We start from the raw sequence: 72,089 nt of genomic DNA, 5'->3' as shown, positions 1-72,089 counted from the left end.
AGAAACTAGGGTTTTTTCATCCCTCAAAGAACGACCCACATCCTCCATAGATCGATCTCTATCGCTTCATTTCTCACAAGAAATCAAACACTTTATGTTCATAGGGCCACAATTGCAAGGATGCTCACTCACCTTTCTAGAGAATACCTTCGCATATATAACACGATCATCTTCACAAAAATGGCTGCCACCATTGCTTGAGCGGGCTCAAGCTACGATCGACAATCAGAGCTCAAAGCTTTCGACCAAACAAAAACCGGCGTCAAAGGCCTCATCGATGCCGGAATCCAATCGGAGCTAGGGCTTTTTGTGAAGAACTTGCCCCGCCTTTCTCTACTGCGTGTTCTCTTTTCTCCATCTCCACCCTCCAAAGAAATCCAATCACCAGCGATCCTATAACAGTTCTTTCTCATGCTCGAACCCTAGATCTCACCTCATACCTTGCTACATCTCTATAACAGTTCTTTCTCATGCTCGAACCCTATTTCTTTCTCATGCTCGAACCCTAGATCACCAGCGATCCTATAACAGTTCTTTCAATTGCTTGATTTTGTCGATTCACATACGATTGCATCAGCAGCTGATCTAGTCTCGCACAAAAATCTATTTGAAGAAGATTAGAGATATAGGGAGAGGTAGGGCTAATGGTGGTGGTGGTGGTCAAGGTCAAGGAAGATCATTTGGTGGTGGAAGACCAACAGGGCCACCTCGCAGAGGTCCCCTTGCTGTGAATGCTCAACCAACAGGAAGATTATTTTATGGATGATGTTTATCTAAAACGGGTCGTAATCCCTTCACAAATCTTTAGTTATATTCTATATTTTGATATTTTGAATTGGAGGATTTGTTTTTTGATCGATGGTTAATGATTATAAAGTCGTCATGAAAAATGTTAATCCACAAAGGTTTGCAGGTTCATATACACTCTGTAATTTAGATTTGATCTGTCGATAGTTTCAATCTCAAAGATCAGATCTTTATGATCAGGCGTTTCCAGGTTCTTCCTCTCTTATGTTGTTCTAAGCGTTATCAGGTTCTTTTTATGGTCTCTTCTATGAGGAGATGCAGGTTATAATTAAGAATTTATCTACGAATCTACTTGCTGTGGCAGATCGATAGGGTTATTGGTTTATATCTGGAAGAAATTAAAGATTATATATTATTATCCAAGCGGGTCATGACGATAATTCCAGCTTCTCCCTGTATTGTTATCCTTGTTCAATTTCTTACCTTGGATGATAATTTGATTTTGATCTGAATCTGAATTAAGGCTCTGCTGTGCCAGATCCATAGGGTTATTGGATCGTAGGTAGGGAGAAGTTTTCAGTAGATATTATTGGCATACGATTTCAGATTCTTCTTCTGGTAGCATCTTCAATACAATTTTGATTGCATAGCTTGGTGTGGCATAATGCCCTGTCTATGTTTTTAGGGGCCGAAAATTAAGACACGGTAATAACATCTTTTAAAGAACTCGTATATCAGATTCCAGATTTTGATGATCAATTCATGTGGGGTGGAGTAAGATTTAATTGATAGTTAGTTTTTATATTTCTGCCTTCTCAATTTGGTTTTGGCATCACAATCAAGAGCAGTTAATTAGATCATTTATTGTGTCTGTAGTAAAATAATTGTTTTAAATTCTACAATCTCTTTCTCTCTCTCTCTCTCTCTCTCTCTCTCTCTCTCTCTCTTTTGCTTTATGTAGAAATTTACTAATAATTGTTTTTTTTAACAGATATCGATGATTAGGATAATTGGTGAAGGTGATGAAAGAATTGATAATGCTGATGAGCTTCTTGAAAGCTTCCTTGAGACTTTCCCTGAAGAACCTACACAGTTATAACCCACACACTGTACATTTGAAGAAACAAATTTGGTATAACTTCATCCCTTCATCAGTAAATTTGGTATAACTCATGTTTGTTCAGATTTAATGGTATTCTTTTTGACTTTGACAGCTAATATGGGACAGAACGCTTGGGTTGCCACTAGAGAGATCAAGAAGATCCCTTGGGTTACCAGCCACTCCCAATGCCATCATAGAAGAAGACCCTATTGTCCATAATTTGTAACAATTTGTATTATCATTATTTGATTTTAATAATAATTTGTTTTGTTTTTATTGTTGAGGTTATAGACTGATAGTCTTATGTTTTATTAAATCAGGAGGATCGGATTTGAAGAGGAAATTACCATAGGGAGAGGGAGAAGGATCCCATTTGAAAATACAAAAATAAGTAATGAGCATGTATACCTTCCCGAAGAGGTGGGTAATCCACAAAACAGTCGCAGTATAGATATTATGCAACTATAGGAATCACAGCAAATCAACTATAGTTAATAAAGCCATTAATAATGTTTGTCATGTCTGTAGATATTCCTATGTTGTTGGGAGTTATAGAATTCCTTAGATGAAGAGAAGTGTGTATGTGATTCAGTTGTTCAGTCTAGAAGAGGTTGGGAGTTCCAACATTTGGTTTTATTGAATTTACAGGGACCAAACTTGTACGCCTTAGATAATATGTCAGAACTGACAAGAACAAGGTGCACCTAAAAATAGTAGTGGAATATGTAATGTTCTCAAATGGTAGGTAGAAAATGTTCTAGACATTAGGAACTGATTTATACGAATTGGCAGAAGTGTGCTTATATAGACATGTTACAGATTTATGATATTTTTCATGCTTATCTATATTTCAAAACCTGTTCAAAGTTCTATTTTGTTTGATGGTTATAATTAGAGTAGTTTATGTTTATCATTTGCAGATGACTAACAAATATCTGATATTCCTACGATCTCAAATGTTCAACATGATCTTACAAAGTGGAAAGAAATACATGCTAAACATGTTCTCTCAGTTGTAAAGGTAACTTCCTAAAGCCTTTTGATAGCAGAAAATAACATCACGTGAAATTCCCTACCAGATACCGCGTTGCTTATTTTATCATATTTTGTTATCTTAAGGTATACATTGTAGGTTTCCATGTCCACCCATTCACTCCATTATTTTGAAACAAGATAGTAATAAACTTTATGTGATCTTTGTTTTATTGCCTTAATAGTAATTTTGCAAGCTTGCTTCTCTCACAATCTTTCCAACTACTATGAAGTATGCATTAAGTACAATAAAACATCTAGCAATCAAATTGTACAATCATTCTTCTTTTACTCTTCTAAACCACATATAAGATAAAAGTTTACCTTACTAACCCCTTAAACAAGAAGCTTGATTTTGCCCTTAGGGTTTTACTGAAAATCAAGTTCTTTCATATTTTGCTCTAAATCTATACAAATGACTTAAAATTTGAGCTATCCATATTCCAACAAAAATCCAACTCTCTTCTCTTGTTCTCTTACTCGCTATTTATGGGTTTTAGGTAACAGTGTAACATAATGAGCGGTTTTTGTTTCGAATGAGATCACTACACAACAACTTATAAAAACGGCAAAAAAAAATCAAAAAACCAAAACAATAACTTGGATTCGAATCTTACAAACATTGAAAGTCTGATATATGTAGTTCTCAAATTGTTTTGTGTGTAAATGTGTTGATTTGTGTGTAGATGTAGTAGGGGACAAAGTCCTACTGAAGGTGGGACAAGGGGTGAGGAGGTTGGGCAGGGACAGGGGTAGGGGCAAGGGCAGCAACAACAAGAGCTACTATGACAACATCAATTCAAAGAAGCATGTATCTAACTCCATTAATAAACTCCTGACCATCCTAAAATCCTTTCCCAGTTGAAATGAATGCTATTGATATTTTCAGGTAATTATATTATACTTCTTTTTTTCTTTTTAGTTTATTGAAATATGATTCTTTTAGTTTCCAATTAATGGGAGTTAATTTCTAACAGTTGGGAAGTAATACCCTTCTAGTACATGTGGTTTAGGGTTCAATTAATTTAGGAGATTCCTTTTAGTTTCTGATCAAAATATTAAAATTCCGTTAATGCCCTTCGAGGATATTTGGCAATTAATGGAAGTTAATTCCCAACAGTTTTGATGGCTCCAAGGTGTTGTTCACAAATTGTCATAATTAATTATCAATGGATCAAGAATGATCTTACTTTATGCTGTAATAAATTTTCTTTTTATTTCCACAAACAATATCATGTACTGTATATATGTTTTTTTTTTTGAAATTTGGTTAGTTTGTCAATTTCCTATTATTTTTTGGCATTGTGCTCCTCCTTTTGCTTCAATTGGTTTCTTAACCTAAACAACATATGTGATAAAACAATATGTTCAATAAATTTGGCATGGAAATGGAATATTATATAAATATATATATATATATATATATATATATATATATATATATATATATATATATATATATATATATATATATATATATATTGTTCTCCTTAAAGGGTTAAGACCTGGTCTTGCAGGGACTGAATCAAGTGCACCACCAAGATTACTATGTCTGGTACAAAAATGTTGGGATGCTAACATGCACAATAGGCCTTCATTTGATGATATCATCTCCAAACATGATCTCAACATGGTTTTGCCCTGTTGCCTGTAACAGGCCTCTAAAAGATTCTCATGTTCTTATGTATTTGCCTGGTAATTTGTGTTTGGTTATAAAATTACAGAAAATACCATTTTACCCCTGCAAGATATGCTTATATTTACTTCCTAATTGGATGTGATACTTTGTGTAGGTTTGGAAGGAACTGGAACTGGCCTTGTTGTACATGAGAAAACTCTTGGAAAGTGAGTTGAATTTAGCTAAGTAATTATTGAGTGAGATGGGCTAATGTACAACTGCTTATCCATATTATCAGCTGTTTGGAGCATTAGTCTTAAAAAATTATGAAAGGCAAGATGAAACTTTGCTTAGTTGGAATTTGATGTACATAGTAGATTAGATGCAAATTTATATATTGTAAGAAATATAATTGTATAACATTAAATTTATGCAATGGATTCTATTTTTTGTATATCATATTTTATTTTCTATTATGAAACATTAAATACAAATTTAATTTGAAAATAACTAAATCTATAAATAATATTTTTTTTTAACATTTAAAATTATGATACGCAAAAATGTGTGTCATCTTCATTTATGACATGGCCTTTCTTGACAGTGGCTTTCTTGATACGCATTGCGTGTCATTAACACGCGCGTCGTAAGGTTACGACATGCGAATGTGTGTCGTCTTCCTTTATGACAGGGCCTTCCTTGATACGCATTGCGTGTCGTAAACGTGCGTCGTAATTGCACATCGTAAATGAGCGTCGTAAATGCGCGTCGTCTATAGACGACGCGCAAAAGCGCGTCGTCTCTCTTTATGACAGGGCCTTCCTTGACGCGCATTTGCGTGTCGTCTGAGCCTTTTACGACGCGCAATGAGCGTCGTAAAAGGCTGTTTTTCTAGTAGTGTCAACACTTTTATGAGAGATTTTTGCCGATGGAGAGAAGACTAGTTGATGCCTCAAGTGGTGGAGATGTCTTTAGTAAAACCCCACAACAAACAAGACAACTTTTCAACACCATAGCCGCAAATTCACAACATTTTGGCCCTCGCCAAGATATGAAAAGAGACACACAACACAAAGTCAATGAAGTGGAAACATCAAATCTCGAGTCTCAAATCAAAGATCTAACCTCCGTTGTCCAAAAGCTAGCCATGGGACAAACTCCACAAGTGATGGTTTGTGGAATATGTGCAACAATGGGACATTCTATGGATATTTGTCCCATCATTCAAGAAGATGCGGAGCATGTGAATGCCACGGGAGAGTTCCAAAACTACCACAACAAACCATCCGGTTACCAAAATGCATATAATTCAAGTTGGAAGCCAAATCCCAACATGAGCTACAATCCAAGACCATTACCTCAAAATGCATTGGTTAGACCATCCTATCCACCACCACAACCTCATTACCAACACCAACAACCACACTATCAACCGAAACTGCACCCTCCACATCATGATCAACAACATCCTCAATCTCAACCAAGTAGCTTCGGAATATCTCTTGAAGACATTGTCAAATCCCTATCCACTAGTACCTAATAATTCCAAAAAGAGACAAGGACAAGTATCTCCAACCTTGAAGCACAAATGGGAGATATAGTTACATCTATAAGCAAGTTGGAATCCCGTGGTAAACTCCCTTCTCAAACCGAAAAGAACCCAAATGTCAATGTGGTGACCTTGAGAAGTGGCAAACAAGCCGTAGAAAGTAGTTCAAAGAAGAAGCCAAGGGAAGAAGAGGAAGAGATAGATATCACTCCCATTGAAGAACCTATAATCAAGAATGATGCACAAACCGGAGTTCCAAAGAAGACTACCCCTCTAGTGACACCAATAGCCACTCAACCACCATTCCCCTCCCGACTTGCAACTTCAAAGAAGAATATGGAGGAGAAAGAGATTTTGGACACCTTCCGAAAGGTGGAAGTAAACATCCCTTTACTTGATGCAATCAAACAAATCCCGAGATATGCAAAATTCTTAAAGGAGCTTTGCACCAACAAGAGGAAGTTGAAGGGAAATGAGAAAATTTTGATGAATGAAAACGCATCCACAGTTTTACGAAGGAAACTTCCACCCAAATGCAAAGATCCCGGAATGTTAACGGTTCCTTCCAAGATTGGAGATGTCATTTTTAGTAGTGCTATGCTCGATCTTGGTGCCTCTATCAATGTCATGCCTTATTCGGTGTATGAATCATTGAATGTCGGACCCTTAAGTGAAACCGGTGTCATAATCTCTCTTGCGGATAAATCAAGTGTCTTTCCTAGAGGTGTTTTGGAAGATGTCCTAGTGCAATTGAACCAATTGGTCTTCCCGGCGGACTTCTATGTGATTGATCTAGATGAGCAAGTATCCTCCATATCAGCTCTAATCTTGCTTGGGAGACCGTTTTTGAAGACGGCTAGGACGAAGATCGATGTGTATGCGGGAAGTTTGACAATGGAGTTTGATGGCGAAACAATAAGTTTTAATATTTATGATGCCATGAGATATCCTAGTGATGTTTCATCTTTGTACTTTGTTGATGTTGTCGAGCCAATTACTCAAGAATTGTTTGAGTTATCTAACGGTGATATGTTAGAGATGATCTTAAGCAAAGGATTTGATTGTAGGAGGCTAGCCAAGCAATTAAAGCTTTATTCTTTGGATCCGGAAGTTGAGAAGTTGGTAAATAAAATGGAGATGAAGAACTCTACAAGATTATATGTCAAGCAAATTGAATTGCCCCCAACTCATACAAAATTGTCTCCATCCCTTGTTCAACCACCTGAATTGGAATTGAAGGTCTTACCTCAACACTTGAAGTATGCCTACCTAGGAAAAAATGTAACCCTTCCGGTTATCATTTCAACTCACTTAACCGAATTTGAAAAAGAACAACTCATCAAGGTGTTGAAGGAGCATAAAGAAGCCATGGGTTGGACAATTATGGATATTAAAGGATTGAGTCCCTCCACTTGTATGCACAAGATCTTAATGGAGGATGAATGCAAGCTAAGCCGGGACGCACAAAGAAGGTTGAATCCGCCAATGATGGAAGTGGTCAAGAAAGAGGTTTTGAAGCTCTTAGATGCGGGGATGATCTATCCAATCTCAGATAGCAAGTGGGTAAGCCCGGTGCAAGTTATTCCAAAGAAGACTGGAATCACGGTGGTCGAAAACAACAAAGGTATAATGGTCCCCACCCGTGTGCAAAACGGGTGGAGAGTATGTATTGACTACCGTAAGCTCAATAAAAGCACACGAAAAGATCATTTTCCATTGCCTTTCATTGACCAAATGTTAGAAAGGTAGGCTGGGAAATCTCATTATTGTTGTCTCGATGGGTATTCCGGTTTCACCAAATCCCGGTGGCACCGGAAGACCAAGAAAAGACGACATTTACATGTCCATTTGGTACTTTTGCATACCGGAGAATGCCATTTGGATTGTGTACCTCCCCGGCCACTTTCCAACATTGTATGGTTAGTATCTTTTCTGAATATGTTGAAAACATAATTGAGGTTTTTATGGATGATTTCACGGTACATGGAAACTCTTTTCAAGAATGTTTGACTAATCTCACAAAAATTTTAAAAAGATGCATTGAAACAAACTTAGTTTTGAATTTTGAGAAATGACATTTCATGGTGAGTCAAGGTCTCATTTTGGGTCACATTGTGTCTAAAAAAGGAATTGAGGTAGATAAGGCCAAAATTGATGTTATTGAAAGCTTACCTTACCCGACTTGTGTTCGTGAAGTTCGTTCTTTTTTGGGCCATACAGGTTTTTACCGAAGGTTCATCAAGGATTTTTCAAAGATAACAAGACCGATGTGCCAACTCTTGCATAAGGATGTTGATTTCGAGTTCAATGAGGCATGTAAAGAAGCTTTTGACAAGCTCAAAGAGTTGCTTACATCCGCTCCCATCATGCAAGCACCAAATTGGGATCTCCCCTTTGAGATCATGTGTGATGCAAGCAACTATGTAATAGGCGCCATTTTGGGTCAAAAGAATGGGAGGGCCTCCCACATGATCTATTATGCATCAAGGACACTAGACAATGCTCAAAGCAACTACTCTACCACGGAGAAGGAGCTATTGGCCATAGTGTTCGCTTTGGAGAAGTTTCGGAAATATCTACTTGGCACCAAAGTTATAGTGTATTCGGATCATGCGGCTCTCAAGTACTTGATGACAAAGAAAGATGCAAAACCGAGACTCATCCGGTGGATCCTATTGTTACAAGAATTCGACTTGGAAATCCGGGACAAGAGCGGATGCGAGAACCTCGTTGCCGATCATCTAAGCCAGATCACTTCAAATGAAACTCCTCTCCCGTTGCGGGATGAGTTTCCAGATGAGCATCTATTTTCCCTTACTCAATCTATTCCTTGGTATGCCGATATCGTTAAATTTTTGGTCACAAAAAGGTATCCCGACACATTCACACATGCTCAAAAAGACAAACTCAAAAGTGATGCAAAATACTATGTGTGGGATGAGCTTTATTTGTGGAAACATTGTCCCGATCAAATTATTAGGCGATGTGTAGCATCAATCTATTTTGCAATTCTGTCATGAATTTGCTTGTGGGGGACACGTTGGACCTAGCCGAACCTTGAGAAAGGTTCTTGAATGTGGATTATTTTGGCCAACCATGTCACGTGACTGTTAATTGTTTTGCAAAAGTTGTGAATGGTGTGTAATGACGGGAAACATTTCGCAAAAGAACCAAATCCCCCAAAATCCAATCCTTGTTTGTGAAAATTTTAACGTATGGGGGATTGATTTCATGGGCCCATTTCCTATTTCGTTTGGCAACGTCTACATCTTGCTCGCGGTTGACTATGTTTCTAAGTGGGTTGAGGCCAAAGCCACAAGATCGGATGATGCCAAAACGGTTATCGAGTTTTTAAAATCTAATGTGTTTGTGAGATTTGGTGTACCTAGGGCTTTGATTAGTGATAGAGGGACGTACTTTTGCAACAAAATGATGAAGGCTTTATTGAAAAAGTACAACGTGACCCATCGTGTCTCTACCGCCTACCACCCTCAAACGAATGGTCAAGCGGAGATCTCGAATCGTGAAGTGAAGTCTATTCTTGAGAAAACAGTGAACCCGACAAGCAAAGATTGGAGTTTGAGGCTTGATGATGCCTTATGGGCCTATCAGACTGCTTATAAGACCCCGATAGGAATGTCGCCCTTCAGATTGGTTTTTGGAAAACCATGTCATCTTCCCGTCGAATTAGAGCATCGCGCATTTTGGGCGGTCAAGCAATGCAATTTCAACATTGACGAGGCGGGAAGGCATAGGAAACTTCAACTCCAAGAGCTAGAAGAATTGAGAAACGACTCCTATGAAAACGCAATGATTTACAAGGAGAAAACGAAGCTCTTCCACAACAAGTCCATCACCCGGAAGCATTTTGAACCAGGGCATAGGTGTGACAACCTGAAATTGTTCCATCGCTACAACCCGTTCCGTCCGTAAAACTCGTCTTAAGCGAATTATTCAGTATTCGTTTTTGGATTAGGTCAATTAATTTAAGACTTTTATTTTCACTTTGTAAGTATCCAAACATGTTAGAAACACAAGAAAACGTCTCAAACTAGTAATTAGAAAAACTTTAGTTTTGACCACATCGGGTGACGACAACTTAATCGGGTGCGACCAAAAGCCTCGGTTAACATCAGTATCAGGTAGAATTCCACCGTGTCTCAAATCCAAACCATATATAAAGGGGTTTAAGACTCATTTGAACACTTTTTCACTCTCTCTCTAACCTCTTTCCTCAATCCAAGATTTAGGTCCAAAAATCACACTTTTCAAGCTTCAAATCACTAAGGTAACTTCCCTAACTCATAAATTAGCATCTTAGACCTTCAAATTCATGGTTAAACAATAAATTAGGACCATTTTCATGTGTTTACGGCCCTGGAACATGCTTCGGCCGTAAACACACATATAAGGGGTTTTTGAGCCTTTAAACCCTTCCAATCGACCTTTGGAGCTTAGATATGGCTATATGACTTAATATACTGGACTTAGAACACCTTGTGAAAGACCCCAACTTTCGTATTTTTGAAAGACCCAAACTTTCATATTTCACATTATCATTACTCCAAAACATGCTATTTGCATATTCATAAAAGCAATATTTTACATTGATATAAAGGATTTACAAACTATTGGATACAAACTTTCTATTACAAAGTGTTATATATATATATATATATATATATATATATATATATATATATATATATATATATTACATAATTACCCAGGATATTGTAATTTATACAAACATAAAAAGTAGTACAAAAGTACTATTACAAACTATTCTACATCTTTTAATAGTATGTAAACATACTAGTTATTTATCACCTGCAATTGTTAAACATTGATAGGGTAAGTGGTGATGCTTAGTGAGTTCAAAAAATAGATACAATATAATGTTATACCATATATATATATATATATATATATATATATATATATATATATATATATATATATATATATATATATATATATATACTTTAATGTGGCAAAGCAAAGAGGAACAACAAGATGTATGTGAGATCATGTGACAAGCATTCATATCAATCAAAGACATTATTCAAAGATATTTTTTTCAATTCATGATATACATCAATAAAGCTTTGGCCCAAATGGCATAGATGACATGCAATTTCTGATTAACATCTTGTTAGATTTGAAGCTTATAGTCCTGTCTAACCATTTGCCAATGCCATAGAATAGAAGTCATTCTCTTACGGAGACATGCTCTACATGGCCAGAGACTACGTACCAGTACCAATGTGAATCTAAGTCCTTTCACTGATCACATGGTCAAAGGTATTACAATTGCTATAAACATAGCAAATAACACAAGAAAATAACTCATAATGATAATACTGAAATGCACATAGCACATATAACACATAACATACAATTGTTCCTATATATTAAACTCACCTTAAGTTAAGCGGGGGTTAAAATAGTAATTTGGACAGCACTTCGGCTTTAAATATGCCTTTCTATGTTGAAAACCGGGAGCTTGATTGAAAACCGTGCTTTGCGAAGGTAGGGCTTTAAAACCGAAAAGATAAAATTTCCGAGCTTCTCGGAGGTCTCAGGACGTGTTTCGGGCTTTAAAAATCATATCGGGGCTTCGGGAAAAGTCAAAATAGTGCATATATGGATTTAAGGGTGAAAAATGGAAATTTTCTCATTTTAGCCGGGAGGGTCGCACCCTCTTATTTATAGGGGCGAAGGTTCGAATCTGTGGTTGAGAAGCGAGCACGTGGCTGCTGGAGCGAAGGCCACGAAGCGAGAGGAGGGGAGAAGACGTGGCACCTGCGAGCTTTGGACCAATCAAGCGAGGCCATGTCTCGGTGACGCGGCTTAAGCGAAGCTCGGATGTGGCACCACGTGCGAAGCGGGTTGACGAGACGTGTCTCGCGTCGGACTGGCCACCGATGCGAGACGTGTCCCCTTCCTGATGGACCTCGGCCTCGGAGAATCTGCTTGCAACACTTGCTGAGTTCGGATTCGGCCACGTCTCTGGTGACGTTGCTGCTTCGTGCGAAGGTGTGTGGCTGGTACTGTTCATGCGAGGTTTCTCGGTTTTCGGGCCCCGAACTTCTAAAATGCATTACTTTCGCATACGAGCTCCGTTTTTGACGTTCTTTATATGCACGCGTAGCTAAAATTACGCTCTACAACTTTCGTTTAGGCTTCGTCGGCTAATTTAGAATTTAATTTTAATATTATTATTTTTAACGGACCGGGATAGGAAAATCCGTTAAAAATTCATAACTTCTTCATCCGACATCCGTTTTCATCAGACTTTTTACCGTTGTACTACATATGACGAGACCTTCGATTCTCATTTAGGATGTATCGGTAAAATATCGCTCAATCTAAAATTCAAGTTTTTAGCTATCTACTGCTAAGTTGAAACTTCGAAAAATCATAACTTCCTCATACGAAGTCAAATTTTGGCGTTCTTTTTATCGAATTTCTCGGTTTAACGAATACTACGACTTTCATTTAGATTAATAAGGCTAAAAAGTAGTTTATCAAAAACTCACTTTTTACGTCATTCAGCACGGTGCCGGTTTTGTCACGGATCTTCGGTTGGTCATAACTTCTTCGTTATAACTCGGATTTTGACGAGGTTTTCACCTACAATTTTCTAACGAGATTCTATACAACATCAAATAATAAAATTTTACTTATTTAAAATTTCATATTTTCGCTAAATTTCACTATTTGGCTTTTAATTGGAATCTTATAAGACTTCCAATATTTTCTGAGTGATTCTAAACATGGTTTTACTTCATTCTAGTAAAAACCGTCTGTTAGAACTCAACACTCAATTTTACATAATATTTCACAATTTTATTCATTACAAAACACAATTTTAAAACGTGTATGTTACAAATACCTCCTCCTTTTGAGGATTTCGTCTACGAAATTACATCGATTAAAATAAATGGGGATATTTTGCTTTTATCTCATTCTTATTCTCCCGAGTATAGTTTGGGCCATGATGGTGTTTCCACTTGACAAGCACCAATTCTACTTCTTTATTGTGTAGCTTAGTTGTTCTTTCATTCACGATTTCTTCAGGCTCTTCTACATATCTTAACTTATTATCCAATTTCACTTCGGATAATGGAACTGTCTCATCGTAGATGCTCAAGCATTTGCGCAGATAACTTACATGAAACACATCATGAATACCCGCCAAATCTTCACGCAATTCTAAGCAATAAGCTTGCTTTCCAATTCTCTGGATGATTTTGAAAGGACCAACAAATCTAGGACTCAACTTTCCTTTCTTCCCAAATCGCATAAGGCCTTTCCATGGGGATACCTTCAACATCACGAAATCACCCACTTGAAATTCTATAGGTCGTTTTCTCTTTTCCGTATAGGACTTCTGTCGATCCTGGCCCGCTTTCATTCTTTCTCGTACGATTTGAATCTTGTCGGTGGTGTCTTGAATCATTTCAGGGCCTCCAAGGATCTTCTATCCTACATCACGCCAACATAACGGCGTACGACATTTGCGACCATATAATGCTTCATATGGTGGCATTTTGATTGAAGTGTGGTAACTGTTATTATACGAAAATTCATCAAGCGGTAAGTATTTATCCCAGTTACCACCGAACTCCAAAACACATGCACGAAGCATATCTTCTACTGTCTAGATTGTTCTCTCTGTCTGACCATCTATCTGAGGATGATAAGCAGTACTGAGAGCAACTCGAGATCCCAATTCGCGTTGCATACTTGCCCAAAAGTGAGAAGTGAAGCGAGTATCGCGATCAAAAATGATCTTTAGTGGCACACCATGTCTTGCAACAATTTCATCCAAGTATACTTGTGCGTATTTCTCCATTGGAGCTGTTTCACGCATGGCGAGAAAATGTGCACTCTTAGTCAGACGGTCGATGATTACCCAAATGCTATCATGCTGTCTAGCAGTCTTTGGCAATTTGGTAATAAAATCTATGGACAACTCTTCCCACTTCCATACAGGAACACTAAGGCTTTCTGGAGTTCCATAAGGATTTTGGTGTTCTGTTTTGACTTGTAAGCATACTAAGCATTCCTGTACATATCTTCCAATGTCTCTCTTTAATCCCGTACCAGGATATATTGATAGGTTAGACTTATGAGCTTCATCTAAAATCTTCTGTCTTAATCCACCAATCTTTGGAATCCATAGCCAATTCTTAAATACTTTTAATCCTCGTGGATCATCAAGTAAAACATCGGCATAATGTACCATTCCTTCCTTCTTTAGATTTTGTGACTTTAAGGCTTCAACTTGCCACTTCTCTAGTTCATCAAGAATGGTGAACTTCACCGTAGTGTGAGTAATAGTATGACACATACTATTTGTTGGGTTTTGAGCATTCTAACACTCCTAAGTGTACATGCAACCCTAAATACCTTGGATCTATGTTTTCTCTATTATACATGCAAATAAGAACATCCAAGGTATTATCCTAATCTAGCATACAAAACAATGAGTGTAACAAGATAGAATACATACCTCTTTGATGTACAAAGTCTTCATGAAGCTTGAGTGCCTAGCCCCAATAGTGTGGAAGCCTCAAATGGAATCACAATCATCAAAACACTTAGAATATCTTGAGAGAGTCCTACACTTCATGAAATCAGCTATCCCTCTTCTTCACTTTCTAATGTGATTCTAGTGGCCGATTTTTGTCAAGAATAAGATCTTTATATAGTGTTACAATTAGGGTAAATCCTTAATTGCCATGACTTTCCATTTCCTTGGATCCATGGGTTCAAATACACCATGGAGCATCCATGGACCATCCTATGGGTTTTAGCCCAACTTGATTATCCATGGAGCATTAGCCCACTCTATAAGTATGGATGATTTACACAATCAACCCATATATTTAATTAGTCTTCTTTTGATCACTTAATTAATCCTAGTTTAATTCTTGATCAGTACTAATTAAATAATATTATTATTCTTATTATTAATATACTAGAACTTATAATATATTAATAACCATAAGTGTCTTATTTCTCTCATTATAGTCTATCCAAGTGCATGATGGTATGCAACCCAAATGGACCATGCCGGGTCGGGTCAAGTCTTGCCAATTATAGTTATGGACTTTTTTTTTTGAAAGAGCCAAAGCTCAGCAAACTTTATTAAAAAGAATAAAAGAATACAATCACCAAAAATTCAAACAAAGTACAAAAATAACCAACCTATCCATAACCAACTACCAAACCACTTCCTAATAATAAGAACTAACCACTCACAACCCCAATAATCCCTAAAATCCTTAAAATTAGCCCAAGGACTTATTGAATGAGGGAAAAAAGGTAACTTCACCCCCTTGCATCTCCAAAAACTCCAAAAAACATGAACAAAATAGCAAGGGGTAAGGCCCTTAAAAAAACCCTCAATCCAAAGACTAAACTTTAAGGAAAAACCAACTAAGACCAAAAACCTCAACCAACAATTCACAAATAAAACCCAAACATATTTAAAACTACTATACAATTTAACAATGCGATCCGAATTAATCTCCAAGAGCTGAACAATCCCTCTTCTTCTATCCCTTTTCCAATTCTTCATCCTCCTCTTGATTTTCTGCATAAAACTCTCTTCCTTCTTTTCACTATGATCCATCTTCATCCAATGCAATAAATTCCTGCAAATAATACAAAACCCAACGAGCCAAAAACTAACACCAACACTCCAGAAATTCAAAATAAGTTTCAGACTTGACATGGCATCAATCACATGTCTAGGATTCTCAATTTGAATAATCACATAAAAGATCATATCCAAATTGAAAATCCCATTGGTACAAGTCAAATGATTAGAGAGATAACTCCCCAACCATTGACAATTTCCGTCAATTCCTTTGTAAAACCAATTATTCCAAAATTGCCCCCATCTAAAACCGCTACTAAGAACATACTCAATATAATTTCTCCGCTGCCAACCCCAATTAAAAATCACTTCGACCATCAACTTCACAATTCTGAACCTGAACATCATCTCTTATTTTTGTCCTTTCCATAAATGCCCCAATCCTTATAGATTCTTTCATTAATCAAGTTTTTATTATTCCTTAATCCTAACAGCTTTAATCTTATTTCGTTCTCAATACAGGTTATCACTCCTTCAGCTGTTAATCTCCTCTTATTAAAAATCCTAGCATTCCTTTCCTTCCAAATATGAGCCACACAACTCGCAAGAATACATTTATTAATTAAATTCTCACCAGAATCCTTGTAAAACAGCTTGCAGCACTTCAGAATCAGCTCATTCCAGCCTCCCATCACCAACTTAATTCTCATCTTATCACAAAAATGTCTCCAAATACTTTGTGAGAATTCACAAATAAAGAAGAGATGATCATGTGAATCAGGAATAAGATTACAAAAAGGACAGAGGAGACTTCCTGAAGTTTCCCAAACTCTAACACGATCCTGAGTTTTCAATCTATTCAAGATAGCCATCCATAAAATGAAAGAATTTCTAGGAATGCCCTTACCATACCAAACGATTTCCTTCCATGGCACCTTATTCCCAAAATTATTAATATCTCTCCACACTTGATTACACGAAAATTGCTTGCAATTACCCTCCTTATCTCTCCAACCAGCAACATCTCTCATATTAGGATCAATACAAAACATAGGAGCATCCTTTAGACCTGAAAATTTATCAACCCAATTTACAGGCCAACAATAATTATCATAATCAAGCACATCACTAACCAAAGAAAAGTCATTAAATCCATTACTAAACCATTCTCTTCTTGGAATGATAGTGCTTAAAATACCTAAAGGATGCCACCAATCATGCCATAAAGAGGTGTTCCTCCCATTTCCCACACAAGCAACAATATGAGGTCTAACAATTTTCCTAATTTCCAAAAATCTCTTCCAGGTCCAGCTCATGCTTTTCTTTTGCATTATATCCCAAAAATTCCTCTTTCCAATGTAACAAGCTTTCACCCATTGCACCCATAAAGAATTTTTATTATTAACAACATTCCACACATGTTTTGCAAGTAAAGCATCATTCCATTTCCTTAAATTCTTAATCCCCAATCCTCCATAATCTTTAGGTTTACAAACATCATCCCATTTAACTTTAGCTTTCCCATTAACTTTTTCACCATTAGCCCATAAGAAGCTTCTACACATCTTTTCAATCTCTTTTATAGTTGCAATGGGAATTTTAAAAATTGAAGCCCAATACACATGAATAGAAGTCAACACAGAATTAATGAGCTGCAATCTTCCAGCAAACGATAAAGTTTTGCATTTCCAGTTGAAAATTCTCATTCTAATCTTTTCTAACAACTTCTTGCAATCTCTTTCAAAAAGTTTAGTAACACACATAGGAACACCCAAGTATTTAAAAGGAAATTTCCCAACATCAAAAGGAAGAATTCCCAAAATAATTCTCCTCATATTCGGTTTAACAAAACTGAAATAGATCTGGCTCTTTTCCATGCTAACCTTCAGCCCAGAAACATTTTTGAAATCATCAAGAGCTTCCCTTATGATTCTAGCCGAATTCCCATTACCATAAGAAAATACCAGAAGATCATCAGCAAAGCATAAATGAGAAATGCTAAGCACCTCACACTTATTATGGTATTTAAAATTATGGCTGTCTTCTATTTTCTTACCAAGAATCTTATTGAATACTTCCATCACTATAGTAAATAAGTAAGGTGGCAGAGGATCACCCTGCCTAAGACCCCTCTTTCCTTCAAAATACCCATGGTCTTCACCATTAAAATTGATCATAAACCATGGGGAAGACACACAAGCCATAATCCACTGAATCATAATCGGATGAAATCCAAACCCTTTAAGACTTCTATTAAGAAACTCCCAATCCACTGTATCATATGCTTTTTGAATATCAATTTTTAAGGTGCACTTTGGAACTCCCCTCTTGTTATTATATCCCACCATCAATTCCTGCGCAAGAAGAATATTATCCAAGATCGATCTTCCAGGAATGAAAGCAGATTGATTCTTACTAACAATTTTCCCCAAACAGCTTCTAATTCTATTCACTATAACCTTACTAATACACTTATACAAAGTGTTACAGCAGGCTATAGGTCTAAAATCAGCAACCTTCCTCGGCATATCCACTTTAGGAATTAAAATAACTCTCGTAGCATTTATCCCTTTAAGAAGCTTCCCTGTCCAAAAAAATTCTCTCACTGCTTTGCAAACCTCCGATCCAATAATATTCCAGGCACTCTTGAAAAATTTTGAAGAATATCCATCAGGCCCAGGGGCACGATTGTCATCAATTCCAAACATAGCTGCTTTAATTTCTTCATCTGTCACCACTCTGATCATATTAGTAGCATCAGTACTGTCTAACCTATTTTGGAAAATATCTTCAATTAACTCCGGCTTAACAGAATCATCCTTACACCCCAAGAAATTTTTGAAATACGAAACAAATTTATCCTTCAAAGCAATTCCACTAACCCATCTTCCATCTTCATCCAAAACCTTCATAATTCTATTTTTATTGCCCCTGCTCTTCACAATACTATGAAAAAACTTAGTATTATTATCGCCTTCCTGAATCCATTTAATTTTAGTTCTTTGGAATAAAAGCTTCTCTTCATCATTACAAGCTTCATTAAATTTGAACAAAAGATCAGCATGCTCATTCCTAATCTTATAATCACAAGGATTACAATCAATTTCCACTTGTTTACTTTCCAGCTTTTTCCTTAACTCATGAATTCGCTTCCCATATCCTCTGTATCTGTTACAAAGATCCCTACAATGCTTTTTAAGAATCTTCAATTTCTGACAAACCTTAAACATATAAAACCCTTCAATGTTTTCATCCCAAACTTCCTTGACCATAGGTAAAAATTCTTCCTTCTCAGTAATAAAATTAGCAAATCTGAAAGAAGGTCGCCATCTCATTTTACTCAATGGAATATTAAGAACAGCAGGACAGTGATCTGAAATTCTATAGGGTTTGAACATAGCATGAGCCAAAGGATAATCCGAAACAAACTTCAAATTAGTCATCACTCTATCCAGTTTCTTCAGGAGTCCCATACTTCCAGCAGGAGTTTTATTCCAAGTAAATTGAAAACCAGTCGAATTCAGGTCCTCAATTTCTAAACAGTTAATACATTCAATAAAGTCTTCAACACCTTTAGGAAACCTAGAACATCCTTCAGAATATTCCGAATGTTTTAAAGCAACATTGAAATCTCCTAATAATCCCCAAGCATCCTCTTTAACCACTAGTTTATGTTTCTTCAAATTCTCCCATAAATCTCTTCTATCCAGATAATTGGAAGCAGCGTAAATAAAAGACAAATACATGCTATAATTAGATTCACAGAATCTAACATAACAGTGAATAACTTGTCTAGATTGAGAAATCACCATCACATCCACAATTCTAGGATTCCATCCAACTATGATCCTAGTTCCAGCCTCACAACAACTATTATTAGAAACCCAATCCCATTGTCCAAAAGTCTTTGCACAAACACTCTTGAGATTTAAGATTTTGACATGAGATTCAATCACAGCACAAATACCAAGGTTATTACACCTAATAACATCAATAACCTCCTTCTGCTTAACAGATTTATTCAATCCCCTAACATTCCAAGCACCAACAGACATCATTGGGAATTAATAGTATTTTTGGCATTTACCTCCTCAAATGCCTGAGAACTCCCCATCTTACTTCTATTATTATCCGACTTCAACTTATCTTTATTCACTTTATTACTTTCATTTCCTGTCTTCTTCCCCTCTCCCTTGTTTGAAGTAATCAATTTGTTATTCTTGCTATCTTTAGAACCCATTCCAGCATCACCACTATCAACATTTTGATTAGCAACTGTCTTCACAATCTTATTATCCTCTTCCATTTTATCCAAAACTTCCTCTTCAATCTCTCCCAAGATTTCAAAACTGTTTTTATTACTTAATCCCTCCCCTGTTATATTCTCACTACCAAGACTAAAATTGCCCATCTCTGCCTTATTATCCTTTTTAACTACAACCTCCTGCTTATTATTCTCCTTCAACCCCCTACTACCTATAACATCCTTCCCATTAACATACTTCTCATAATTTCTATTCTTTTCTAAATTCCAGTTACTTACTCCTTTATTACTCCAATTCCAATTTTGCCCTTTACCATTTCCACCTCTGTTCCTATTATTGCCTTTAGAGAAAATACTCCTTCTCCAAATCCCATTCTTCCCATTATTCTTCATATTATTCAATTGATTATAACCCTCTTGAGACTTGCTAGTGCCTTCACCATCATTGTTACCCATTACCTTTTTATATTTAACTTCTGTGAAACCATCCCCATTAACTACTTCCTTCCCTTTATTATTCTTTAAATTTCTCACTTCTCCATTATTATCCTCCTTCTCAACATTCATAGCAGCAACACAAACTTTATCCACATGCCCATAGACTTTACAATGATTACATCTAGAAGGAATCCAAGCATATTCAATATCAAAACTTTGAATCACAGCAGAATTAGAGACAAAATCCCAAGTAGCTATATCAATCTTCTTTCTCCATTCCTTCCCAGCTGCCATTTCAACAAGAATTCTAGCATAAGCATTCCTTCCTTTATGTTCCAAACACATATCCTCAGTAAAGGAATCAAAAGCCAAAGGAATACCTATCTTACTAGCAATTCTACATAAGTTTTCACCACTCCAAACTTCCAAGGGCAAATCAAATATTTTAATCCAAACAGGAATTTTGTCATGCTTATTCTTAGTTAATGTCAAACCAGGCCTCCAACGTTGAAGAAATAAAGGCATATTATTAAACATTAACCAAGGACTACCCTCCAAAACAGATAACATCCCCTTTTCATCACTGAATTTAAAGAAGAAAAATCCTTTGCTGTTCATGAATACCTCTTCCAAACCCACATTCTTCCACAGTCTTCTAACTTCTTTCTGAATTACAGGAAACGCCAACTTCTTGTCAATCATATAACCATAAAGAGTATTAGAAAAAGGAATACTTGCATTCTTTAGATTCTCTATTGGAATTATAACAGGACCATCCTCTTCCCCTTTCTCCCCTGGAATGAATCTAACATCAATCTTACCCTTATGTCTATTACCCTTTAACACACCAGCATAAGAGTTCATCACATTCCCCTGCATTCCTCCTTCCTCCTTATTGCTAATCTTAGCATTTCCCAAAATAGAAGGAAGTAAATTAATGCTATTAATAACAGTACCTGACTTCTCATTGCAGCTAGTATCCATATTACTCTTAGCATTAACCTCTTCTTCTAGTTCAATTTCCTCATCCCCACTAGTATCATCCTCACTTGAATCATTATCCCCTTCCTCGTCAGTATTCTCATCATCATCAGTATTACCTTCCATCTCCTTGTCTTTCTTTTCCAAATTTGACCTATCAACATCCATTTTCTGATTCTTCTCACTGTCTAAATCTTTCCCCATAGTCTTCTCAACTCCCTTTCCCACCTGTCCTTCTTCCTTCAATTCACTCAGAAACTGAAATCCAACTCCTGGAATGAACTCTTCATTATTATTAGCCCTTTTATCCCCATCAGTTATAGTCTTCACAACTTCATTATCTTCCCTATTAGAGTTATTCTGAATTTTAACATCCATCACCGATATGGTAGGGTTCACATTAACCATTTCACTAATAACATTCTTCAATTCAGAGATTGGACTCAAAACTTCATTACTCATCATCAACCCATCCCAATTTCTCATCAAATTAGCAGTATTACCAGTTGGGATAGAAACAACATGAGAACTTACCTTTTTAGAGTCACCAGACAACCCTTTCTTCAATTCCTTCTCCTTTCCTTCAGATCCAGGAATAGAAATGTTAGAATCCGACTCCCAAACTGAGACAGATTCCGATTCTTCTTCCGTTTCCTCCTCTGAACCATTTTCATTGAAGAACTCTTCCGTATCCATCGGAGCTAATTTATCCACCTTCTTCCTAGCTCTGTTCTTAATCCTGAAAGATTTCCCCTCCATTTTCCATCCAGCTTTGCTAATCCCAGATGCAACAGCTCCAGTCACACTTGGTTTGCGACGAGCTTTATAAATCGTGGCAGATGATTGTTCAATTACCCCAGGAGGAACAAGATCATTCACCTCCATTTCAGTTTTTGTATAACGAACAGCAGCACTTTTATCCGGAGGTTTAACCTTCACGTCCTTCAATCTATCCGACTTGGAAGATGCTCCCATTAAATCAACGGAATTAGGAAAGATATTGCTTCACCGATTAAAAGAAATTCGTCGGAAAAGCAGCGCCGATGAATCTAAGCTAGATCGCACCACCGTCAGTAACAATCAGGATAAGAGAGAGAAAGTAGAGAGAGAAAGCGAAAAAGCTCCTCCATATGTTTCTAGTTATGGACTTAGATATTAATCCAACAGTCTCCCACTTGGATAAGTCTAAAACTATTATTGCGTATGACTTCAGGAACCAACTGGAAATCGTAGCTCTCAAAAGCTTCTATCGAACACTGACCTTGTAGATGAACTCTGACCTTGTCAATGACTTGTTCATTAGATAAGGGATCATATAATCCTCTGTTCTCATGATATCAGCCGGACAAACACATGGAATGACGTCGTACTTATTGTCCAGCAGTTTGTTTCCCGATTTTCGATTTGTTTGACGAAGAACTTAATCGAACACATCAATTCAGTTCTGACCGGCCGGTACATAGGTCACAACAAAATCATCGAGGGGCCCAGATATCGCTTCTATTTCTAGAAGGAACAGATAAACTTCAACTCATATGCTTGTTCTACTACTTGTTGAATTGTACACAAAGGCATGTTTTATAACATCAAGTTACTGATGCGTTTACGTGCAATCAATGCACAACCAACTCACAGGTAACAACTCATATCTCTAGGTTTGAAAATTTATATGATATTACCGTCTCATGATCACTCGAGATAAATTCCATGAAGTGATACAAGTGAGCATGGGTTTATTCCAATACTCATAACTTATGAGCACTCATGAATGTTGTAGCAACCATTGCCATGACTAAACCCATTTAGCCATCTACAAACCCGATTCATGACAGTCTTGATTCATACCTACTTCCAACATATGAATGACTGTGGAGTGTTTAAATAACTTAGTCATTCAGAAAGAATAACCTAGCTATTTTGGAAGTCAAAACATGCAAAGTGAAACACAATAATAATTGAATCTAATATGGTCTCAGAACCCTTTTGAATATAAATAAAACCACATTTTATTTGTCACCATATTGATTACACATTATTCAATGTTTCAAATAATCAACTTAAGACTTGAATAAAAACAACAGTCGTGCCATGCTCCTAGCATGTACACTTTGTTTTTCTAAACAATAGTTATGCCATACCCCAAGTATGCACACTATGTTTGTCTTTGATCCTTACATTGTGATGTAGATCAATTGAACATGATTCCAATGATACTCATTTCACAATCCCAAATCCTTATTGTAAATGTGAGAATCCCCGATTCCTATCATTTACCAAAAAAAACTGTTAGAATTTAAACTTTTATGCAATGTTTCTCTTGTAATGATTATTCACAAAGTCACCAAAACCTTGTCACTAGTCATTACAGAGTATTCCAAAGAAAGTCAACTTCTATGGAACGAAAGTCTCATATTCAAAGTACATTGCTTTGAACATCCTTCTGGCATTAAGGTTTTCTAATTTTACATAGATTGAATAACTTCCACCTATGGAGACATTTCCATAGTCCCATTTTGAATATCACTTCCGAACAAGAGTTACTTCTTTTCAGAAAATGTCAATATGGTCCTGCGAAAATTAACACTATACATCCAAATGTCCTTGAGCAACCAATCTTTGGCAAACCTCAGATTGTCCTCGACAATTGCTTAATCACTTTAGTCATATCCAGTTCTAGACTTTTCCCTTCTAAATGCCCTGAGCATTTGGAAAATTTAGAAAGGATGAATATTATAGCACATGCAATCGATCCTATATCCGAAGCATATGGGACACGATTCATGATGTCTCACATAAAGACATGATACTAGACCAGTCTTTTGCTACAATATTTTTTTTATTTACCATGTTTTCAAAATTTAACTATGAAGAGGGATGCCGTAGTCATAATTGAATTTTGAGAACGCAATATATTTAGAATTTCCTTAAGTTGAACCATTCAGACATAAAATTCATATATATGTCCTTGACTAAAGATGATTAAAATCTCAATCTAAGCTTTTAGAATTGAAATGAAGTATAATTTTCTCTCCCTTAATTATAGCAAAACAACTTTTCAACCCCTGCAACTTCACGGATTGAAACTTTGTTTTATATAATTAACATTGCTAGCTTGCAATACTAATCATAATAATCATGCTCCCACTAACATGATGATTATCAGCATAACACTTATGCTCCCACTAGCTTTGACATGTATTCAGAAATCGGTTGGACTTCTAAAATTTAGATTCATACACCTTTCCGTAGATATCTCACCTGTGTGTCTAAGCAATTTCAAGAACTATGAAAAGGGATGTCGTAATCATAGTCTCAATTTCTTAGGCATTTTCCATTTCTAACAAGTCCATGTTAGTGTGCCGGTTAACCACACACGCTCCACTAACGACTTTTGAAAATGAAAATAACACAATTGATATATCTACGTAAAATCTACTTAGTGAAAACGTTTCCTCACCATCATTTTCATGAATCGGAGAGAAACCTTATGACACTTAGATTTTATAGTGTATGAGTTCCTATCCATGTGAATTTGTCAAAACCATAATCACAAGATAAGGTTAGTGACAAATTTAGCCTTACATGGATTAAACTTGTTCAATCTTAGTTTCTAGTCACCTTGGTAGCACAAGGCCCACCAATGCTTCCAAGTTGAACTCTGATAACTCACATGCAAATTCAACTTATTTGAAGTAGGTACAGAAATAAGAATTATGTCAACACGATAGGTCGCAAACCTTAAGTTGTGTGCTAGTGATAAATTACAGGTTTCACTCTTGATTAAATCTTGAAACTCTTTCAGGATCTTTAAGGCTCCCACTGTCCCCTTGACATATAAGTTTTCCTAGTCAAGAACCATTCCTTGACAAAACAAATATTCAAGGGATAGTGCGGATTCTTATCAAGACTAACACTTCACACAATTGGTCTTAGTTGGTCTTTGTCTCATCCAAGACATCACAACTTACCAATCTCAAATGTACAAGAGTAGAAACATTTCACACTACATTTGATAAGTGTTTTAAACCTTACTTTATGTCACTCAATGTTACAATCTTAGAGTATGACTCTAAGAATTGTTTTGGAACGAAGTATGACTCATCTCCTTGATCTTAACCAATCCAACAATTCATGACCTCTCTTCTTAGCCATAACAATGCACTAAGACGTCCTTAGAGTATGAATTTGTGATATGGTTTCTAAATCATTAAGATGATCATAAAACTGATACTAAAGTACTCTCCCATCTTTTCAGATTTGAGAAATTTTTATCCTTCTGCCTAATTTGATTCTTCTTATTCGCTCTGCCATACATTGGAACCTTTCCAATGTTACAGAATTATACTTAAACTTATAAGTATAATCATATTTACTAATCATTAGTAAATCATGACAAATCAATCTTTGTGGTGGACCTTGACCAGTGAACACCCAGTGTACCTAATTCCTTAGTCCTTCAATTGACTCACATATACATGTGATCAAAGAATTAGTCTTAATTTTTCAAAGATGAAAATTCTCATTCATCATACAATACAACTTGTATGATTCCAAGTTTCTATCCAATTGAAACTTGGGTGATGAAAAACTTTCTTCATTTGGTAAATTCAAACACTACCACAAATGAAAGAATCAAATCCACTTTCCAATATTGCTATTACTGGAAACATATAAGCAACAATTTTCCACAGATGCCATTGTAAGGATATTTTTTTAAAATAAATAAAATTAAAACCCTTTTTTTTCTTTTATTTTAAAACTTTGCGGAAAAACTTCTCCTTACAATCCACATGAAAACCTTGTTGTTATCTATTCACAAGCAATATATTATAACTCCTAAGAAGTAGCTCAAGAAACCGATCTTCAAACTACGCGATAGAAATCCATCTACGCGATCAGATTCAACATATTCTTTCTTTAAGTTGCTTTACCTTTTCTTTGATTCTTAAAACATCACCATGTGACCCAGTCACATCATGTATCAAGAATCTCAGAATAGAAACTTAACAGAGTTAGATAGTGGACTTTACCTGAAGTAGAGTCAAATTTATCGACTTTAACATCCTTAGGTAAATTATGGCAGCTTTGCAACCAATTCCCCTTTCTTTGGCAATATAAACATATGGACCCTTTGATAATGGTACATGGGACTATCACAGACTTAGTTTTTCTCTTTACCATTTGGTCAACCGAGTTGACTATGGCCGATCCCTTTCCATTGGGAAGAGAATGCTTTTCTGGATTTCCTGTGTCACTATTGTCAATGTCCATCAAGTTTTGAGGAAGTTGATCTTAAAAAATAGATAAAATCATCAAGGGTCTTGTCATAGTCTTTTTCATAGGTGTTCCAAAAGAACTCACTATGTGACTTAGAAAGTGATTGAACCACCAACTTTCTCAAGACTTTGACACCCAACTCTCCCGGCTTGTCAATATGTGACTACATCTCCAAGATGTGACCACACCTAGACCTTGCCTTGCCAATAGGGCTTGAGTGATCTTAAACTTTTCAAGAACTTGTGGGGTAGGGAGAATAATTGGAGGAGATAGAGGAAGTGAAGCATGATGTTGAGGAACATCATCTTCAAGAGATTTGGGAAGATCATAAATGTCTAAACCAGACATGTTTTGGGATATATTCAAGATAGTTTATTTAAAGTCCTTAATATAACACCCAATATGAAATATTAAGGCTAGGACCCAACAAACTATTTTATAACGAAATAATTTATTAGGTTTTAATTAGATTTGAAATTCCTAGATCTTTTGAGATTCATTGAACTTCTTAATGGCATGTTTCAATCTCGAGTGTGCCCTCTCAAATTTTGTGACTGGGATGCCGAGGATCACAAAACAAGGTGTGAATAACCATACCAATTCACTTGGTACCCTTAATACTATCACCTAATCAATGTGCCGGTTAACCACACACGCTCCATTGATCTATGACAAACATTAAGTCACCCTTCGTGGTCCTTACTAGTCCAAGTTAGTGTGCCGGTTAACCACACACGCTCCACCAACGACTTGGTAAGGTACAAAGAGTGAATTCCATGGGCTAGCACGAAATTCACATTTTTCCTAAAATAACTAACATTGGGAATTAAAATTTTAGTTACTTAATATTTATCATTAATACTTTTAATGAAGGGAGAATTTAAAGTCATTGTCCTACCCGTTCGGCTAACGACCCTCCACCAGTCAAGCAAGCGGTGGGTGAGAGTATACACCCATTAAGTCGCCATTATATAGGCAACAACCTTATACCCACCTTATAGACCGACTTCGTGAATGAGGCCTACTAACAGTAAAACGACTTGTTCTTATACATATATATAATAATTAACCATTAATGTTATAAATAGTATAAGTGTTGAATTTTAACTCTTTAGAATTCTAAGGGCTAACTTGAAATTAAAGTATTTATAAGAGAAAACTTTTCAAATTCCAAAACTTGAGGGCAAGTTTTGAAACTATTCAAAACTAATTAATTCCATAACTTATGTGTTTAAAGTAGTTTTAATCCAAAAAACTCTTCAAGTTCCATAACTTATGGAAGACTTTAAACTAATAAGAGAATTAACTTTTCTTTGTTTTTATAACTTATGGAATTAATTAAGGTTACACTTTATTTATTTATTTATTTATTAATGAAGTGACTCTTGAACTTCCATAACTTGAGGACAAGTTATGGAGTCATAAAAAAAAATCAATGACACAAGACTCTTCATTTTTGTAACCATTACCAACTTTTATGAGTTTTATGAGTCTTTAATGTGACTCTTCATGTAACTTGAGGACAAGTTACACAAACACATTTTGTACTCAACTCTTAGATTAAAATGGATTGAAAGCAACTATTTCAATTAACTTTTCTATTAATCTAAGCAACTCATAAGAACAAGATAATTCAAATCAAACTATTTCATGTAATTAGTCTAAACCTTAAACTAATACAAAACATGAATCTATTGACAATTATCTTTGAAAATGGATTAGCATGAACATTACCTCATTAAAAAAAAAACAAGTTTATAAGTTCAAAAACAACTTAGGGTAATGTTCCTAGTCCATTTCTAGCCAAAAACCTCGAAAATATGCTGTCTGGGGGTCCAACTTGTCGAGTGCATGAACCAACTCGGCGAGTTGGATCGTTTTGATCAATTTTTAGGCATGGACTCGCCGAGTCCGTTGATGGACTCGCCGAGTCTGATGATCAAACAGCAACACTTTCGATTTTTTAAGCATCTATTGCAGGTATAACAAGAAAACAAGCCTAGGCTCTGATACCACTGTTGGGTTTTGAGCATTCTAACACTCCTAAGTGTACATGCAACCCTAAATACCTTGGATCTATGTTTTCTCTATTATACATGCAAATAAGAACATCCAAGGTATTATCCTAATCTAGCATACAAAACAATGAGTGTAACAAGATAGAATACATACCTCTTTGATGTAGAAAGTCTTCATTAAGTTTGAGTGCCTAGCCCCAATAGTGTGGAAGCCTCAAATGGAATCACAATCATCAAAACACTTAGAATAACTTGAGAGAGTTCTACACTTCATGAAATCGGCTAGCCCTCTTCTTCACTTTCTAATGTGATTCTAGTGGCCGATTTTTGTCCAAGATAAGATCTTTATATAGTGTTACAATTAGGGTAAATCCTTAATTGCCATGACTTCCCATTTCCTTGGATCCATTGGTTCAAATACACCATGGAGCATCCATGGACCATCCTATGGGTTTTAGCCTAACTTGATTATCCATGGAGCATTAGCCCACTATATAACTATGGATGATTTACACAATCAACCCATATATTTAATTAGTCTTCTTTTGATCACTTAATTAATCCTAGATTAATTCTTGATCAATACTAATTAAATAATCTTATTATTCTTATTATTAATATACTAGAACTTATAATATATTAATAACCATAAGTGTCTTATTTCTCTCATTATAGTCTATCCAAGTGCATGATGGTATGCAACCCAAATGGACCATGTCGGGTCGGGTCAAGTCTTACTAATTATAGTTATGGACTTAGACATTAATCCAACACTATTACGATAAACTTTCCTGCTAAGTGCATCTGCAACCACATTAGCCTTTCCAGGATGGTACAGGATTTCTCAATCATAGTCTTTGATCAGCTCCATGGCTCGTTGTTGTCTCATATTCAGAGTTTGCTGACTGAATATATACTTGAGACTCTTGTGGTCGGTAAATAATTTGCATTTTGTACCAAAAAGGTAATGTCTCCAAAGTTTTAGGGCAAATACTACTGCAGCGAGTTCAAGATCATGGGTGGGATAATTCTTTTCATAATCTTTCAGTTGTCTTGAGGCATAGGCTATCACTTTACCACGCTGCATCAACACACAACCGAGTCCCAATCTTGAAGCATCACTATATACAGAGAAATCATCATCACCTTCTGGGAGTGATAAGATGGGAGCATGAGTCAAAAGATCTTTTAGAGTTGAGAAAGCTTTTTCTTGATCTTCACCCCATTCGAACTTCACTTCCTTTCGTGTAAGGCTTGTAAGGGGTACGACTATATGAGAAAAGTCTTTAATGAATCTCCGGTAATATCCCACGAGACCTAAGAAACTTCGAATTTCGGAAGCATTACGGGGCACTTCCCAATTTTGAATGGCTTCGATTTTGATGGGATCTACAAATACACCGTTACTAGAAATAATATGGTCGAGAAATTGAACTTGACGGAGCCAAAATTCACATTTCGAGAATTTAGCATAAAGTTTCTCCTTTCGAAGAAGTTCTAAGATTTCACGAATATGAACGACATGATCGGCTTCAGATTTGGAATAGATTAGAGTATCATCAATGAATACGATGACAAACTTATCGAGCATTGGGCGGCACACTCGATTCATCATATCCATGAATACAACAGGAGCATTTGTCAAACCGAATGGCATGACAAGGAATTCGAAATGCCCATAACGAGTACGGAAAGCAGTCTTCGGTACATCCTGCTCTTGTACTTTCAACTGATGATACCCAGATCTCAAATCAATTTTTGAGAAATAGCTAACACCCTGAAGTTGATCGAATAAATCATCGATGCGAGGTAGTGGGTACTTGTTCTTGATAGTCACTTTATTCAGCTCACAATAATCAATGCACATCCGCATCGATCCGTCCTTCTTCTTGACAAACAATACTGGAGCACCCCAGGGAGAGGTACTCGGTCGAATAAAGCCTTTGTCAAGTAATTCTTGCAGTTGGATCATCATTTCTTTCATCTCAGCTGGTGCAAGACGATAAGGAGTCTTTGCGATTGGAGCAACACCGGGAACAAGGTCAATTCGGAATTTTACTTGTCTGTTCGGAGGAAGTCCAGGCAGATCATCGGGGAAAACATCGGGATATTCGTTAACAATAGGAATATCATTTACGGTTTTATTCTCCTTTCTTGAGATGTCAACTGTATAGGCCAGATAAATAGGACAACCTTTCGATATGAATTTACGAGCTTTGAGGTAAGAAATTATTTTTAAGATTCTTTGTTCACCGTAGACATGAATATGATTTTCCCCTTCAATAGGAATGCGTACCATCTTTTCGTAACACAAGAGTTCTGCATGGTTCTTTGACAACCAATCCATGCTGAGAATAATATCGAAATTGGGCAAGGAGATAGGGATTAGGTTAGTAAGAAAGTTATAGCCTTCAATTTCTATGACATAATCCCTATAGATTTTATCAGCAAGTAATGATATACTTCCTGCAGTATCTACGTGAAATGGTTGCGCGAGTGCATAGCAAACAGTTTGAAAAGAATGCGTAAATTCATAAGATACGAAAGAATCTGAGGCACCAGAATCAAATAAGATGTGAGCAGGTCTAGAGTTGACAAGAAATGTACCCGTCACGATATTTGGGTCCTCACGTGCTTCCTCTGCGGTAATCTGGAATGCACGACCCTTAGCTTTTGGCACCTCCTCCTTTTTAGCTGGAGTATTCTTCGGTTGTTGGACAGGGACTTGACTTCTCGCTGGTTGTTGAACAGAAGCTTGACTTCCCGTCACTTGGCTGGTAAGAGTAGGGCAAAAATGCTTCTTATGGCCAGTAATACCACATGCATAACAAGTCACATCGTTCCTTGGGCAAGCTGGCTTGATATGACCTGTTTCTCCACACCCATAATAGACAATGGATTCCTTGTCTAATTTGCGTTGACCCGGATGATTCCTTCCACAAACGCGACATGACGGTGATTGAATAGAAAAAGATTGTGACCTACCACGACCACGAAAAGCACTCTAAGATTGTGCTTGCTTGCTAGGATCAGTTTGAATAGATTGAGCTGGTGGAATAGTGGAAGCAGGAGTAGTTCTTTCAGTACGTGGATGCTTTGGAATAGTAAGAGTGGCACCACGTATTTCTAAGTCATGCTCACTCCTTTGAGCATACTCAACGGCTATTGAATGACAGAACATCCCGGTTGAAACCGAAATCATGGATTTCGTGTCGTAGTCCCTCCATGAATAACTGAATTTTCTCATCTTCAGTTGGAATATACTTCGTAGCAAACCTTGCTCTTTGATTAAATTGAGTTTCATACTCATTCACAGTCATTCCTCCTTGTTTAAGCTCAAGGAATTCCTTCTCCAATCTTCTCCTCATATCTAGAGGACAATACTTTTCTAGCACATGAGTCTTAAACAACTCCCAGGATAACTTCTCCTGGTCACATCCATCGAGAGCTTCATATGTTGCTTCCCACCAGACTAAAGCTTCTCCAATGAGCATTGTAGAAGCATAAATAGCCTTGTCTTCATCATCCACATGAGAAACATGAAATACTTTCTCGGTGTTCTAAATCCAAGTTAGAACAATTATAGGATTAAGGACACCAGAAAACTCCGTAGCACCACTACTCTTGAAATCTTTGAACGAGGGACGCTTCAACTTTCCGCTTGAAGATTCTCCAGTGACTTTCTCTTTTCCTTTATCATCATTCTTTTTCTGTTCTTCGAGAGTTTGTCGAATAACACCGGTAAGTTTACCTAGAAGTTGCTCCTCACGAGGAGATACTGGAGTATTCACTTCCTCGGGTTGAGGATCTCCACCAACATCAGGGGTATGGCTACTTCCTTGTCCATCCATTGATCTGAAATACGGAGTAAGATTGTATTTTAGAATATTAGGGTTTACTATTACCTAATACTTTTACTTATATATTTCTTATGGTTTGTATCCCTATACTTACAGTGATTAAGTTTATATATTGAACTTCCTATAGTTTAAGTCTAAATACCAATCCGTGGAATTTAGTTCGCTTAAACTACTACTCTGATACCATGGTTGAATGACCCCAACTGTCGTATTTTTGAAAGACCCAAACTTTCGTATTTCACATTATCATTACTCCAAAACATGCTATTTGCATAGTCATAAAAGCAATATTTTACATTGATATAAAGGATTTACAAACTATTGGATACAAACCTTCTATTACAAAGTGTTATATATATATATATATATATATATATATATATATATATATATATATATATATATATATATATATATATATATATATATATATTACATAATTAGTCAGGATATTGTAATTTATACAAACATAAAAAGTAGTACAAAAGTACGATTACAAACTATTCTACATCTTTCAATAGTATGTAAACATACTAGTTATTTATCACCTGCAATTGTTAAACATTGATAGGGTAAGCGGTGACGCTTAGTGAGTTCAAAAAATAGATACAACATAATGTTATGCCATATATATATATATATATATATATATATATATATATATATATATATATATATATATATATATATATATACTTCAATGTGGCAAAGCAAAGAGGAACAACAAGATGTATGTGAGATCATGTGACAAGCGTTCATATCAATCAAAGATATTATTCAAAGATATTCTTTTCAATTCTTGATATACATCAATAAAGCTTTCGCCCAAATGGCATAGATGACATGCAATTTCTGATTAGCATCTTGATAGATTTCAGGCTTATAGTCCTGTCTTACCATTTGCCAATGCCATAGAATACAAGTCATTCTCTTACGGAGACATCCTCTACATGGCCAGAGGCTACGTATCAGTACCAATGTGAATCTACGTCGTTTCACTGATCACATGGTCAAAGGTATTACAATTGCTATAAACATAGCGAATAACACGAGAAAATAACTCAGAATTATAATACTGAAAAGAACATAGCACATATAACACATAACATACAATTGTTCCTATATATTAAACTCACCTTAAGTTAATCGGGGGTTAAAATAGTAATTTGGACAGCACTTCGGCTTTAAATATGCCTTTCTATGTTGAAAACCAAGAGCTTGATTGAAAACTGGGCTCCGCGAAGGTAGGGCTTCAAAACCGAAAAGATAAAATTTCCGAGCTTCTCGGGGGTCTCGGGACGTGTTTCGGGCTTTAAAAATGATACCGGGGCTTAGGGAAAAGCCAAAATAGTGAATATATGGATTTAAGGGTGAAAAATGGAAATTTTCTCATTTTAGCCAGGATGGTTCGCACCCTCTTATTTATAGGGGCGAAGGTTCGGATCTGTGGTTGAGAAGCGAGCACGTGGCTGCTGGAGCGAAGGCCACGAAGCGAGAGGAGGGGAGAAGACGTGGCACCTGCAAGCTTCGGACCAATCAGGCGAGGCCACGTCTCGGTGACGCGGCTTAAGCGAAGCTCGGACGTGGCACCGGGTGCGAAGCGGGTAGGCGAGATGTGTCTCGCGTCGGACTGGCCACCGATGCGAGATGTGTCCCCTTCCTGCTGGACCTCGGGCTCGGCGAATCTGCTTGCAACACTTGCTGAGTTCGGATTCGGCCACGTCTCAAGTGACGCTGCTGCTTCGTGCGAAGGTGACGTGGCCGATACTGTTCATGCGAGTTTTCTCGGTTTTCGGGCCCCGAACTTCTAAAATCCATAACTTTCGCATACGAGCTATCTTTTTGACGTTCTTTATATGCACGCTTAGCTAAAATTACGCTCTACAACTTTCGTTTAGACTTCGTCGGCTTATTTTGAATTTAATTTTAATATTATTATTTTTAACAGACTGGGACAGGAAAATCCGTTAAAAATTCATAACTTCTTCATCCGACATCCGTTTTCGTCAGACTTTTTCCCGTTGTACTACATACGACGAGACCTTCGATTCTCGTTTAGGATGTATTGGTAAAATATCGCTCGGTCTAAAATTCGAGTTTTTAGCTGTCTACTGCATTGTTGAAACTTCGAAAAATCATAACTTCGTCATACGAAGTCAAATTTTGGCGTTCTTTTTATCGAATTTCTCGGTTTAACGAATACTATGACTTTAATTTAGATTACTAAGGCTAAAAAGTAGTTTATCAAAAACTCACTTTTTACGTCATTCGGCGCCGTGCCGGTTTTGTCGCGGATCTTCGGTTGCTCATAACTTCTTCGTTATTACTCAGATTTTGACGAGGTTTTCGCCTACAATTTTCTAACGAGATTCTATACAACATCAAATAATAAAATTTTACTTATTTAAAATTTCATATTTTCGCTAAATTTCACTATTTAGCTTTTAATTGGAATCTTATAAGACTTCCAATATTTTCTGAGTGATTCTAAACATGGTTTTACTTCATTTCTAGTAAAAACCATCTGTTAGAACTCAACACTCAATTTTACATAATATTTCACAATTTTATTCGTTACAAAACACGATTTTAAAACGTGTATGTTACACCTTGAAACGAATTTTTGGAGAGTAAACATGAGTTTACTGCCATGCTTGGGCCGTAAACTCACCTTCATGGAGAGTAAACTCATATTTGGGTGTTAAAATGCCACTTACACACCTCATAAGCCTTCGAATAAATTCTAGAAGCAACCACCAACAAGTTAGGGACCTTAAACTCGATTAAAAGAACTCCATAAGGAGTTCACGGCCGTAAACTGTTGGCTTTTGAGCATTCTAACACTCCTAAGTGTACATGCAACCCTAAATACCTTGGATCTATGTTTTCTCTATTATACAAGCAAATAAGAACATTCAAGGTATTATCCTAATCTAGCATACAAAACAATGCGTGTAACAAGATAGAATACATACCTCTTTGATGTAGAAAGTCTTCATGAAGCTTGAGTGCCTAGCCCCAATAGTGTGGAAGCCTCAAATGGAATCACAATCATCAAAACACTTAGAATAACTTGAGAGAGTTCTACACTTCATGAAATCGGCTAGCCCTTTTTCTTCACTTTCTAATGTGATTCTAGTGGCCGATTTTTTGTCAAGAATAAGATCTTTATATAGTGTTACAATCAGGGTAAATCCTTAATTGTCATGGCTTTCCATTTCCTTGGATCCATGGGTTCAAATACACCATGGAGCATCCATGGACCATCCTATGGGTTTTAGCCTAACTTGATTATCCATGGAGCATTAGCCCACTATATAAGTATGGATGATTTACACAATCAACCCATATATTTAATTAGTCTTCTTTTGATCACTTAATTAATCCTAGATTAATTCTTGATCAATACTAATTAAATAATCTTATTATTCTTATTAATATACTAGAACTTATAATATATTAATAACCATAAGTGTCTTATTTCTCTCATTATAGTCTATCCAAGTGCATGATGGTATGCAACCCAAATGGACCATGCCGGGCCGGGTCAAGTCTTACCAATTATAGTTATGGACTTAGAGATTAATCGAACAGTCTCCCACTTGGATAAGTCTAAAACTATTATTGTGTATGACTTCAGGAACCAACTGGCAATCGTAGCTCTCAAAAGCTTCTGTCGAACTCTGACCTTGTAGATGAACTCTGACCTTGTCAATGACTTGTCCATTAGATAAGGGATCATATAATACTCTGTTCTCATGATATCAGCCGGACAAATACATGGAACAACGTCGTACTTATTGTCCAGTAGTTTGTTTCCCAATTTTCGATTTGTTTGACAAAGAATTTAATCAAACACATCAATTCAGTTCTGACCGGCCGGTACATAGGTCACAACAAAATCATCGAGGGGCCCAAATATCGCTTCTAATTCTAGAAGGAACAGATAAACTGTCACACCCCGAAAATCAAAGGTGGAAACATTTTCGAGGTGGACTACCACGTTGTGTATCAAATCCAATGTACATAGTAATCACAATAAACAAACATTACATTACATATATATGAAAGTTTACATTTGTTTCAAAAGTAAAGTTATACAAAATATACATAGGCATCATATTAACAAAAGTTGAGACGAGTCTTCACGCACTCCGTCTTCATCAAAAGAGATCACCGGGTACCTGTCTAACTTGGACCTGAGAATACAAGTGGTTTGAAAATCAGCATAAAGCTGGTGAGCTCATAAGCGGTTTTGTTTTATGAAAATGTATCGATTTCCTTTAGTTTCCGAAAAGATTTGTTACCCAAGAAAATCCCATATTTTCTTATGTGAGGTTGGTTTAGTTATCATTCATTACCAATTCGATTACGTGTTATGTTTTACCCCAGGAAAATCCCATATTTTCCTAATTGTAAGATCAGTTGTACATCACAAAGTATAGTTTAATACACAAAACTATATAATGAAAATCTTGGGATCACTATCCCGAAGGAGATATAAGATAGTTTAACACATATGAAAGTACAGATTTAAGATCATGGGATTACCATCCTGGACTAGACACGAGATAATTTGATGTATATATGGAAATATAGATTGAAACCATGGGATCACTATCCCGAATAAGATATAGATTTGGAAAACCATGGGATCACTATCCCGTATAATATATAGATACAAAACCATGGGATCACTATCCTGTATAAGATATAGTTAAAGACCATGGGGAAAGACATCCCGTACGAGTGATAGACTAAGTTCATGGGATTACTATTTCGTAATAGATATAGATTAAAGACCATGGGATCACTATCCCGTATATGATATAGTTACAAAACCATGGGATCACTATCCCGGACTAGATATAAGATAGTTTGATAATACCATGGGATCACTATCCCGAAAGAGATCTAGAAACAAAACCATGGGATCACTATCCCGTATAAGACATAGAAATGAAACCATGGGATCACTATCCCGAAAGATATAGATATAAAACCCAAACTGTGAATAAGCTAATATTAATACATGTTGTGAGTCGGGTAACCATACTAATAAGACAACGTGACCTCCTTGACGTTTGTCAGATGTCGAAACGATATCCAGAAATTTGTCACCCTAGGCGTGCCCGCCTAACTGTAGCTAGCAGTTAAGGTGTGGGATTGTCAGTCCCGAATAGATCTATTCACAAATTCCGCGCTCTCCTTCCAGGAGACTCTGGTTACACTTCCGGGGAGGATTTATTGATCATCCATAAAGGGTAGTGACTATCTCACAAACAAGTACTAAGCTATTCACAGGTTTCTCATACGATATCGATATACAGAAGATTATGAAACATAGTACAGTAAATATAGATACATACATGAAATTATCTGACAATACATTCAAATGATACGAAGATAAACTGAATCAGACATAGTTTATCTAATAACTTTATATAGATATCAACATATGATAGAAAGAACAGTAAAGACCCCCAAATTATTCCCATAATAATTTGATTAGTTTGGTTTATTACCTTAACTAAAATCCATTTAGTTGTAATTGATAAATCATTCCTTATGCTCAGCATAATACATAAGGAGTAAAAGAGTTTATAAGGTTGTTAGATATAGTTTGAAACATATCAATGTTATGATTTGAAAACAATTATAGTTTGCTTGTATTCCCCCCCTGAAAACATTGAAAACAGTGAAAAAAGTCGTAGGGGTATGAACTCACCAGACGAGATATGAGACGGTTTGGATGCTAAGAGTTGATCCGGAACTTGTAAACACACGAGGTTCCTAATTATGATGTAAAGATACACATTTGTATCTAATTAGGATTTAGATTGATTGTTGGATAGGGACAAATGCTTCAAGTCGCGATAACACTCCGATACAAGTGTTTGGAGGGACCCGGGTGGCGTTTAGGGACATGAATGATGCAAGGGACTTAGGAAATGAGTTGGGATTTCAAAGGAACACCCCCTTTAGGGAGTTTATGGCCACAAGACCCATTCCCCATGAGTTTACGGCCGTAAACTCATGGTGGGGTCAAATATGGGCAAAAATGACTTCAACACTTAGGGGAATAATTTCTAGACTTGGTTTAAGGACTTGAAATGATTTTAAAACATCAAATATACCCACTTATGGGAGTTTACGGCCTAGCATGGCTTCCTGGCCGTAAACTCCTATTTTCTCATGAAAATGGTGTTAAATGGTTCCAAAACAAATCACATGTGATTAATTGAATTATTCCAAGGCCTAACATGAGTTTGCAAGGGACATTTGAGGGGTTTATGGAGTTTACGGCCCATGAGACCCCCTCATGGCCGTATAAACTTCTATATAGTGCTACAAGGTGTTTCAAGGTCTAAAACTTGCATGGAAGGACTTCTAAAATTCATCTAAGGGCCTTAGGGGTGTTTAGTTTGCATTCTAACACCAAGAATCAAGGAGTTTACGGCCTATGAACAAGTCTTGGCCGTAAACTCATAGAAATCTCTCAATTAATGTGTTTAAGGCCCTCAAACTATTTTTGGTTGGTCCTTTGATTTATTCCAAGGCTTTTGGTGGTGTTGGATGGCTTTCTAACACCTTAGAATTGAATTTATGCCAAGTTTTGAGGAGTTTACGGCCCAAGCACATGCCTTGGCCGTAAACTCACATAAGTCCCCCAAATTTCATGTTTCAAGTGTCCAAATGCTAAAACCAAGGTTCTATAATTCATAACTAAGCCATACTAGTGATTTGGAAGGGTTTAAAGGCATGAAAAACCCCATTTACATGAGTTTACGGCCCAAGCACATGCCTTGGCCGTAAACTCCTTCAAAGTCCTCAAAATCAAAGTTTTAAATGTTCTAAGTCCATATCTTGAAGTCCCTTAGCTATATCTAAAGTCCAAATGAGTTTAGGAAGGAGTTTAAGGGCTTAAAACCCTTCAAAATGGTGTTTACGGCCTAGGCAGCCTCCTGGGCCATAAACTCATATATGTTGTCCCATTTCATGATTAAATGTCGAATTTGGAAGCCAAATATGCTATAGATTAAGGCTAGGAAGGTACCTTAAGGATTTGAGGCCTTAAAATTGAGTTTTGAACCCTTAATCTTTGGATTTAGGAGAGAGGTTAGAGAGAGAGTAGAGAGAGAAGGAAAAAGCTTCAATGATAGGTTAAACACGTTTATATAGTTCCTAAAACTTGGACACGGTGGAATTCTACCCGATACCGATGTTAAACGCGGCTTTTGGTCGCACCCGATTGAGTTTCCGTCACCCGACGAGGATATTTCTAAAACTTATGAAATAAATGTTTTGGGCTAAATTCATGAGTTCCTAAATGATTTGGACCCTCAATGAATGATAATAAACATATAATTTTAGTTAACTAAGCCCAAAAACAATATCGGGACATTTCGATCTCCGACGAGTTTTACGGGTAGAATGGGTTTTCGGCGATGAACAACTTCGGGTTGTTACATAAACTTCGACTCATATGCTTGTTCTACTACTTGTTGAATTGTACACAAAGGCACGTTTTATAACATCAAGTTACTGATGCGTTTACGTGCAATCAATGCACAACCAACTCATAGGTAACAACTCATATCTCTAGGTTTGAAAATTTATATGATATTACCATCTCACGATCACTCGAGATAAATTCCATGAAGTGATACTAGTGAGCGTGCGTTTATTCCAATACTCATAACTTATGAGCACTCATGAATGTTGTAGCAACCATTGCCATGACTAAACCCATTTAGCCATCTACAAAACCGATTCATGACAGTCTTGATTCATACATACTTCCAACATATGAACGACTGTGGAGTGTTTAAATAACTTAATCATTCAGAAAGAATAACCTAGCTATTTTGGAAGTCAAAACATGCAAAGTGAAACACAATAATAATCAAATCTAATATGGTCTCAGAACCCTTTTGAGTATAAATAAAACTACTTTTTATTTATCACCATATTGATTACACATTATTCAATGTTTCAAATAATCAAGTTAAGACTTGAATAAAAACAACAGTCGTCTCATGCTCCTAGCATGTACACTTTGTTTTTCTAAACAATAGTTATGCCATACCCCAAGTATGCACACTATGTTTGTCTATGATCCTTACATTGTGATGTAGATCAATTGAACATGATTCCAATGATACTCATTTCACAATCCCAAATCCTTATTGTAAATGTGAGAATCCTTGATTCCTATCATTTACCAAAAAAAAAATGTTAGAATTTAAACTTTTATGCAATGTTCCTCTTGTAATGATTATTCACAAAGTCACCAAAATCTTGTCACTAGTCATTACAGAGTATTCCAAAGAAGCTCAACTTCTATGGAACGAAAGTCTCATATTCAAAGTACATTGCTTTGAACATCCTTCTTGCATTAAGGTTCCTAATCTTACATAGATTGAATAATTTCTAACTTTGAAACATTTCCAGATCCCATTTTGACTATCACTTCTGAACAAGAGGTGCCTCCTTACAGATTATGTCAATATGGTCCTTCAAGAATTATCACTATACTTCCAATTGTCCTTGAGAAACCAATCTTTGGTAAACCTTAGATTGTCCTCGACAATTGTTTAATCACTTTAGTCATATCCAGTTCTAGACTTTTCCCTTCTAAATGCCTTAAGCATTTGGAAAATTTAGAAAGGATGAATATTATAGCACATGCAATCGACCCTATATCCGAAGCATATGGGACACGATTCATGATGTTTGACATAAAGACATGATACTAGACAAGTCTTTTCCTACAATATTCTTTTATTTGCCATATTTTCAAAATTAAACTATGAAGAGGGATGCCGTAATCATAATCGAATTTTGAAAACGCAATATATATATATATATATATATATATATATATATATATATATATATATATATATATATATATAATTTCTTCAAGTTGAACCATTCCAACACAAAATTCATATATATTCTTGACTAAAGATGATTAAAATCTCAATCTAAGCTTTAGAATTGAAATGAAGTATAATTTCCTCTCCCTTAATTATAGCAAAACAACTTTTCAACCCCTGCAACTTCACGAATTGAAACTTTTGTTTTTCAATAATTAACATTGCTAACTTGCAACACTAAGCGTAATAATCATGCTCCCACTAACATGATGATTATCAGCATAACACTTATGCTCCCACTAGCTCTGACATATTTCCAGAAATCTGCTGGACTTCTGAAATTTAGATTCATACACCCTTTCTTAGATAGCTCACATGTGTGTCTAAACAATTTTCAGAACTATGAAAAGGGATGTCGTGATCATAATCTCAATTGTTTAGGCATTTGCCATTTCTCACAAGTCCATGTTAGTGTGCCAGTTAACCACACACGCTCCACTAATGACTTTTGAAAATGCAAATAACACAATTGCTATCTACTTAAAATCTACTTAGTGAAAGCGTTTCCTCACCATCATTTTCATGAATCGGAGAGAAACCTTATGACACTTAGATTTTATAGTGTATGAGTTCCTATCCATGTGAATATGTCAAAACCATAATCACAAGATAAGGTTAGTGACAAATTCAGCCTTACATGGATTAAACTTGTTCAATCTTACTTTCTTGTCACCTTGATAGCACAAGGCCCACCAATGCTTCCAAGTTGAACTCTGATAACTCACATGCAAATCCAACTTATTTGAAGTAGGTACAGAAATGAGAATTACGTCAACACGATAAGTTGCAAACCTTAAGTCGTGTGCTAGTGATAAATTACAGGTTTCACTCTTGATTAAATCTTGAAACTCTTTCAGAATCTTTAAGGCTCCCACTGTCCCCTTGACATATAAGTTTTCCTAGTTAAGAACCATTCCTTGACAAAACAAATATTCAAGGGATAGTGCGGATTCTTATCAAGACTAACACTTCACACAATTGGTCTTAGTTGGTCTTTGTCTCATCCAAGACATCACAACTTACCAATCTCAAATGTACAAGAGTAGAAACATTTCACACTACATTTGATAAGTGTTTTAAACCTTACTTTATGTCACTCAATGTTACAATCTTGGAGTATGACTCTAAGAATTGTTTTGGAACGAAGTATGACTCATCTTCTTGATCTTAACCAATCCAACAATTCATGACCTCTCTTCTTAGCCATAACAATGCACTAAGACGTCCTTAGAGTATGAATTTGTGATATGGTTTCTAAATCATTAAGATGATCATAAAACTGATACTAAAGTACTCTCCCATCTTTTCAGATTTGAGAAACTTTTATCCTTCTGCCTAATTTGATTCTTCTTATTCGCTCTGCCATACATTGAAACCTTTTCCAATGTCTCAGAGTTACACTTAAGCTTGTAAGTATAATAATATTTACTGAGCTTTAGTAAACTACGACAAATAGCCTTATATCTTTTGTGGTTGACTTAATTAGTGCACATGACTATGTACTCGATCCCTTAGTCCATTACTTGACTCACATATCCATGTGAATAAGTAAGTAGTCTTAATTTTCCAATACTTGAATGTTCTCATTCATCATGCTATACAACTTGCATGATTCCAAGTTCCGGTCCAATTGAAACTTGGGTGATGAAAAACTTTCTTCATTTGGTAAATTCAGACACTACCACAAATGAAAGAATCAAATCCACTTTCCAATATTGCTATTACTGGAAACATATAAGCAACAATTTTCCACAGATGCCATTGTAAGGATATTTTTAAAATAAACAAAATTAAAACCCCTTTTTTTTTCTTTTTTTTTAAAACTTTGTGGAAAAGCTTATCCTTACAATCCACATGAAAACCTTGTTATCTATTCACAAGCAATATATTATAACTCTTAAGCAACAGCTCAAAATTCTGATTACCGAACCATGCGATCGAAACCCATCTTCGCAATCAAAATCAGCATACACTTCTTTAAGCTTCCTATCTTTTCTTTGATTCTTAAAAGACATCAGCATGTGACCCATTCACATTATGTAATAAGAATCTCCAAATAGAAACTTAGCAAAGTTAGATAGTGGACTTTACCTGAAGTAGAGTCAAACTTATCGACTTTAACAACCTTAGGTAAATTATGGCAGCTTTGCAACCAATGCCCCTTTCTTTGGCAATATAAACATATGGACCCTTTGATAATGGTACACGGGACTATCATAGACTTAGTTTTTCTCTTTACCATTTGGTCAACCGAGTTGACTATGGCCGGTCCCTTTCCATTGGGAAGAGAATGCTTTTCTGGATTTCATGTGTCACTATTGTCAATGTCCATCAAGTTTTGAGGAAGTTGATCTTAACAAATAGATAAAATCATTAAGGGTCTTGTCATAGTCTTTTTCATAGGTGTTCCAAAACAACTCACTATGTGACTTAGAAAGTGATTGAACCACCAACTTTCTCAAGACTTTGACACCCAACTCTCCCGACTTGTCAATATGTGACTACATCTCCAAGATGTGACCACACCAAGACCTTTACTTGCCAATAGGGCTCGAGTGACTTTAAACTTTTCAAGAACTTGTGGGTGAGGGAGAATAATTGGAGGAGATAGAGGAAGTGAAGCATGATGTTGAGGAACATCATCTTCAAGAGATTTGGGAAGATCATAAAAATGAAATATGAAATATTAAGGCTAGGACCCAACACAATATTTTATAACTTGGAAGAGGGATGCCGTAATCCAAGCTATAAGATATTTGAAGGTAGGCGAATGACGATTCACCAATTTCCACCATGAAAAACGAAATAATTTATTAGGTTTTAATTGGATTTGAAATTCCTAGATCTTTTGAGATTCATTGAAATTTTCAATGGCATGTTTCAATCTCGAGTGTGCCCTCTCAAATTTTGTGACTGGGATGCCGAGGATCACAAAACAAGGTGTGAATAACCATACCAATTCACTTGGTACCCTTAATATTATCACCTAATCAATGTGCCGGTTAACCACACACACTCCATTGATCTATGACAAACATTAAGTCACCCTTCGTGGTCCTTACTAGTCCAAGTTAGTGTGCCGGTTAACCACACACACTCCACCAACGACTTGGTAAGGTACAAAGTGTCAATTCCATGGGCTAGCACCAAATTCGCATTTTTCCTAAAGTAACTAAGATTAGGAATTATTAAGATTTTAGTTACTTAGTATTTATCATTAATACTTTTAATGAAGGGAGAATTTAAAGTCATTGTCCTACCCGTTCGGCTAACGACCCTCCACCAGTCAAGCAAGCGGTGGGTGAGAGTATACACCCATTAAGTCGCCATTTTATAGGCAACAACCTTATACCCACCTTATAGACCGGCTTCGTGAATGAGGCCTACTAACGGTAAAACGACTTGTTCTTATACATATATATAATAATTAACCATTAATGTTATAAATAGTATAAGTGTTCAATTTTAACTCTTTAGAATTCTAAGGGCTAACTTGGAATTAAAGCATTCATAAGTGAAAAGTTTTCATTCCAAAACTTGAGGGCAAGTTTTGAAACTATTCAAAACTAATTAATTCCATAACTTATGTGTTTAAAGTAGCTTTAATCCAAAAAACTCTTCAAGTTCCATAACTTATGGAAGACTTTAAACTAATAAAAGAATTAACTTTTCTTTATTTTTATAACTTATGGAATTAATTAAGGTTACACCTTTACTCTTTAATGAAGTGACTCTTGAACTTCCATAACTTGAGGACAAGTTATGGAGTCATAAAAAAAACAATGACACAAGACTCTTCATTTTGTAACCATTACCAAGTTTTTTGAGTTTTATGAGTCTTTAATGTGACTCTTCATGTAACTTGAGGACAAGTTACACAAACACATTTTATACTCAACTCTTAGATTAAAATGGATTGAAAGCAACTATTTCAATTAACTTTTCTATTAATCTAAGCAACTCATAAGAACAAGATAATTCATATCAAACTTCTTCATGTAATTAGTCTAAACCTTAAACTAATGCAAAACATGAATCTATTGACAATTATCTTTGAAAATGGATTAGCATGAACATTACCACATTAAAAAACAAGTTTATAAGTTCAAAAACAACTTAGGGTAATGTTCCTAGTCCATTTCTAGCCAAAAACCTCGAAAATATGCTGTCTGGGGTCCAACTCGTCGAGTGCATAAACCAACTCGGCGAGTTGGATCGTTTTGATCAATTTTTAGGCATGGACTCGTCGAGTCCCTTGATGGACTCGCCAAGTCTGATGATCAAACAGCAACACTTTCGATTTTTTAAGCAGATTTGCAGGTATAACAAGAAAACAAGCCTAGGCTCTGATACCACTGTTGGGTTTTGAGCATTCTAACACTCCTAAGTGTACATGCAACCCTAAATACCTTGGATCTATGTTTTCTCTATTATACATGCAAATAAGAACATCCAAGGTATTATCCTAATCTAGCATACAAAACAATGAGTGTAACAAGATAGAATACATACCTCTTTGATGTAGAAAGTCTTCATGAAGCTTGAGTGCCTAGCCCCAATAGTGTGGAAGCCTCAAATGGAATCACAATCATCAAAACACTTAGAATAACTTGAGAGAGTTCTACACTTCATGAAATCGGCTAGCCCTTTTTCTTCACTTTCTAATGTGATTCTAGTGGCCGATTTTTTGTCAAGAATAAGATCTTTATATAGTGTTACAATTAGGGTAAATCCTTAATTGTCATGGCTTTCCATTTCCTTGGATCCATGGGTTCAAATACACCATGGAGCATCCATGGACCATCCTATGGGTTTTAGCCCAACTTGATTATCCATGGAGCATTAGCCCACTATATAAGTATGGATGATTTACACAATCAACCCATATATTTAATTAGTCTTCTTTTGATCACTTAATTAATCCTAGATTAAATCTTGACCAATACTAATTAAATAATCTTATTATTCTTATTAATATACTAGAACTTATAATATATTAATAACCATAAGTGTCTTATTTCTCTCATTATAGTCTATCCAAGTGCATGATGGTATGCAACCCAAATGGACCATGCCGGGTCGGGTCAAGTCTTACCAATTATAGTTATGGACTTAGACATTAATCCAACATAAACCCCTCATACATGGGTTCCTGGGCCGTAAACTCCTATAAAGGGGTTAAATGGTACCCTAAACACACCCCTTAACTTGTAAAAATGAGTAGAACCACTTATGATTAACCTACGGCCTTCAAAACACATAATGAATGTGTGGGTGAGAGTTTACGGCCATAAACTGATAGTTGACTGCCGTAAACTCATCAAATGGTCCATATGTTTGAATTAGTCCCTTTCTAATGCCTTAGAACAAAACCTAGCATCATCCCTCAATTGGTAAAAGGCCATTTAGCACTCAAGAACCTCATCCATGAGTTTACAGCTGTAAACTCATGGGTATGAGGTGTTTAGGGCCGAAATTTCTCCAAAGAGTTTACTCTTGAAGAGTAAACTCCTTATCCAAACCATACATGTCCATACATGTCACCCTGGTCACTCCAAACACTTGAATTGAAGTGTTTTCACGACTAGAAATGTATATCCTCTATTAATTAGTGATTTAAATCTAATTAGATACTATTGTGTATCATTTAATATTACATAGGAACCTCGCACGTTTTCAAGCCTCGATTCGACGTTTAAACATCCTAGTCGACACATTTCTAGTCTGGTGAGTTCATACCCCTTAATGAACCTTCTAAATGTTTTTATATGTTTTAGGGGGGGGGGGGGGATACAAGTACATCAGTACATGTTTTATTATCAAATCATATGTGATTTACAATCTATCATCAAAAAGGGATTACTTTACAATTTTAGATACTTGTTAATAAAACTGTTTTAACAAATTATCAAATGCGCCTTTAAGGTTAAATTATTGTTAAACTATTTTCAAAACTACGTTCCAACTACTTTTCTTTTTAAAAATATATCTACATTAATATGTTTATATAAATAAGACTTGAAGGACTTAGGATCGATAGCTGGCCTTATTTCCTGCTCTTGTTTGATGTGGTTTTAGGGTATTCGTCGTCCGTTCGACTGTCGTTGAATTCTTAATTATATATTATATATATTTGCGTAGATATGAATGTTTTTATCTTATTCATTACTAATGTTGATCAGAAGCAGAAATTCACATACTCTATTTAACTATAATAGGTGTAGTTAAGGTTACTACTAGTTACCTCTATTACTATTATACACACCATAAACTGTTAATATTACAAGTTAATACAAGTATAAGGGAACACTCTACTTACTATACTACAAGACTATCAGACTAAAGCATAAGAGAATTCACTAATACCAAGTATACCACACTATCTCTCTCTATAAGGCACTCTCCTATACTTACACCATTTGACCAGGGCTTCCCGAAAGGAAAGCAACACTATATGTATAGATCTATACGGAACTAACACTATTACATCCCGACTGTTATCTACAGTCCGAGCCAACTAGGCCCAGGGTGGCACTACACTACTTCACTACGCATGACCGAGAAGGTCATCGATACTCTACTACTTCACAATTGGTCACATGAGAAGTTAAACTTACATCCAAAAAAATACACTAAGACTTAGAGTCTGAACTAAAATCCCGAAGTAATTAAAGATCTATTACAAACCAAAGTTACAACACTACTACTGTTAGAAAGCATAACTTTTCTTCAGCTGCATTACTTACATAAGATTTATTACTACACTTTTACAATTGAAGGTTTCAACAACATACTTTTACACACTCGAAGGATTGACTTACAAATGTACTTTCTGGAAAATATAGGATTTTCTAAGGATTTCTATTACTCGTAAATACAAATTTCAGTTTTTATACTATAAGTTTGCAAACACTTTTATACTACAATGACACTATACTCTTATGAACTCACCAACTTTATGCTGATATTCGTTTTCAAAATTGTTGAAAAATGTTTTTGTATGTGACCATCGTTGAAATAAGACGAACTATTCTTATTTTATCTGACAACTATTATCAGTTATTTCAGGTTGCGTGGATTCATGATCGAATGGAAAATAAAAAAATACGTGAAAGGCGGAATACACGAAGACGGAAAATAGCCGCTTATTTGGTCGTTTGAAGACAAAACAAATTAACGCTAAAAATTGCCAAGACTTGAAAACCTCAAGGGACTATTATGGAAATTCATTTATTTTAAATGAATTTATGAGATTTCTCATATAGTGCTGTGGAAATGAGAAGTACAAACACAAACACACGATCCATGTTGAAAAGTCAAAAAAGGAAGCATACCACTTGCAAACATAGCCTGAAACCTATAACCCATTTTCCTTCATAATTAAACTCAAGTGTATTTTAGATATTTAATGTTTGTGTATATGAGCATATGATCGTGTGTATGTATAGCTAGGTGAGAGCCAATGTTTAAGAGAGAAAAATACTTCATTTGATTATTTTGTAATATCTCTCCATATACCTTACATCTCCATAGACCATACATCACCATACAAAAAAACTCTTCCAACCAAGAACACCTCCAAAACTTCACCACCTTATATGAAACTCCAAACAACCTCAAAATACTCTCCTAACACCCTCCAAATACCATCCTTAAACCTCCTCCAAAAAAACCCTTTCAAATAACCACAACCATCACCACTTGCTGTTTTTCGACAGCAGAATCTTCAAGTCAGAAACGAAGACAACTGGGCTCGGTACAAGCACAAAAAGACTAGGGAGATTTTCACCATCAATTCTTCAGGACCTTACCTACATCTAGAAATTTTCGTGGATGATTTTGACCACGGGAAACCCCAAAGAGACGCGAGAGAGAATTGGCTATCCAGAGAGATTTACTACGAAAATATACATTCATCACCACCCAAAGCTCTTTCAATATCACCATCTTTGCTACCTTACACCAACAAAACTACAACATTATTACACTTCCTACCACCCTCCAAATAACCACTCCAACCTCATCAAATCTCCTCAAAACACCCAATACCCGTATACAAATACATGACTCGTGTACTTTGCACTATTTTGTAAACAACCCATTTACATGAAAATGAACCTTTTACTACTTATCAAATGCCGGATTGATCATTGAACAAATATCGACCAGTCGCTCCCAGAGTCCCAATATCGACCAGTCCATTCAAATAACAAATATCGACCAGTCGTTCCATCAGTCCAGTTCAGTCAATTTATTGACGAACCTACTTGATATATATTTATATACTTATATACTTTATTATAGCTTTATGTCATTTAAATATAGTCATTTATATTATTTATAGCTTTACGTCATTTAAATACAGTCCTTTATATTATTTATAGCTTTACGTCATTTAAATATAGTCATTTATATTATTATAGCTTTCAGTCATTTATAGCTTTTATATTTATACTTATTCCGCAATTATTATTCTTTATATATATTTACATCTTATATCTTAAACTTATATATCTATCACACAGTAACTGGTAACCGAGCCTTTTGTTGTAGTGGTCAGATTTTTATATTTCCAACCATCGGTATGTGAGCTGATATATAAAAGAAATAATATCCAACAATTGGTATCAGAGCTTGTGTGATTTACCTTGAAATTTTTGTCGAAAACTTTTGGTTATAGCATTTATAAACCTTCCATAAGCTTTTCTTTAAAAACTTCATTTTAATATCACTTGTTCAAAATCCTTTCAAAAAATGTCTTTGGCAAATTACTCCAACATGAACTCTGTCTCCATTGCAAATAGCTTAGGATCTGGTTCACGGGCACCCATACTTATTCCTGAAGAGTATAATTCGTGGGTTGGCCTTATGAATCTTCATCTTAATGCTATAAATGAAGATGTCTGGAAGTGTGTAGAAGGAACATATGTTACTCCAGAAAATATGGCTACTCTTGCTACAAATCAAGCCACTCAAGTTGAAATTACAAAAAAGTTGGAACTCCAAGCCAAAAAGGAACTTGTTTCTGGAATACCTCACAGTATTCTAAGTCAAATGGATGACATTATACTGTTAACCGCAAATCAAATTTGGGAGAATTTGAAAAATCGTTTTTGTGGAAATAAAAGAATTATCTGAAACAAAAGAACATCTGTTTTGAATGAATTCGATAATTTCAAAATGCTTTCATCAGAAACCATCCATGATGCTCATGATAGGTTCAATTTGATTATGGTTAAAATGAACAATTTGGGTATCAAAAAGACACAACACGAGATAAATCTCAAGTTTTTAAACAATCTTTTCGAAAGCTGGAAAATGGTTAAACTCATTATTCAAGGAAATCCAGCTATTCATACTGAAACTTTGTACAACTTGTATGGAGAACTTCAATCGTATGAATCCTCGATTGACCCACCAACCACTGCAGCTTTTGGAGGACCACTTGCACTTGTGTCCACAACTTCTCAAAACCAAACACCTTTCAATGATCAAAACTTTAATCATTTTAATCAGACTACATCTTTTCAAAACCAAGACTACATTTTAATCAGACTACTGTGTGCGTTGGTTGCAAACACAAATCTCCAGAGATTTATCCCAAATCATGGTCAATCAAATTTTAGACCAAATTTTCAACCAAGACCATCTTTTGGACAAAATAACTCAAGTTTTCAACCAAGGCCATCTTTTGGTCAAAACAACTCAGGTTTTCAACCTAGACCTTACTTTGGACAAAATTCTCAAAGACCTTCTTTCCAAAATAACTCAAACCAAGGTTTTCAAAACCAGGGATTTCAAAACGATCCCAACTCAGGTCATAATCACAATCCAAACAACAGTTTTCAAAATCAAAACAGAGGTTTCCAAAATCAAGGTTACAACAATCAAAACAATGGTTTTCAAAACAACCAAAATTTTGGATTCCAACAAAACCATTCTCAACCTTCCCAACAAACCCAAAGTCAAACACCTGAAAGACTTCCGATTAAAAGTCAAAAGGATGATAGTGATGAAGAAGTGATCATTTGTCACAACTGCAAAGGAACAAATCACTATGCCAGAGAATGTCGAGCCAAAAACAAAACCAAAATCAACGACTCAGCATACTATGCTCAAAGAGCCGATGAATTGAAGAAACTGGAAAACCAAGAAAAGCAAAGAGCATTGATGGCAATCCATGAACCAAGTGTGGAATACTGGCCAACTTCTGATGACGAAGCTGAACACGAACCAACACAATCAAACTTCTGCTTCGTAGCTGGTGTTGAAATACCTTCAAGAGCTCCAAACGTCATAGAACAGGTATGGTCTATGATCTCTGAACTTGGTTTTTCCAAAACAATTTTTGAGTCCCACATAACCAAAATTGAGACTAGTCTGGAAGTTGATCTCAAAACATATCATGACACAATGGTCAATTATGATATTTGCAAATTTGAGTTACAAACCTTGCAACTCAAATTTGGAGAATCAACAAGAACGAAAAGCAAATTGGAAAGAGACGTTGAAAGAAAATCAGAAGATTATAATCACGTCTTGGAACAATTAAATCAGACCCTAATTCAGAAAAGGGATTTGGAACTAAAAAATCAGTCAGTCATTTCTTCTGAAATAAAAGATGTTTTAGAAATGGAAATCCTTCAGTTGAAACAAGACTTTCAAGAATCAACTGACAAATACAATGTTTTAAATGAAAAGCTGACTGATTCTTTAAAACAAATCAATTCTCTTGAAACCGAGAATAAAAGACTGAAATGGAATATGGATTCTATCAAAGTTGCCAGAAAGCTAAGTGATGATATTTTCACCAAGGCAAACACCTTGGGAACTGGCAAAATTGATACGAATTATAGACCAGGAATTGGAAGAGAATCCTTTGAAATTGAACAAGAAAAACAGGAAAACATGACGAATTGTGAAAACTCTGAATCTACTCTACCTAATCTTTTCACATCTATTAATGAGGAAGATTCAGATGACGAAACAGTTATCAACTGTAGTCCAGATGATACTGCTTTCAGTGTTTCCAAAAAGTCTTTCAAAAGAATTGTAAATTCTAAAACAGACTCTGCAAGTTCTTTAACTCACCAAATCAAACATACCAATGGAACCACTAAACTCAAAAACTTTTTGAATGGAGAAAATTCCTCTTATGAGGATGGTAGTACTTCTATACCAACTGCTTTTCCTACAATGACTTCATCAATTGTTGGAAAAACTAGTCTGGGACAAAAATACTCCAAGAAACAACAAACAAGCAAAAAATCCATTCAATTCAACAAAACCCCACTAATCAAGCCAAACATTTTTGAAAAACAACCAAAGAAACCGATTAAACCCTACGTCATACCTCATAAACAGGTTTCCAAACAAAAACCAAAATCTTTTCAAAAACCTTTTGAAAACCGCTTTCAAGATATTACTTTTAATCATTCAAGGAACTTTCAAAAACCATCACATCCGAAAGTTTCAAACCATCATCATCAAAAAGCTTTTCAAAATCGCCCATCACATCCCAGATATGAAGAAAACTTTTCAAACAAACCTTCACATCTAGGATATCTTTCACCAAATCACAGATCTTATCAACCCACAGGTTTTCAAAAACAAATCGCATTTTGGGTAAAATTGATAGATCAAATCAAACCTCAACCATTCCATCATCATAAACCAAACCATTACAATAATGTGAGCTCAAATGATAAAAGAAATTCATCAAGCAAAGCACCCAAAATATAAACTGACAAACCAGGACCCATTCAGATTTGGGTACCTAAAGTTTCTGTCTGATTGTAGGTACTTAATGCTGGAGAACCCAATGATGATACATGGTATATTGATAGTGGCTGCTCCAAGCATATGACAGGAAACCGGAACTACTTACGTGACTTCAAACCTATACAAACCAATCAAGATGTTACCTTCGGCAACAACATGAAAGAAAAAATCAAAGGTTATGGAAACATAACAAATGGTAATTTTACCATAAAGAAAGTTGCCTTCGTCGATGACCTGAAACACAACCTCATCAGTGTTTCTCAACTGTGTGATAACAATCTTGAAGTTCTTTTCACCAAACAACGAAGCTTGATCATGGACGCCAAAACCAAAGATGTTATAGTTGATTCTGACCGTGCCGGAAATATGTATCCACTTGACATGGATCTTATCTATGGTAAACCCGATATATGTCTGCTATCTAAAGCCCCAACAGATATTAGTTGGTTATGGCACCGCCGCCTTTCCCATCTAAACTTTGGGTACATCAACAAATTAATCGGCGATGATCTTGTTCGAGGGCTACCACTTCTGAAGCTTGATAACGAAACTCTTTGTGTTGCATGTGAAAAAGGAAAACTTTCCAAATCTACTTACAAAAGCATCTCAGAATCTAGTGTATCCGAACCACTAGAGTTGTTGCACATAGACCTTTGTGGCCCTGCCAAAACCCAAACCATACAAGGGAAGAAGTACATTCTTGTTGTCGTTGATGGTTTCTCGCGCTTTACTTGGGTCTTTTTCTTAAGACTAAAATCAGAAGCACCTGAAGAGATGATCAACTTCATCAAACAAATCGAGCTGAAGCTGAAACGACCTGTTCGAAGAATCCGAAGTGATAATGGTTTAGAGTTCAAAAACAATACTCTAGATTCATTTCTCAAAGACAAAGGAATTGAACACAACTTCTCAGCCCTATACACTCCACAATAGAACGGTGTTGTCGAAAGAAGGAACCGAACTCTATGTGAAGCTGCAAGATCAATGCTTATCTTCGCTGATCTGCCACAATACTTCTAGGCAGAAGCAATAGCCACAACTTGCTATACTCAAAATCGTTCCTTAATCCATAAACATCTTCATAAAACACCATATGAAGTCATTAACAACCGAAAACCAAACATCAAATTTTTCCATATTTTCGGTTGTCGATGCTTCGTAAAGAATAATAAAGATCACCTTTCAAAATTTGAATCAAGGTCGGACGAAGGAATTTTCCTTGGTTACTCTTTTTCTTCAGCTGCTTATCGAGTACTGAATAAACGTACTAGAGTAATTGAAGAAAGTACCGATGTTCATTTCGATGAATTTTATGTTAGGAAATTGGATCGTGAACATTTTGGTTCAAAAATGATTGAAAATATTTTTCAAAATCCAATTCAACAAACACCTTCTCCTGACATAGACATTGAAATCGATCTTGATTTGCTTTTTGAACAACCAAAAACCGCTTACAATTCTGAACTTCTAACTACTTTAATTGACCCTACAGGAACACCCAGTCAAGTAATTCCACAAACAAACCAAAATGATGCAAATCAATTCGAGGGGGAACCACCAACACATACTTCCTCTTTGGAACAAACACCAAATCCTCCTTTAAACACCCCATCTCCAAATAGCTAAAACAATCCCGATGCATCATTTATGGGGAAGAAAAATGGGATACTGAAACTCCAATTATTATAGCGGAAGAGAATCGCTTAATAAAGTGGACCAGAAATCATCCAACAGACCAAATCATCGGAGATCCCAACATAGGCATTCAGACTAGAGGCGCATCCACAAATGAATGTTTATTTGGAGCCTTCTTATCCACAACTGAACCCAAAACCATACATTCTGCTATAAAAGATCCAGATTGGGTAAAAGCTATGCAAGAAGAGCTAGTAGAATTTGAAAGAAACGACGTATAGAATCTTGTTCCTACTCCACCCGATGGTACTGTTATAGGTTCAAGATGGGTATACAGAAACAAGACTGACGATCAAGGAATCATTTGTCGAAACAAGGCACGTCTTGTAGTTAAAGGATATTCACAACAAGAGGGAATCGACTACGATGAAACATATGCTCCAGTTGCCCAAATTGAAGCAATTCGCATCTTTCTTGCATATGCTGCACATAAGAATTTCAAAGTATTCCAAATGGATGTTAAATGTGCATTCCTACATGGAGAGATAGATCGTGAAGTATACATCCAACAACCACCAGGTTTCGAAGATCCCAAATTTCCAGATCACGGCTTTAAATTGCAGAAAGCTGTCTACGGCTTGAAACAAGTACCTCGAGCTTGGTATGCCACATTGTCAACCTTTCTCGAAGAATCAGGTTTTAAAAGAGGTTCAATCGATCAAACCCTCTTTCGTAAAATATTTAATAAACATCTGTTAATCGTACAAATATATGTTGATGACATTATTTTCGGTTCTACTGATGAATCTTTAAGTGTTAAGTTTGCAGATCTAATGAAGAGCAAATTTGAAATGAGCATGATTGGGGAGATGACTACTTTTCTCGGACTTCAAATCAAATAGTCAACTGATGGCATTTTCATCAACCAAGAGAATTATGTCAAAAACCTACTCACTCGCTTTTCAATGGACAAATCCAATACCGCAAAAACCCCAATGGCCTTTGGATACAAAATCGATGCAGACTTAAATGGCAAACCCGTTGACCAGAAAAGATATCGTGGAATGATCGGATCACTCTTGTACCTCATTGCCAGCAGACCTGACATCATGTTTTCTACATGTGTCTATGCCAGATACCAAGCAAATCCTATGGAATCCCATGTAGTTGCTGTGAAACGCATCTTCAAATACCTTAAAGGCACTCCCAAACTTGGCCTTTGGTATCCAGCTAAATCTGATTTTCAGTTGAACGCTTTCACCGACTCAGACTATGGAGGATGCAAACTAGATAGAAAGAGTACATCTGGTAGCTGTCAATTCCTAGGAGGTAGACTAGTGAGTTGGACTTCAAAGAAACAGACTTGTGTATCCACATCAACAGCAGAAGCTGAATATGTTGCTGCCGCCAGCTGTTGTTCACAAGTCATATGGATGCAAACTCAATTACGTGACTATGGCTTTAAAATCTCACAAATTCCCATATTTTGTGACTCAACCAGTGCAATTGCCATTTCTCATAATCCCGTTCACCATTCCATGACAAAGCACATCGATATTCGATATCACTTTATCAAAGACAACATTCAAAAGGGTCATATCGAACTACACTTCATCAACTCCGAAGATCAAATTGCCGATGTCTTCACAAAGGCTCTCGATGAAACGAAGTTTCAATACTTCCTAGGCCGTCTAGGAATGTTAAATCCAGATAACATCCATCCTTAAACTTTTACTTTTTGTTTGTACAAAAGTGTGTTTACTTTCACTCAAAAAGAAATTTCAAAAACATTTGAAAACTGCTTTCTTTTCAAAAAAAAAAAAAAAACCAAAAACATTGAAATAACCAATATTTCCAAAAACATTCAGAAAAACAAATCTTTAAAAATATAATAAAAGACTTGCCGTAATAAGCTTTTATAAAATCTTGAACCTCCTCCAAATACCATCCTTAAACCTCCTCCAAAAAAACCCTTTCAAATAACCACAACCATCACCACTTGCTGTTTTTCGACAGCAGAATCTTGAAGTCAGAAACGAAGACAACTGGGCTCGGTACAAGCACAAAAAGACTAGGGAGATTTTCACCATCAATTCTTCAGGACCTTACCTACATCTAGAAATTTTCGTGGACGATTTTGACCACGGAAAACCTCAAAGAGACGTGAGAGAGAATTGGCTATCCAGAGAGATTTACTACGAAAATATACATTCATCACCACCCAAAGCTCTTTCAATATCACCATCTTTGCTACCTTACACCAACAAAACTACAACATTATTACACTTCCTACCACCCTCCAAATAACCACTCCAACCTCACCAAATCTCCTCAAAACACCCAATACCCGTATACAAATACATGACTCGTGTACTTTGCACTGTTTTGTAAAAACCCCATTTACATGAAAATGAATTTTTACTACTTAACAAATGCCGGATTGATCATTGAACAAATATCGACCAGTCGCTCCAAGAGACCCAATATCGACCAGTCCATTCAAATAACAAATATCGACCAGTCGTTCCATCAGTCCAATTCAGTCAATTTATTGACGAACCTACTTGATATATATTTATATACTTATATACTTTATTATAGCTTTATGTCATTTAAATATAGTCATTTATATTATTTATAGCTTTACGTCATTTAAATACAGTCCTTTATATTATTTATAGCTTTACGTCATTTAAATACAGTCATTTATATTATTATAGCTTTCAGTCATTTATAGCTTTTATATTTATACTTATTCCGCAATTATTATTCTGTATATATATTTACATCTTATATCTTAAACTTATATATCTATCACACAGTAACTGGTAACCGAGCCTTTTGTTGTAGTGGTCAGATTTTTATATTTCCAACCATCGGTATCTGAGCTGATATATAAAAGGAATAATATCCAACAAAAATAACTTGTATCCTCAGGTCAAAGATAGACAGGTACAGGGCAGCGTTTGGAAGAAGATTGTAACAGCCTGGAAATTCAGGTATTGTCATAAAATTGTTTTTGGGGTGTTTTAGGAGGGGACTCGGCAAGTTGGAGCCAGACTCGCCGAGTAGGACCACAGACTTGGTCGCGGGTTCGCGACTGGACTCGACGAGTCCATTATGGACTCGGCGAGTCTGCGCTGTTCAGCGAAAACCCTAGCCGTTTGGTTTTGGAACGTATATAATGAACTTATAGGCCGTCATTGTCCGTCTTTAGCCTACTGAGAAGAACCCTAATCGGTTGTGTACATCTGGAGCAAGGATTGAAGGCCATTGGTGATCTTGAAGAAGTTATTGTGCAAGGAAGAGAAGGATTTGGCTAAAGAAACAGCAAGGGAATCAAGTTCTGAGGATTGGGGACACAGAGAGTGCATTATTCAGGTAACAATTCGGATTATAATCTGCTATGTTGATGTGTGCATGGATTTAGGGTTTATGGAACCCTTTTGTGACTAGATTGATTGTTATCCTTGTTTCCCAAACGATTATAACCATGTATTAGGACCTTTGGAGGTCCAGAATGTCCCATGCCTGTGTATTTCGGGAATTAAGAGAGGTTTTGGATTGGAATCCTTACGCCTTAGGTCAAAATGTAAATTATAGGCCTTGGGGTGTAGCATGAGCACCTAAATGAAGGCCTTACGTGTTGTACCAGCTTAGGAGGACCAAACCTATGAATGGTCGGGACAATACTGATCTCAGGAAGCAGTTTGATCGACTGCATGGCATGGACTCGCCGAGTCCAATGAACAGACTCGGCGAGTAGCTTGGAGATTAACTGGGACTCGTCGAGCTGTTCTTCAGACTCAGCGAGTGGAGTCGGGGTGGCCCCGCGATTCTTCCACGAGGAACTCGTCGAGTCAAGAGGGATACTCGACGAGTAGAAAGGGAACATCAGGATTTGGTGAGGACGTCTAGACTCGCCGAGTCGCCTTAGCACTCGCCGAGTCCGGTCAAGTTGACCATTGACCGTTAACCGTTGACCAGAGTTGACCTACATGTGATTTCTTAGGGTCAGTTGTCTTGAAAGATAAAATTATTAATAAGGGATATATGATATTATAGGGAGTCTGTAGCTCGGCGGATTGAGTGCGAGTGATTTCAGGAGTCGCTAGCTTTCATTACCCATGAGGTGAGTCTTCTCACTATACTGTACCCGGAAGGGTTTAACTGTGTGACCGGAAGGTCGGATATGATATGTGTTATAAGTGCTATAAATGGAAAGGTAATTGCTATGCGTGCTATGTATGTTTATGTGGGCCGGAAGGCAATATGTTATGTGACCGAAAGGTCGGATATGATATATGATATATGTGCTATACGTGTTAGGATAAGTGTATTATGTGCTGTGTATGTTTATGGGCCGGAAGGCAATATGTTATGGGCCGGAAGGCGTATATGTTATGGGCCGGAAGGCGATTATGTTACGGGCCGGAAGGCGTTGTGTTGTAGACCGGAAGGTCAGGGCCTGGAAAGGCGTATATGTGTAAGTAGTATACTGGGGAACTCACTAAGCATTTATGCTTACAGTTGTTATGTATGTGTTTCAGGTACTAGCGAGGACCGTGGGAAGGCGCCGGCGTGATGAGTACACACTGTTGTTATTTTGAGATCTTGGGGATTTTATGATTGTATTTTGATATGAAACTTGGAATAATTATATTCAGTTGAATAAAATCACTTTATTTTAAATGAAAATTTTGTTTGAGAATTTGCGTTGTTACAATTGGTATCAGAGCCTTGGTTTGAGGGATTCGGGTGTACCTTCGGGTGTAACTGAACTCAAACCGAGGATTTGAGGAAAATCTTTTAAAAATAATAAAGGCATAAACTTTTATAAAGGGTAAAGTGGTAAACAAGAAAGAAGCAGTGTGTACGATCAGCCAGCGCCCGAACGGTAAAGATCCCCAGAATACCTTACAATGTTATGTTATGCAATGAATTATGAATTGTTATGCATGCTAGAAGGCTAGGTATTCATAATAGGACTAGAGTGGCCTGATTTGTGATGCCTTAGTCTAGGGAGTTTGCCGATATGAGATATTTGATAGCGTGCAGGTAGATAGTGCATATCAAAAGTAGAGTACTCACTTTTCGGGGTTTGGGGAGGAAGATTTGGGACGAATGCTGATACGGTGTGGTCGGTAGTATTGGGCCCGTACTACCGAAGACACCGGGTCGGTGGGAGACCCAAGTAAGAATCCCTGGATATCGGAGACTGAGTAGGGTTGCGTATCAAGTGCAATTGTACTTGATGGAGTCTCTGATAATTTTATATTGTATTTCAGAGACATCATGGTTACCACACGCCACGGGGCGAGTTCGAGCGGTGTGAGCGACGAGGATATTCGTCAGATGATTCAGGAGGAGGTAGCTGCAGCGATCCGGGCTGAGATCCCGGAGATGTTTGGGTCTATTAAGACCACTCTGATGGAGACGTTCGAAGAGCGGTACGCCGCACTGACTGAGACTGCAGCCGCTGCCGCTACCGCAGCCGTGGCCGCTGCCAGGCCGCAAGTGGGCGATTCGTTGCTATTCCGGGAATTCAGCAACACGAAACCCCCTGAGTTCGATGGGACGCAGGATCCGATTGCTGCGATGAGGTGGATCACCGACATTGAAGGGTGCTTCTACACTTGCTCATGCCCGGAGCACCTGAGGGTACGGTTCGCTTTGAACCAGCTCCGTCTGGGAGCGAAGGATTGGTGGAAGTTCGTGACGCGAACTTCACTCTGGCGGAGGTTACAGCAGTGACATGGGAGAGGTTTACTGACATGTTCAGGGACGAGTACGTTCCCCCAGTGGAGAGGGAACGATTGATTCAGGAGTTCTTGACCCTTAAGCAGGGCACTGATTCGGTTGCGGTGGTCACACGGAAGTTTCACGAGAGGGCGATGTTCTGCCCCGAGCTGGTGTCTACAGAGCAGTCACGGATGAGCCGATACTTAGGCGTTTTGAGGAGGGATATCCGGGAGTTTGTGTCAAACTCCACCTATCGTACTTTCACTGAGCTTCAGGCGAATGCCAGGAAGCGCGAGATCGAGTTGGAGACCCAGGCCAGGGAGGAGGCCGAGTCTCGGCAGGTGGACCGGCGGCCGGCTCAGTCTCAACCGGCAGCCAAGCGGACCAAGTCCGTTGATTTGAGGACGGGAGGTCCGAAGGGCCGCACTTGCGGAAAGTGCGGCAAGGGTCATGAGGGGGCGTGCCGAGCTGGTGGTTGCTACAAGTGTGGCAAGGAAGGACACATTGCCAGGGATTGTCCTAAGGGGTTTATGGTTTGTTTTCATTGCAACCAGACAGGCCATCGGAAGGCCGAGTGCCCGCAGCTTCGTCAGGGATCTACACCTACTACCAGGACTACTGAGACTCGACCGGCGAAGGTCGAGGCCCCGAGGGCTCGCGGGAGAGCCTTTCAGCTGACTGCGGAGGAGGTCCGCGCTGCGCCCGATGTTGTGGCAGGTATGCGGTAATTCATGTATTTATTTAAAGTCGAAATGTTATGCTTATGTTAATATATGTGTAGGTACTTTTCTTGTGAACTCTATGCCTGCTCTAGTGTTATTTGACTCGGGTGCGAGTAGGTCCTTTGTATCTTTAGCTTTTAGTCAGCATATCAACAGTAGTCGTGAGCCGTTAAGTCGGCCTCTAAGCGTTTCTATAGTGGCCAAAAAGGTGATTTGTGCCACGGAGGTTCTTCGAGGGTGCGTACTAGAGATTTTCGGGGTTGAGTTTCCGATTGACCTAATTCCTATTGCGATGGGTGATGTCTGTGTCATCGTGGGCATGGACTGGTTGAGTCGATTCAGCGCTGTCATCGACTGTGAGCGCCAGCTGGTGACTATACGAGACCCTAGTGGGGGAGTTCTTACGGTGTACGGCGAGGGTACCCGTTCGGGATCAGCTTTTTGTTCGGCCGCTAGGGCGAGGCAATGTCTACAGCAGGGATGTAAGGGTTTTGTGGCGTATGTGATGGATACGCGGGAGGCTTCCGAGAGACCGAGGTCAGTGGAAGAGGTTCCAGTGGTGCGCGAGTTTCCAGATGTTTTTCCCGAGGAGCTGCCGGGAGTACCTCCTGCGAGGCAAGTAGAGTTTGGTATCGACTTGATTCCGGGGGCTGCGCTTATTGTGAAGGTGCCTTATCGTCTCGCACCTCCAGAGATGCAAGAGTTGTCCTCGCAACTCCAGGAATTGCTGGGGAAGGGATTTATTCGGCCGAGCAGCTCGCCGTGGGGAGCACCGATCCTGTTAGTCAAGAAGAAGGATGGTTCACACCGGATGTGCATTGATTACCGGGAGTTGAACAAAGTGACGGTCAAGAACCGCTATCCGTTACCGAGGATCGATGATTTATTCGATCAGTTGCAAGGGGCATCTTGGTTCTCCAAGATCGATCTGAGGTCAGGGTACCATCAGGTAAGAGTGCGGGATGAGGACGTCCAGAAGACAGCATTTAGGACATGATATGGGCATTACGAGTTTGTGGTGATGCCTTTCGGGCTCACCAATGCCCCGGCGGTGTTCATGGACCTCATGAACAGGGTATGCAGGCCGATGTTGGATCGGTCAGTGATTGTATTTATCGACGACATCTTAGTGTATTCGCGATCTAGAGAGCAGCATGAGGGACATTTGAGGGAGGTCCTTGAGGTACTGAGGTCGGAGAAGCTATATGCAAAATTCTCCAAATGTGACTTCTGGTTGCGGGAGGTCCAATTCCTTGGACATGTTGTTAATCAGGCAGGGATATTGGTCGATCCGGCCAAGGTTGAGGCAGTGATGAGTTGGGAGGTACCAAAGTCACCTTCCGAGATCAGGAGTTTCCTTGGGTTGGCAGGGTACTATCGGAGGTTTATTAGGGACTTCTCCAAGATCGCAGTACCGCTCACCAGATTGACCCGGAAGGGTGTTGCATTCTCATGGGGACCCGAGCAACAGACTTCTTTCGAGACACTTCACCAGAGATTGTGCGAAGCCCCGGTATTAGCTCTCCCGGAAGGGATGGAAGATTTTGTCGTATATTGCGACGCATTGATTTCGAGACTGGGTGCAGTGTTGATGCAGAGAGGTCATGTGATAGCTTATGCATCGAGGCAACTAAAGCCTCACGAGGCGAGATATCCCACGCATGACCTAGAGTTAGGGGCAGTAGTGTTCGCTCTCAAGATTTGGCGTCACTACCTGTATGGGGTTCGATGTACGATATACACGGACCATAAGAGTTTGAAGTATTTGATGGATCAACCCAACCTAAATATGCGTCAGAGGAGATGGTTGGATGTGGTCAAGGATTATGACTGTGAAATCCTATACCACCCGGGCAAGGCTAATGTGGTAGCCGATGCATTGAGCCGCAGGGCGGAGAGCACTCCATTGCGAGATGTATGTCTGAGACTGATGGTGATGACTCCGGTATTGGATGCTATTCGTGGGGTGCAGGCCGAGGCTGTGAGATCCGAGATGCAGAAGAAAGAGCGGGTTATTGGGTTAATCTCAGAGTTCGTTAAGGATGGACGAGGACTTCTGACGTTTCAGGGTTAGATTTGGGTACCGTTCGTGGGCGGTACGTATGCTACTTTGATGGAAGAGGCTCACAGATCGAAATTCTCGATTCATCCCGGTGCTACAAAGATGTATTTGGACTTGAGGAAGGAATACTGGTGGCCTTGTATGAAGAGAGACGTCGCCTGGTTTGTTGAGAGGTGTTTGACCTGCCGTAGGGTTAAGGCCGAGCACCAGAGACCGCATGGCAAGTTGCAGCCTTTGGAGATTCCTGAGTGGAAGTGGGAACAGATTACTATGGATTTCATCACCAAGTTGCCGAGAACTGCCAGGGGAGTCGATACAATTTGGGTGATTGTGGATAGGTTGACGAAGAGTGCACATTTCCTCGCCATCAGCGAGAGTTCATAAGCGGAGAAGTTGGCGGAGATATACGTGAGGGAAGTAGTATCTCGGCATGGGGTGCCGATCTCGATCGTTTCGGACCGTGATGTACGCTTCACTTCCAGGTTCTGGAAGAAATTCCATGAGGAGCTGGGTACTAAACTGCATTTTAGTACCGCATACCATCCCCAGACAGACGGTCAGAGCGAGCGGACGATTCAGACATTGGAGGACATGCTTCGAGCGTGTGTGTTGGACTTCGGGGGTAGCTGGGATGCGCATTTACCCTTGGCAGAGTTTTCCTACAACAACATCCATCATTCGAGCATTGGTATGCCACCTTTTGAGTTGTTGTATGATAGGAGGTGTCGGACCCCCATTTGTTGGGGAGAGGTGGGACAGAGAGTGATGGGAAGTACGGAGATCGTACTTCAGACGACAGAGCAGATTCAGCAGGTTAGACAGAGGTTATTGACCGCCCAGAGCCGACAGAAGAGTTATGCGGACAGACACCGGTCCGAGCTTGAATTTCAGGTTGGCGACTTCGTTCTCCTGAAGGTTTCTCCTTGGAAGGGAGTGATCCGGTTCAGGAAGAGGGGCAAGTTGGGGCCCCAGTTTATAGGCCCGTTTCGTGTGATTGCAAGGGTAGGCCGGGTAGCTTATCGGTTGGAGTTGCCAGCAGAGTTGAGACAGATCCACAATACTTTTCACGTATCGCAGTTGAGGAAGTGTATAACCAATGAATTGACAGTGGTTCCATTAGAGGATATTCAGGTGGATGCGAGCCTGAATTACACCGAGAGACCAGTAGCTATCAGGGATCGGAAGATCAAGGTTCTGAGGAACAAGGAGGTACCTCTGGTGTTGGTTCAGTGGCAACACCGGAAAGGATCGGAGATGACTTGGGAGCCGGAGCGTGAGATGCGGGACCAACATCCGGAGTTATTTGCAGAGTGAGACTTCGAGGGCGAAGTCTAGTCCTAGTGGGGGAGAGTTGTAACAGCCTGGAAATTCAGGTATTGTCATAAGATTGTTTTTGGGGTGTTTTAGGAGGGGACTCGGCGAGTTGGAGCCAGACTCGCCGAGTAAGACCACAGACTTGGTCGCGGGTTCGCGACTGGACTCGACGAGTCCATTATGGACTCGGTGAGTCTGCGCTGTTCAGCGGAAACCCTAGCCGTTTGGTTTTGGAACGTATATAATGAACTTATAGGCCGTCATTGTCCGTCTTTAGCCTTCTGAGAAGAACCCTAATCGGTTGTGTACATCTGGAGCAAGGATTGAAGGCCATTGGTGATCTTGAAGAAGTTATTGTGCAAGGAAGAGAAGGATTTGGCTAAAGGAATAGCTAGGGAATCAAGTTTTAAGGATTGGGGACACAGAGAGTGCATTATTCAGGTAACAATTCGGATTATAATCTGCTATGTTGATGTGTGTGACAATCGTCAATCTTGAGTCAAGCCAAGTCATCAAGTCAAGCCGGTCAACTCTATTAAACCTTGTGTATTAGGGTTTGTGCTATGTTCATACTGTATAACTTGCTATATTAATGGGAAAACATCACTTGAGAAAAGTCTTGTGTTAAAAATTTCCTAAGCCCTAATGCTAATCAATGAACTAAACTGATAAAAACAATGATGCATACTCATCGGGAGTGTGTAAGATCCTTAAACAAGGCCTAATAGGGTTCACAAACCTTGCATTGCGAAGCCGGACACTCACACATGCCACACTCGAAACCTCTCTCAATCGTTTTCACTCTACCTCTCTCTATTTGAAATCTCTCCCAAATCTCTCCAAGTATGTGAAATCTCTCTCAAATATCTCTTTGTATGAGAAATCTCTCCAAGAATGTCAAATCTCTCCCAAATCTCTCCAAGTATGTGAAATCTCTCTCAAATATCTCTTTGTATGAGAAATCTCTCCAAGAATGTCAAATCTCTCCCAAATCTCTCCAAGTATGTGAAATTTCTCTCAAATATCTCTTTGTATGAGAAATCTCTCCAAGAATGTCAAATCTCTCCCAAATCTCTCCAAGTGTGAGAAATCTCTCCCAAATCTCTCTCAAAAGTTTCCCGTAACTTTTTAGAATCATTCGGATCAATCCAGCCCTTAACCGGGTCAAAAACGGCTTAAAACGGGGCGAAAACGAGAAAAATAGGCTTTAGGAACCGAAACCGGAATGAGAGGCTTCTTAGGACCAGAGACCGAGCCTCTGGTGGCTAAGAGACCAGAGACCGAGCCTCTGATGGCTAAGAGACCCGAGACCAACCGAGCGATCGGTCCCTCTCGGTGCCTCTCGGTCCGCCTCCCTCTCGGTGCCTCTCGGTCCGCCTCCGCGCTCGGTTCCCTTTCTCTCCTCTCGGTTCCCTTCGCGCGCTCGGTTCCTTCTCTCCCTCTTCTCCCCTCTCGGTTCCTTCCCTTCTCTCTTCTTCTCCTCTCGGTTTCTGCCTCCCTCTCTCTCGGTTCAGCACCAGAAGGCCGAGCCTCGGCCAGATTTCGCATTTTTGTCACTTTTAGCCCATTTTTGATATTTTTAACATTTTAAGCCCGTTTTTCGTGATTTTAAAGCGGGATTTTCTCTAGAAATTATATTTTAACATAATAAACTCTAAATATTCATAATTTAAACATATTTTTATGAAAATCATTATCTAAATAATAAAGATCTAATGGGGGATTTATTTAAGGTGGAGTGTTGACTTTGCCTTAACTTATGACACAAGCAACCACCCCACACCCACTCTATGACCAGCCATACCTCCCCACCTTACCTATGTCACTTCAATGTTCCCTTACACTCAAATTTCACTCACTCCCACGTTTTTGAGCTGGAACAAACAACCACACTCCTCATTTTCTCTCATTTCTCTCATTCCACTAAGTAACAAACATCACTTTTTCTCTCAAACTCTTCTACACAAATTTTCGAGATCCAAGGCTGGTATCAAGTGTTCTTCCACACTTAGTAAGTAAAAATTCATCCTCCCTATTATTATTTCACTTCATTCTACTCAAATCTTTGATTGCTTACACAAACTCCCTAACCATGATGTTAGATTCTCGAAAACCTTCAAGGCATCTCCAAGTGTTCTTGAATTAAACACTTCCATTCTTCAACAATCATCTACTGAAATCACTTAAGGTGAGTTCATACCCCTACATTTTCATGTTTTCTCAAGTTTTCAGGGGGGGAATACAAGTTAAAACACTAAGAACATAACTAAATTTTGCTAATAGCTTTCATCTGAAAAGTTCAACTCCATTCACGGACTGTTTTGGGCATCTTAAACATTTTTGTTTTCAAAACTGTACAAGGTGTAAATAGTTCAAGTTTTTAGCTTTAAAATGGCTACTTGCACATCTCCATACGATTTTTCTACAATTTATGGTGATTTTTACAAAACTGCCTATCATTTCAAACAACAATCCGGACCAGTCTGTGATTTTGGACTTTTTCACCCAAGTTGGAGGTCATTAAAAATTGTGATAAAAATTATGAGTAAACTAGACACATTTTGTGAACTCTCAGAATTTACGGATCTAGTTTTTGACTTCGTATGATTTTTCTATGATTTTTCCAAAAACAGGGCAGAATGGTTAAAGTTAGCCAGCAGCATGTAAATATCATAACACTTTGTATTATGTTGAGCAAAGTGTATAATCATAAGTTCTAATATTTGAATGTGTTTCCATGTTAGTTTATCATTATGAACTGAAACTAAGACATTCATATTAAATATTATTCATTCATTTTAGAACACGGATTATTTAACTATAAAAAGTATAGTTTGATAAATTCATAACACTAATACATTTCCATAAAAGAGTTCATACATACTACATACATTTTAGATAAACTATAATAGGTATAGTTTGTGATACATCACTCAAAGCACTCGTACAAAAAGGGTACATTCATACAAGAAAGATTTATATTCACACACATTTCAAGTAAACTTGTTAACCTATGTTGTGAGACTCTCTCTCTCTCCCCGTACGTCCGAGTGCGGGGTATAATTCCTGGTAGTTATAATCAGAATCTCCTTGAGGGAGAACGTGATACTTGTATATAGATCTATATTGGGTTTGACACCCCACACCTTGCTGCTAGCTACAGTGGGACCTGCAGGTCTACGGGTGACAAATGTCATTTCATTTTCGCGACGCCTGAGAAACGTTGTGGCAGGTTCACATAGTCACAGTATGATTATAGCGACTCACTTAGGGAGACAACAATTCATAAAGTTTACGGGGTTTCATAAAACCGAAGTAGGTTTTAGGTTGATAAAATAAATTTACTTTCCATTTCATTTTAAACTCACAACATTTCTACTAAGAAACGATGATTTCTCATACATTCTAGTCTTTGGTTGTAAGGCTACATTTTTCGGATTTCAAGGAAAATATCGGATTTTTCTGAAACAAACGCGACAATTACATGTGAAAGACTTCTACTAAGTTTATTAATAAAAGCTTATCAACTCACCAACCTTTGTGTTGACACTTTTCAAACAACTTGTATTCACAGGAAAACACTAATCAGGTTATCAAGTGCTTTTGAGGATGGGACGTTAAGGCGTCAAACTTTTCATATTTTGACAACATATTGTAATTGATTTTGAAACATGAAATTCATACAAGTGATGTAACTTTTTCAATTATATATATGTTGGTTGTGTTTGCTTGAATTACTATTGAAATTGTGGTTATGATGCTATACATGAAGTCCTCCACCCCCGGACGTTTCCGCCATCCTTGGTTTGGGGTTGTGACAGATTGGTATCAGAGCACGGTTTATAGTGAATTAAGTATGTCAATCACATAAGATATACAAACTATAAACACATTTGGGACTAAAAGTCTCTGATTCTTAAAGTGATTTAAAGAGTTGTACTTTTAGAAAACAAATAATTTCTTGTTTTAAAGTATACTTGCATGCATTCTATACTAGCATGGTGTCATAACTTAGGAGAACATAAATTGAAAGAGGAGGAGTCGAACATTATTAATACGCCTTAGCATGTGTAATCAGTTCTGGGAAGGATATAGCCTCATCAACTATATCCGTCCAAGAAGTAACTTACACACACTAAGGAATAGTCGTAATGAGCGACAAATCTGAAAACCTAATAACACTCCATGAAGAACACGCTAAGAACCAAATATAAACATTTAAAAATACTATAGGAGTATTTGTACGTTTCTATAGCGCCAAATTATTATTTTCCGATACGTACTTCTTAACCCCGTTTCTCGTGCAGACGATATGGCAGGATTTCACATACCCGGGGACCCCTACTTTCCCAATCAGGGAAACGCGGGATGGATCGAAGACGAGCCCGAGGAGAATCCCGAAGAGGAACCCGAGGAGGATCCCGAAGCGGATCCCGAGGAGGATCCCGAAGAGGATCCCGAGGAGGAGCCCGAGGAGGAAGACGAACAAGAAGAAGAAGAGGAAGACGACCAAGAAGAAGAGGAAGAAGAGGAAGTAGAGGAAGGTGATGAGGTAGTCATGGTTGGGAACGAAGCGGAGGAACCACCAGAAGTATTCAACCCTCCCTACATCGCGAGGGTACCCGCGCACCGTTTTGGTTACAACGGACCTGAACCCCCTTGGGTAACAACAATCGAAAGATGGAGCCGACAACAACGCCAACGGTCACCATATGGCTACCAACGAGGTTACTATGATCTCACTCATGGTGGACCGGCTGACAAGGCTCTCCCCGTCACGATACAACGAATGACAAGAATGGATGATCGTGGTAGGACAACGACAGATCAGGTCCGGGAGTTAAGTGCCATTGTACAGTCTACTACGGATCGCACCAGAAACCTGGAACGAGACTCCCACCACCGAGACCAACTCATTCGAGACCTTCTCGCGGCTCAAGCAGAAACAAGAGAGTATCGGGAAAGATACATGGCACTCGAAGAGAGAATGGTTGCAGCAGAACGCAAATTGGCGGAACTACAGGGCGCATCAACATCATCGCAGCCTCCGTCAAAGAAGGGTCGCAGTGATTAGAACTTGTTGCTATTCTCCCGTCTTGGTAGTAGAATTTTATGAGTACGCATTGGTGCTACTCCTTGTATGTAGGTCAACCCTGCGACTATGTGATTACACTATTCAAAGGGCTTTTGTAATGCCAAAAACTACCTTTTGTAACGATGTAATGTAGACCCTTATGAGGTCAAACTTTTCCCTCTAAACGTTATGTACTAAAAGTTATCAATGAAATTTGGCATGTGTTTTATTTATTGAATGTTTGGCACTATACATCATAACCTGATCACACAAATAGTTTACGAATAATAAAGTTATGATAAAATACAAGAGGTATGAAACCAGTATCACTCGACTCGTTATCACTATTGAAGTCTTACCGACTAGTCATTTTTTTTATGACAGAACCATGCCACCAAGGAAAAGACCAAGGCCTTCCAACAACCCAGTGCCGCCTCCACCACCACCTCCGCAGTTTGATCCTGCAATGTTCCAGGCTGTAGTAACGGCAGCCGTGGCGGCAGCAATGTCGCAAATGGGAACCCATGGTTCCGGCGGTTCTGGATCCGGAGCTACCAATTCCATTCATGGGGACAGCACGGGGCGTACGAGGGAGTGCTCTTACAAAGACTTCACGAATGGCAAACCCGATCCTTTCAATGGAAGCGGGGGCGTCATCACACTGGTGCAATGGTTCGAAAGGACCGAGGCAGTTTTTGAAATCTGCGCTTGCCCCGAAGCGAGCAAAGTCAAGTATGCAGCATTCACTTTCACTGGAAAAGCACTTACTTGGTGGAATGGCCGAGTTAAGTCACTTACTCCTGCAGTAGCTAACGCGATCAGCTGGGAGGATTTGAAAGCCCTAATGTTAAAGGAATACTGCCCGAGGGGCGAAATACAAAAACTTGAAGAAGAACTTTGGAACCTCAGGATGACACGCACTGATCTTGAAACTTATACTGCCCGTTTCAACGACCTAGCACTCCTCTGTCCAACAATGGTCACTCCAGAAGAGAAGAAGGTGGAACAATATCTCTGGGGCCTATCATCCCAGATTCAAGATAGTGTCTTGGCCTCGAAACCCACTACCTTTGAGAGTGCCAAGGAATTGGCACAACAACTCATAGATCACAGGGCTAGCCGTGGTACCGTGATAACCACCACCGACCGAACAAAAGGAGGGAACAACAAGAGGAAGTTCTGGAGCAATAAAAGGAAACAACCAATTCAAGACCCCGCCAAAAAGCAACCGATTGTTGTTGTACGTGCCGCCACTACTGCTGTCGCTCCAGCGCCACCGAAACCGTATACAGGAACTCTTCCCAAGTGCAACAAGTGTAACTACCACCATAACGGTGCTTGTCGAGAGTTACACTGCAATAACTGTAACAAAAAGGGGCACACTGCACGATTCTGTAGAGCGACTACCCAACCCGCCACACAAGTCGCTACGACCGCCAACACTGGAGCAAGCCAAGCCTGCTATGGATGTGGCGAAACAAGACACTTCAGGAGGAACTGCCCCAAGGCACGAGCCCCTAATGCTGGGGGTGTAGGGAGAGTCCTAACTTTAGGGCAGGGGGAAGCAGTCAAGGATCCCTCTGTGGTTACTGGTACGTTCCTCCTCAATAACTCTTATGCATGCGTACTTTTCGATAGTGGGGCAGAAAGAAGTTTCATAAGTCACCAATTCAAACATATACTTAAGCAAAATTCTCAACCACTAGAAGATTCTTACATCGTAGAAATGGCAAATGGAAAGGTTGAGCGCGCTAATGATATTTACATAGGGTGTACTCTCACTCTAGACAACCATTTGTTCAAAATCGACCTTATGCCGGTCACCATAAAAAGCTTCGATATAATCATTGGTATGGATTGGCTAAGCCTTCATCGTGCCGACATTCTATGTTACGAAAGGGCCGTCCGCCTCAATCTGCCGAATGGCAACGTTCTCACCGTTTATGGCAATAAACCTAGTGCGAACCTACAAATCATCTCTTGTGTTAAAACCCAAAAGTACCTCCGAAAGCAATACCATGTTTTCTTAGCCCACATCGTAGACAAGAAACAGGAGGTGAAGGACATCAAAGAAATTCCAGAAGTATGCAACTTCCCTGATGTTTTCCCAGACGATCTGCCTGGTGTACCACTCGCACGACAAGTCGAATTTCGGATCGACTTAATCCCAGGAGCTACCCCCGTCGCCAGGGCTCCCTATCGCTTAGCACCGGCAGAAATGCAAGAACTATCCAGCCAGTTGAATGAACTATTGAGCAAAGGGTTCATCAGGCCAAGCTTCTCGCCCTGGGGAGCACCAGTCTTATTTGTAAAGAAGA

This window comes from Lactuca saligna, chromosome 2, assembly GCF_052625555.1.
Source record: "Lactuca saligna cultivar CGN05327 chromosome 2, ASM5262555v1, whole genome shotgun sequence".
Lineage (NCBI taxonomy): Eukaryota > Viridiplantae > Streptophyta > Magnoliopsida > Asterales > Asteraceae > Lactuca > Lactuca saligna.
The sequence above is the reverse complement of the archived record's forward strand: the minus strand, read 5'-3'. Positions refer to the sequence as shown.